Here is a 72,089-nt window from a genome sequence, read left to right as displayed (position 1 = left end):
TCCCTTGCTCTGAGATGGGTAACGGTGCTTTCCCTTGCTCTGAGATGGGTAACGGTGCTTTCCCTTGCTCTGAGATGGGTAACGGTGCAGATGGGTAACGGTGCTTTCCCTTGCTCTGAGATGTGTAACGGTGCTTTCCCTTGCTCTGAGATGGGTAACGGAGCTTTCCCTTGCTCTGAGATGGGTAACGGTGCTTTCCCTTGCTCTGAGATGGGTAACGGTGCTTTCCCTTGCTCTGAGATGGGTAACGGTGCTTTCCCTTGCTCTGAGATGGGTAACGGAGCTTTCCCTTGCTCTGAGATGGGTAACGGTGCTTTCCCTTGCTCTGAGATGGGTAACGGTGCTTTCCCGTGCTCTGAGATGTGTAACGGTGCTTTCCCTTGCTCTGAGATGGGTAACGGTGCTTTCCCTTGCTCTGAGATGGGTAACGATGGGTAACGGTGCTTTCCCTTGCTCTGAGATGGGTAACGATGGGTAACGGTGCTTTCCCTTGCTCTGAGATGGGTAACGGTGCTTTCCCTTGCTCTGAGATGGGTAACGGTGCTTTCCCTTGCTCTGAGATGGGTAACGGTGCAGATGGGTAACGGTGCTTTCCCTTGCTCTGAGATGGGTAACGGTGCTTTCCCTTGCTCTGAGATGGGTAACGGTGCTTTCCCTTGCTCTGAGATGGGTAACGGTGCAGATGGGTAACGGTGCTTTCCCTTGCTCTGAGAGATGTGTAACGGTGCTTTCCCTTGCTCTGAGATGGGTAACGGAGCTTTCCCTTGCTCTGAGATGGGTAACGGTGCTTTCTCTTGCTCTGAGATGGGTGAGAACGGTGCTTTCCCTTGCTCTGAGATGGGTAACGGTGCTTTCCCTTGCTCTGAGATGGGTAACGGTGCTTTCCCTTGCTCTGAGATGGGTAACGGTGCTTTCCCTTGCTCTGAGATGGGTAACGGTGCTTTCCCTTGCTCTGAGATGGGTAACGGTGCTATCCCTTGCTCTGAGATGGGTAATGGTGCAGATGGGTAACGGTGCTTTCCCTTGCTCTGAGATGGGTAACGATGGGTAACGGTGCTTTCCCTTGCTCTGAGATGGGTAACGGTGCTTTCCCTTGCTCTGAGATGGGTGCTTTCCCTTGCTCTGAGGTAACGGTGCTTTCCCTTGCTCTGAGATGGGTAACGGTGCAGATGGGTAACGGTGCTTTCCCTTGCTCTGAGATGTGTAACGGAGCTTTCCCTTGCTCTGAGATGGGTAACGGAGCTTTCCCTTGCTCTGAGATGGGTAACGGTGCTTTCCCTTGCTCTGAGATGGGTAACGGTGCTTTCCCTTGCTCTGAGATGGGTAACGGTGCTTTCCCTTGCTCTGAGATGGGTAACGGAGCTTTCCCTTGCTCTGAGATGGGTAACGGTGCTTTCCCTTGCTCTGAGATGGGTAACGGTGCTTTCCCGTGCTCTGAGATGTGTAACGGTGCTTTCCCTTGCTCTGAGATGGGTAACGGTGCTTTCCCTTGCTCTGAGATGGGTAACGATGGGTAACGGTGCTTTCCCTTGCTCTGAGATGGGTAACGATGGGTAACGGTGCTTTCCCTTGCTCTGAGATGGGTAACGGTGCTTTCCCTTGCTCTGAGATGGGTAACGATGCTTTCCCTTGCTCTGAGATGGGTAACGGTGCAGATGGGTAACGGTGCTTTCCCTTGCTCTGAGATGGGTAACGATGGGTAACGGTGCTTTCCCTTGCTCTGAGATGGGTAACGGTGCTTTCCCTTGCTCTGAGATGGGTAACGGTGCTTTCCCTTGCTCTGAGATGGGTAACGGTGCAGATGGGTAACGGTGCTTTCCCTTGATCTGAGATGTGTAACGGTGCTTTCCCTTGCTCTGAGATGGGTAACGGAGCTTTCCCTTGCTCTGAGATGGGTAACGGTGCTTTCCCTTGCTCTGAGATGGGTAACGGTGCTTTCCCTTGCTCTGAGATGGGTAACGGTGCTTTCCCTTGCTCTGAGATGGGTAACGGTGCAGATGGGTAACGGTGCTTTCCCTTGCTCTGAGATGTGTAACGGTGCTTTCTCTTGCTCTGAGATGGGTAACGGTGCTTTCCCTTGCTCTGAGATGGGTAACGATGGGTAACGGTGCTTTCCCTTGCTCTGAGATGGGTAACGGTGCTTTCCCTTGCTCTGAGATGGGTAACGGTGCTTTCCCTTGCTCTGAGATGGGTAACGGTGCTTTCTCTTGCTCTGAGATGGGTAACGGTGCTTTCCCTTGCTCTGAGATGGGTAACGGTGCTTTCCCTTGCTCTGAGATGGGTAACGATGGGTAACGGTGCTTTCCCTTGCTCTGAGATGGGTAACGATGGGTAACGGTGCTTTCCCTTGCTCTGAGATGGGTAACGGTGCTTTCTCTTGCTCTGAGATGGGTAACGGTGCTTTCCCTTGCTCTGAGATGGGTAACGGTGCTTTCCCTTGCTCTGAGATGGGTAACGGTGCTTTCCCTTGCTCTGAGATGGGTAACGGTGCTTTCCCTTGCTCTGAGATGGGTAACGGTGCTTTCCCTTGCTCTGAGATGTGTAACGGTGCTTTCCCTTGCTCTGAGATGGGTAACGGTGCTTTCCCTTGCTCTGAGATGGGTAACGATGGGTAACGGTGCTTTCCCTTGCTCTGAGATGGGTAACGATGGGTAACGGTGCTTTCCCTTGCTCTGAGATGGGTAACGGTGCTTTCCCTTGCTCTGAGATGGGTAACGGTGCTTTCCCTTGCTCTGCTCTGAGATGGGTAACGGTGCAGATGGGTAACGGTGCTTTCCCTTGCTCTGAGATGGGTAACGATGGGTAACGGTGCTTTCCCTTGCTCTGAGATGGGTAACGGTGCTTTCCCTTGCTCTGAGATGGGTAACGGTGCAGATGGGTAACGGTGCTTTCCCTTGCTCTGAGATGGGTAACTGAGATGGGTAACGGTGCTTTCCCTTGCTCTGAGATGGGTAACGGTGCTTTCCCTTGCTCTGAGATGGGTAACGGTGCTTTCCCTTGCTCTGAGATGGGTAACGGTGCAGATGGGTAACGGTGCTTTCCCTTGCTCTGAGATGTAACGGTGCTTTCCCTTGCTCTGAGATGGGTAACGGTGCTTTCCCTTGCTCTGAGATGGGTAACGGTGCAGATGGGTAACGGTGCTTTCCCTTGCTCTGAGATGTGTAACGGTGCTTTCCCTTGCTCTGAGATGGGTAACGGAGCTTTCCCTTGCTCTGAGATGGGTAACGGTGCTTTCCCTTGCTCTGAGATGGGTAACGGTGCTTTCCCTTGCTCTGAGATGGGTAACGGTGCTTTCCCTTGCTCTGAGATGGGTAACGGAGCTTTCCCTTGCTCTGAGATGGGTAATGGTGCTTTCCCTTGCTCTGAGATGGGTAACGGTGCTTTCCCTTGCTCTGAGATGTGTAACGGTGCTTTCCCTTGCTCTGAGATGGGTAACGGTGCTTTCCCTTGCTCTGAGATGGGTAACGATGGGTAACGGTGCTTTCCCTTGCTCTGAGATGGGTAACGATGGGTAACGGTGCTTTCCCTTGCTCTGAGATGGGTAACGGTGCTTTCCCTTGCTCTGAGATGGGTAACGGTGCTTTCCCTTCCTCTGAGATGGGTAACGGTGCAGATGGGTAACGGTGCTTTCCCTTGCTCTGAGATGGGTAATGATGGGTAACGGTGCTTTCCCTTGCTCTGAGATGGGTAACGGTGCTTTCCCTTGCTCTGAGATGGGTAACGGTGCAGATGGGTAACGGTGCTTTCCCTTGCTCTGAGATGTGTAACGGTGCTTTCCCTTGCTCTGAGATGGGTAACGGAGCTTTCCCTTGCTCTGAGATGGGTAACGGTGCTTTCCCTTGCTCTGAGATGTGTAACGATGGGTAACGGTGCTTTCCCTTGCTCTGAGATGGAGTAACGGTGCTTTCCCTTGCTCTGAGATGGGTAACGGTGCTTTCCCTTGCTCCCTTGCTCTGAGATGGGTAACGGTGCAGATGGGTAACGGTGCTTTCCCTTGCTCTGAGATGTGTAACGGTGCTTTCCCTTGCTCTGAGATGGGTAACGGAGCTTTCCCTTGCTCTGAGATGGGTAACGGTGCTTTCCCTTGCTCTGAGATGGGTAACGGTGCTTTCCCTTGCTCTGAGATGGGTAACGGTGCTTTCCCTTGCTCTGAGATGGGTAACGGTGCAGATGGGTAACGGTGCTTTCCCTTGCTCTGAGATGTGTAACGGTGCTTTCCCTTGCTCTGAGATGGGTAACAGAGCTTTCCCTTGCTCTGAGATGGGTAACGGTGCTTTCCCTTGCTCTGAGATGGGTAACGGTGCTTTCCCTTGCTCTGAGATGTGTAACGGTGCTTTCCCTTGCTCTGAGATGGGTAACGGAGCTTTCCCTTGCTCTGAGATGGGTAACGGTGCTTTCCCTTGCTCTGAGATGGGTAACGGTGCTTTCCCTTGCTCTGAGATGGGTAACGGTGCTTTCCCTTGCTCTGAGATGGGTAACGGTGCAGATGGGTAACGGTGCTTTCCCTTGCTCTGAGATGTGTAACGGTGCTTTCCCTTGCTCTGAGATGGGTAACAGAGCTTTCCCTTGCTCTGAGATGGGTAACGGTGCTTTCCCTTGCTCTGAGATGGGTAACGGTGCTTTCCCTTGCTCTGAGATGGGTAACGGAACGGAGCTTTCCCTTGCTTTCCCTTGCTCTGAGATGGGTAACGGTGCTTTCCCTTGCTCTGAGATGGGTAACAGTGCTTTCCCTTGCTCTGAGATGGGTAACGGTGCTTTCCCTTGCTCTGAGATGGGTAACGGTGCTTTCCCTTGCTCTGAGATGGGTAACGGTGCTTTGCCTTGCTCTGAGATGTGTAACGGTGCTTTCCCTTGCTCTGAGATGGGTAACGGTGCTTTCCCTTGCTCTGAGATGGGTAACGATGGGTAACGGTGCTTTCCCTTGCTCTGAGATGGGTAACGGTGCTTTCCCTTGCTCTGAGATGGGTAACGGTGCTTTCCCTTGCTCTGAGATGGGTAACGATGCTTTCCCTTGCTCTGAGATGGGTAACGATGGGTAACGGTGCTTCGAGGGTGACTGTTTTTGATGTGTGCAGAGAGTACCTGGTTTAAGCCCAGGTACAGCAGGGACGGAAGCAACGCTGTAACATTGATGCTGTTGACCCGGATCACTGGTTGCTGTGGAAAAGGAGGAGGTTTAAAGGGGGGGTGAGTGTAACCAGTGTGAAATAGCTAGCTAGTTAGCGGGGTGCGTGCTAAAAGTGTTTCAATCGGTGACGTCACTCGCTCTGAGATCTTGAAGTAGTTGTTTCCCTTGCTCCGCAAGGGCCGTGGCTTTTGTGGAGAGATAGGCAGCGATGTTTCGAGGGTGTCAGTTGTTGATGTGTGCAGAGGGTCCTTGGTTCGAGCTCAGGTAGGGGCGAGGAGAGGGACGGAAGCAATACTGTCACACAAAGAGTGTGCAAAGAGTGTACAAAGCTGTCATCAACACAGGGTGGCTACTTTGAAGAATATAAATTATAAAATCAATTTTGATTTGTTTAACACTTTTTTTGGTTACTGCATGATTCCATATGTGTTATTTCATAGTGTTGATGTCTTCACTATTATTCTACGATGTAGAAAATAGTAAAAAATAAAGAAAAACCCTGGAATGAGTAGGTGTATCCAAACTTTTGACTGGTACTGTATATTGGAAGAATTTCAAATAATTTTATATAAATAGCCTACTTTTTAAAAGTATTTTCAAATACCTTGGTTAAATGCATCGGAGTGTATTTGAGTCAGTTTATTTGAGTATTTTCATATACATGTCAATACAAGTGTATTTCCATTAACATTCCAATATTAAACTACTTAAAATGTAGCTGAATATTTCCTTCCAAATGTACAGTATCTGAAAGTAATTGTGATATTTGAAATAGTATTTTAACCCAGGTCTGGTGTGTGTGTGTGTGTGTGTGTCCTTGCGTGTGTGTGGTCACCAGCGACAGAGTGAAGCATTGACCTGGAGTCAGGACGAAGTGCCCTGACACTGTGTTATGCTGTGTAACATTGTGTATTGTTGTGCAATAAGGCTGTGTAATGTTGTGTAACTTTGTGTAATGTTGCCAGCCCCCTTACCGTGTCTCTCTCTGTTTCTCACACACACACACACACACACACACACACACACACACACACACACACACACACACACACACACACACACACACACACACACACACACACACACACACACACACACACACACACACACACACACACTCTCCAACTCTCCAACGGTCTGTGTGTCTTGTGAAATGTTTTCTTTAGCCAATGATGAGGCCACTAGTTGAGTCAGGGACAGACAAACAGACAGACTCCCACACACACAGTGGAGGGGGAGAGGGGAGGGGTGAAAAAGGGGAGTTGGGAGGGGTGAGGGAGGGAAAGGGGAGGGACATGAGGAATATGGGGTTGGTGTGTATGTGTAAGTGATGTAACACTTGGGTCAGTTCCATTTCAATTCAGGAAAATAAAATAATGTAATTTAAGAATTTCAATGAATTCCTTAAACTAACTTAATTTAAAAATGGAATTGACCCCAAGAGAGAGAGAAAGAGAGAAAGAAAGAAAGATGATCAAAATCCAGAAAAGAGACGTTCAATTCTATACCCACCTAAAAGGAAGCGATTCCCAAACCTTCCATAACAAAGCCATCACCTACAGAGAGATGAAGCCGGAGAAGAGTCCCCTAAGCAAGCTGGTCCTGGGGCTCTGTTCACAAACACACCCCACAGAGCCCCAGGACAGCAACACAATTAGACCCAAACAAATCATGAGAAAACAACAAGATAATTACTTGACACATTGGAAAGAATTAACAAAAAAACAGAGCAAACTAGAATGCTATTTGACCCTAAACAGAGAGTACACAGAGGCAGAATACCTGACCACTGTGACTGACCCAAACTTAAGGACAGCTTTGACCATGTACAGACGCCGCCGTAGGCAGACATGGCTCTCAAGAGAAGACAGGCTATGTGCTCACTGCCCACAAAATGAGATGGAAACTGAGCTGCACTTCCTAACCTCCTGCCCAATCTATGACCATATTAGAGAGACATATTTCCCTCAGATTATACAGATCCACAAAGAATTCGAAAACAAACCCAATTTTGATAAACTCCCATATCTACTGGGTGAAATACCACAGTGTGCCATCACAGCAGCAAGATTTGTGACCTGATGCCACAAGAAAAGGGCAACCAGTGAAGAATAAACACCATTGTAAATACAACCTATATTTATGCTTATTTATTTTCCCTTTTGTACTTTAACTATTTGCACATCATTACAATACTATATATAGAAAATATGACATTCGAAATGGAACTTCTGTTCATTTTTGATTGTTTATTTCACTTTTGTTTATTATCTATTTCACTTGCTTTGGCGATGTTTTAACATGTTTCCCATGCCACTAAAGCCCCTTGAATTGAATTGAAAGAGAGAGAGAGAGAGGGGGGAGAGGGAGAGGGGAGGTGATAGGTATTTGTCCCTCATCATCTATGGGTCTGTTATACAGTATAAATGTTCAGTAGGATTTTATTTTAATACATTCAAATCTCTTATAAGGTCTCATTTGGACTAATTTTCCAAGTGTCCTTAAACATTAAAATACAATTTATAATACCATCACATTATGCCTGTTACAAACAGGCATAATACACTATTATATTGACCAGATAAATACTCTAACAATATTGAAAATATAGATTGATTCCTTCATCTACCATAGTCCTGCACAACCGTCCAATGTATTCTATTTAAATGGTTCTAAAGAATTGATATATTGAAAGGTTTCTGGTTTGCTCAGATAAATTATTCAATTTCTTTATTGTTTTGAATTGAAATGTTATTTTGCCTATTTCTCTTTTCCGTCTGGATAGCACATAGATGGTGGACAATCTATTCCTAGTATTTACTGAATGTCTGTCTCTTACCAACTGAATACTGTTCTGTCTGGATAACACATAGATGGTGGACAATCTATTCCTAGTATTTACTGAATGTCTGTCTCTTACCAACTGAATACCATAGATGGTGGACAATGTATTCCTAGTATTTACTGAATGTCTGTCTCTACCAACTGAATACTGTTCTGTCTGGATTTTACAATGATGTATTTACTGAATTACCAACTGAAATAAAATAGATGGTGGACAATCATAGTATTTACTGAATGTCTTTTTACCAACTGAATATGAATAGAATCGTTTTAAATGATGTATATTTGAAATAAAATAAGCATGTTTTTTTCAATTATGATTGATGACCAACCAAGAGCATTGAGCATGACTGCAACAGAAGAACCATATCTCCACCTTAAAACAATCCATGACTGCAACAGAAGAACCATATCTCCACCTTAAAACATCCATGACTGCAACAGAAGAACCATAAAACAATCCATGACTGCAACAGAAGAACCATATCTCCACCTTAAGACAATCCATGACTGCAACAGAAGAACCATATCTCCACCTTAAGACAATCCATGACTGCAACAGAAGAACCATATCTCCACCTTAAGACAATCCATGACTGCAACAGAAGAACCATATCTCCACCTTAAGACAATCCATGACTGCAACAGAAGAACCATATCTCCACCGTAAAACAACCTTAAGACAATCCATGACTGCAACAGAAGAACCATATCTCCACCTTAAGACAATCCATGACTGCAACAGAAGAACCATATCTCCACCTTAAGACAATCCATGACTGCAACAGAAGAACCATATCTCCACCTTAAGACAATCCATGACTGCAACAGAAGAACCATATCTCTTAAGACAATCCATGACTGCAACAGAAGAACCAACCTTAAAACAATCCATGACTGCAACAGAAGAACCATATCTTTGACAATTGACTGCAACAGAAGAACCATATCTCCACCTTAAGACAATCCATGACTGCAACAGAAGAACCATATCTCCACCTTAAGACAATCCCTGCAACAGAAGTTAAGACAATCCATGACTGGGATGTTTGCTTAAAAGAATCTTTCCTGACAGAGCAGTAGTTCACCGAATCCCTGTTAAATGGGATGTTTTTAGATAAATATGTGAAAGTATAATTTTGAGCACATGTAGTCATAAATCATTTAAACTGAATACAAAAAGGACATGTTCAGGCTTACTCACACCTGCTCAGAAAACACACACAGTAAATTATTAACCACATGATAACAGTCTTATCTTACAGGAGTGTATTTTGTTACTGTGTAGGTTCATACATGCAGAGACAAGATGGCACCGATAGATATGGCAGGTCTGCTTCTAGCTCTTAAGCAACTTTGCAGTATTTTTTTTTGTGTGTGTATGTTATTTCTTACATTATTAGCCCAGAAGGTTTTTGATGTTAATTACATACATCCGGAAATCACTTTTGGACATCACAGCGGTGGAAACTTACAAGCATTACGACCAGGAATACAAATTTCCCAAATTGGATCCTTTGTTCGTACCCCCCAGAGCAATTTAACTTATTCTAGAGGCTGCTCCAAAATATCCCAGGCGGAGAAGAGGTATTCGGAGTGGACTCCTAGTCGACTCAGGAGGCGTGCATACCATCCACCACTTCTGAGTATATTACAAGCTAATGTTCAGTCTCTGGATAATAAAGTAGACGAGCTCAGAGCGAGGATCTCCTTCCAAATGAAATGAAATCAAATTTATTTATAAAGCCGACATCAGCTGATGTCACAAAGTGCTGTACAGAAACTCAGTCTAAAACCCCAAACAGCAAGCAATGCAGGTGTAGAAGCACGATGGCTAGGAAAAACTCCCTAGAAATGCCAGAACCTAGGAAGAAACCTAGAGAGGAACCAGGCTATGAGGGGTGGCCAGTCCACTCCTGCTGTCTCTAGAGAGTTGAAAACAGCAGGTCTGGGACAGGTAGCATGTCCGGTGAACAGATCAGGGTTCCATAGCCGCAGGCAGAACAGTTGAAACTGGAGCAGCATGGCCAGGTGGACTGGGGACAGCAAGGAGTCATCAGGCCAGGTAGTCCTGAGGCATGGTCCTAGGGCTCAGGTCCTTCCAGAGAGACATCAGGGATTGTAACATATTCTGTTTCACGGAAACATAGCTCTCTCGGGATATAGTGTCCCATCCATACAGCCAGCTGGGTTCTCAGTACATCACGTAGACAGGTATAAAGAACTCTGGGAAGAAGAAAGGCGGGGGTGTATGTATCATGATTAACTACTCATGGTGTGATTGTGATAATGTACAGAAACTCAAGTCCTTTTTTTCGCCCGACCTAGAATACCTCACAATCAAATGCAGACAGTGTATATCCCCCTCAAGCCGATACCACGACAGCCCTCAAATAACTACACTGGACTGTATGCAAACTGGAAACCACATACCCTGATGTCGCATTTATTGTAGCTGGGGACCCCTGCAAATCAACCTCAATTAACTCGTACCCCTGCATATCTACCTCAATTACCCCGTACCCCTGCATATCAGCCTCAATTAACTCGTACCCCTGCATATCTACCTCAATTACTCCGTACCCCTGCATATCTACCTCAATTACCCCGTACCCCTGCATATCTACCTCAATTACCTCGTACCCCTGCATATCAACCTCAATGAACTCGTACCCCTGCATATCTACCTCAATTACTCCGTACCCCTGCATATCTACCTCAATTACCCCGTACCCCTGCATATCTACCTCAATTACCCCGTACCCCTGCATATCAACCTCAATTAACTCGTACCCCTGCATATCTACCTCAATTACTCCGTACCCCTGCATATCTACCTCAATTACCCCGTACCCCTGCATATCTACCTCAATTACCCCATACCCCTGCATATCTACCTCAATTACCTCGTACCCCTGCATATCAACCTCAATTAACTCGTACCCCTGCATATCTACCTCAATTACTCCGTACCCCTGCATATCTACCTCAATTACGCCGTACCCCTGCATATCTACCTCAATTACCCCGTACCCCTGCATATCAACCTCAATTAACTCGTACCCCTGCATATCAACCTCAATTACCCCGTACCCCTGCATATCAACCTCAATTAACTCGTACCCCTGCATATCTACCTCAATTACCTCGTACCCCTGCATATCTTCCTCAATTACCTCGTACCCCTACATATCTACCTCAATTACCTCTTGCCCCTGCATATCTACCTCAATTACCTCGTACCCCTGCATATCGACTCAGTACTCATATCCCGTGTATATAGTTACACACGCACATATAGTTATACTCATTGTATATTTATTATTACAAGTTTGACTTTTCTATTATTTCTCTATTTTCTTTCTCTCTGCGTTGTTGAGAACGGCAGTAAGCATTTCCCTGTTAGTCCACACCTGTTGTTTACGATACATGTGACAAATTAAATTGTAATTGATGGTTTGAAATCAAATAATCAATCTGAAGGTTCTTGTTGAAATAGAATAGATCAAATATCAATTATACAAAGGATCAAACATGACACTTGATTCTGATTGGCTTGAACTTTATCGGGCAGCTCCTAAACTTAAAGCAACGATTTGTATACTTCCCGGAGGAACAGCTCTCACCACATCTTGTGGCGTTGTTTATTGCTTACTTACACAACAGAAACAGTTGTTTTTGCTGACACAGTCTTACCCAACCCCCCAACAAACGACTGGTCAGCAGCAGAGCCTCTGGAGCACTGCAGCACTACGTGACATAGGAGATATTGATTCTCACTCCTGCTAGATTTTCTCTTCAGATGTTTGATTATAACGGGCAACCCTTCAGTTCAACCCTTTTAGATGTACATTAGTTTAGATACCCTGTCCCACTTTGAATTGGATGTGGGACAGAAGTGCTTTTCAAAGGATCCATTCTAGTGTCACTTTATACTCAGAAAGATCATGAGGACACGCCCTTAGAATCCGTGTTTGGACTGTTAGCACAGTTTACATTCTCACACACACACACACACACACACACACACACACACACACACACACACACACACACACACACACACACACACACACACACACACACACACACACACACACACACACACACACACACACACACACACACACACACAAGAGTGCTTTAGTGAGTGAGTAACTTCAGAGGTCGTGACTCCTGGTTTTCTGGTCTAAATTCTAATGGTCCAATTCTACTGAATGCAGTCCATTAGCTTAACTGTCTGCCGTGCCTACAGGAAGTTCACACCCTTATACTTTTCCAACATGTTGTTGTGTTACAGACTGCATTTAAAATGGATTACATTTAGATTTTATGTCCCTGATCTATACCCAATTACCCCACAATATCAAAGTGGAATTTTGTTTGTAGAATTTATTTTTATTAATAAAAAATGAAAAGCTGAAAATGTCTTAAGTCAATAAGTATTCAACCCCTTTGCAAAGACAAGCTAAAATAAGTTCAGGAGTAAAAATGTGCTAAACAAATAGCAAAATAAGTTGCATGGACTCATTCTGTGTTCAGTAATAGTGCTTAAGATGCTTTTTGAATGACTACCTCATCTCTGTACCTCACACATATCATTATCTGCAAGGTCCCTCAATCGAGTAGTGAATTTCAAGCACAGATTCAACCACAAAGACCAGGGAGGTTATCCAGTGCATCGCAAAAAAAGAGCACCTATTGGTAGATAGAAAAAAAAATAATTTAAAAGCAGAAGCTGAATATCCCTTTCAACATGGTGAGGTTATTAATTACACTTTGAATGGTGTATCAATACACCCAGTCACTACAAAGATACAGGTGTCCTTCCTAACTCAAGTCGCCAGAGAGGAAGGAAACCGCTCAGGGATTTCATCATGAGGCCAATGGTGATTTTAAAACAGTTACAGAGTTTAATGCCTGTGAAAAGAGAATACTAAGGATGGATCAACAACAATCAGGGTTGGGGAGTAGCAGATTACATGTAATCCCTTAGATGTAAGGGATTACAAAAAAAACAGTAACTGTAATCTGTTACGTTACCAGCTAATATATTGGAATCAGATTACAGAATTTTTTTAAAAACTAGATGGTCACTTCAAGCAAAAGTATTTGACACTTCTCGGTTTTCTCAATTACATTCAAAGCAGCACTGAAAAAATGTGTAAATGTAAGTTTGTTCCACCTGAGCGAGTCTAAACACAAGTCAGGGACCACTATGATGACACACCAAATGATGACCACCAATCAGAGACCACTATGATGACACACCAAATGATGACCACCAATCAGAGACCACTATGATGACACACCAAATGATGACCACCAATCAGAGACCACTATGATGACACACCAAATGATGACCACCAATCAGAGACCACTATGATGACACACCAAATGATGACCACCAATCAAACCACTATGATGACAAACCAAATGATGACCACCAATCAGAGACCACTATGATGACACACCAAATGATGACCACCAATCAGAGACTACTATGATGACACACCAAATGATGACCACCAATCAGAGACCACTATGATGACACACCAAATGATGACCACCAATCAAGACCACTATGATGAAACCAAATGATGACCACCAACCAGAGACCACTATGATGACACACCAAATGATGACCACCAATCAGAGACCACTATGATGACACACCAAATGATGACCACCAATCAGAGACCACTATGATGACACACCAAATGATGACCACCAATCAGAGACCACTATGATGACACACCAAATGATGACCACCAATCAGAGACCACTATGATGACACACCAAATGATGACCACCATGATGACACAGCAAATGATCACCACCAATCAGAGACCACTATGATGACACACCAAATGATGACCACCAATCAGAGACCACTATGATGACACACCAAATGATGACCACCAATCAGAGACCACTATGATGACACACCAAATGATGACCACCAATCAGAGACTACTATGATGACACACCAAATGATGACCACCAATCAGAGACCACTATGATGACACACCAAATGATGACCACCAATCAGGACCACTATGATGACACACCAAATGATGACCACCAATCAGAGACCACTATGATGACACACCAAATGATGACCACCAATCAGAGACCACTATGATGACACACCAAATGATGACCACCAATCAAACCACTATGATGACACACCAAATGATGACCACCAATCAGAGACCACTATGATGACACCCAAATGATGACCACCAATCACCACTATGATGACAGACCAAACAGGAACTATGATGACACACCAAATTTGACCACCAATCAGAGACCACTATGATGACACACCAAATGATGACCACCAATCAGAGACCACTATGATGACAACCAAATGATGACCACCAATCAGAGACCACTATGATGACACACCAAATGATGACCACCAATCAGGGACCACTATGATGACACACCAAATGATGACCACCAATCAGAGACCACTATGATGACCACCAAATGATGACCACCAATCAGAGACCACTATGATGACACACCAAATGATGACCACCAATCAGAGACCACTATGATGACACACCAAATGATGACCACCATGATGACACACCAAATGATCACCACCAATCAGAGACCACTATGATGACACAACAAATGATGACCACCAATCAGAGACCACTATGATGACACACCAAATGATCATCACCAATCAGAGACCACTATGATGACACACCAAATGATGACCACCAATCAGAGACCACTATGATGACACACCAAATGTGTTTGATGGATCGTGGGAAAAGAGCAGGAATAGGTTTTTGTAGGCTACAGTACCAAGCCATGTCTTCCAATGGTGTGACTGCTGTCGGCATCCAAAGATTATCCAGCTTAAATAAACGCTTGGTGGTAATGATGATAGCAGTGGTGTAGTCTACGGTGATACGGATATCACTTATTATTGATATTTACATAGCTCATTGATGTGAATCACACTGCTGCTCTCTCATTTAGCTACATTTGAAGTCGGAAGTTTACATACACTTATGTTGGAGTCATTAAAACTCATTTTTCAATTTGACTCCGCAAGTCGGTTAGGACATCTACTTTGTGCATGACACAAATAATCTTTCCAACAATTGTTTACAGACAGATTATTTCACTTATAATTCACTGTATCACAATTCTAGTGGGTCAGAAGTTTACATACACTAAGTTGACTGTACCTTTAAACAGCTTGGAAAATTCCAGAAAATAATGTCATGGCTTTAGAAGCTTCTGATTGGCTAATTGACAACATTTGAGTCAATTGGAGGTGTACCTGTGGATGTATTTCAAGGCCTACCTTCAAACTCGGTGCCTCTTTGCTTGACATCATGGGAAAATTAAAAGAAAACAGCCAAAACCTCAGAAAAAAATTGTAGACCACAAGTCTGGTTCATCCTTGGGAACAATTTCCAAACACCTGAAGGTACCATGTTCATCTGTACAAACAATAGTACGCAAGTATGAACACCACGGGACCACGCAGCCGTCATACCGCTCAGGAAGGAGACGCGTTCTGTCTCCTAGAGATTAACGTACTTTGGTGCGAAAAGTGCAAATCAATCCCAGAACAACAGCAAAGGACCTTGTGAAGATGCTGGAGGAAACAGGTACACAAGTATCTACATCCACAGTAAAACGAGTCCTATAATCGACATAACCTGAAAGGCCACTCAGCAAGGAAGAAGTACTAAGTCATGTTTTGCAGAGGGGTCAAATACTTATTTCCCTCATTAAAATGCAAATCAATTTATAAAATTTTTGACATGCGTTTTCTGTATTCTTTTGTTGTTATTCTGTCTCTCACTGTTCAAATAAACCTACCATTAAAATTATAGACTGATCATTTCTTTGTCAGTGGGCAAAAGTACAAAATCAGCAGGGGATCAAATACTTTTTTCCCTCACTGTGTGTAAACTTCCGACTTCAACTGTATAAAACAAAAAATAAAACAGTGAACTATGTTTGTACTGAATAAGCTAAATTGTCACGGTCGTGATAAAAAGGAGACCAAGGCCCAGCGGGGTAAGCGTACATAACTCAGAGAGCCATTTCATTTTACAGGAATACTCATTATAAATGTTGATGAAAATACATTTGTTAGACATGGAAATATAGATATACCTCTCCTTAATGCAACCGCTGTGTCAGATTTCCAAAAAACTTTACGGAAAAAGCAAACCATGCAATAATCTGAGACGGCACTCAGAAAAAGAAAAAAAATTATCCGCCATGTTGGAGTCAACAGAAATCAGAAATTATAAATATTACCTCTGATCTTCCTCATAATGCACTCCCAGGAATCCTAGTTCCACAATAAATGTTTGATTTGTTCGATAATGTCCATTATTTATGTCCAAGTAGCTACTTTTGTTAGGGCGTTTAGTACACAAATCCAAATGCTCATGCAGGTCCAGCCGAACTTCAGACGAAAACTTCAAAAAGTTATATTACAGGTCGTAGAAACATTTCAAACTAAGTATAGAATCAATCTTTAGGATGTTTTTATCATAAATCCTCAATAACGTTCCAACCGGAGAATTCCATTGTCTGTAGAAAAGCCATGGAACGCAGGTCGCTCTCATGTGAAATGCGCATGACCAGGACCTGGCTCTCTGCCAGACCACTGACTCAAAGAGCTCTCATCTGGCCCCACATCACAGTAGAAGCCTCATTCAAGTTTCTAAAGACGGTTGACATCTAGTGGAAGCCTTAGGAAGTGCAACATAACCAATATCCCACTGTGTATTCAATAGGGGCTGGGTTGAAAATCGACCAACCTCAGATTTCCCACTTCCTGTTTGGATTTCTTCTCAGGTTTTTGCTGCCATATGAGTTATGTTATACTCACAGACATCATTCAAACAGTTTTAGAAACTTCAGAGTGTTTTCTATCCAATACTAATAATAATATGCATATACTAGCAACTGGGATTGAGGAGCAGGCCGTTTACTCTGGGCACCTCTGGGCACCTTTCATCCAAGCTACTCAATACTGCCCCTGCAGCCATAAGAAGTTAATGAAAGAGAGAACACTGAACAAAACTATACAAAACAACAAAACGAACCATAAAGCTAATATGGCTAGTGCAGAACAGGCAACTAAACATAGAATAACAACCCACAAAATACCCAAGGAATATGGCTATCTAAATATGGTCCCCAATCAGAGACAACGATAAACAGCTGCCTCTGATTGAGAACCAATCTAAGGCAACCATAGACATAAACACCTAGACTAGAAAAACCCCTAGACATACAAAAACCCCTAGACAATACAAAAACTAAACAAACCACCTTGTCACACCCTGACCTAACCAAAATAATAAAGAAAACAAAGATAACTAAGGTCAGGGGGTGACATAAATATAAAACAGTACATCATATAACATCCCTACACCACCACAAATGTCCACAACACAAAATGTTCAATACCACCATACATCAAAATCACAATGTGTACGTATGTCTGTATCTTTGTGTGTGTTGACGACCAATCAGGTGGATAAGAAAGCTTGGTTTCCATTTTCCAACAGAGTTATCTAACTAGCTAGCCGCCTACTGAAGTTTCCCGGTGAGTGTCTAACTTAATAATTAAACTTCCTAATACACTTTCAAATGGTGTTAGCTAATTGATGCCTAGTTAGCAATGTTTTATGGGATCGGGTGAATCACATTTTGTTGACATCAGTTTCAATCTGTCACCGCCACTGACTGGCTAGCGCTTAGCTATAATAATAATATAGAATAATTTTGCACGCCCAATTTTTCAGTTTTTGATTTGTTAAAAAAGTTTGAAATATCCAATAAATGTCGTTCCACTTCATGATTGTGTCCCACTTGTTGTTGATTCTTCACAAAAAAATACAGTTTTATATCTTTATGTTTGAAGCCTGAAATGTGGCAAAAGGTCGCAAAGTTCAAGGGGGCCGAATACTTCCGCAAGGCACTGTACATACATACACATACATACACACACATACATATACCCATGCATATACACACACATACGCATACATACACGCACGCACACACACATATACACACCCATACATACGTACACCATTTTCCTCTTCCCGCTCTGTGCTTCTCTCACCCCATCACCATCATTGCGTCTCTCAATACATACATTTTAAACAAACTTACAAACAGAAATTAAACAAAAAAGCTCAGTTTAAACCAAGAGGTTAGGTTCCACACATGGAACGTACAGTGTAGTTCTGAAATACACAGATCCCCGCCATTCTAAGAGAATCCTTGCAGCATAATAGCTGATACCTCAGGTTCTAGGTAATTTAGATAAGGTTCCCATACTTTGTAGAACTGGTCTGTTTTAGAATGCAATGTACATGTCAGATATTCCAGAGGCACCCATTCAAAAAGTATCTTATGCCAATCTTTAATAGAAGGAACCTTATCACTAATCCACTGTAAAAGGACATCAAGGACATCAACCACCCGAGCCACTGCCTGTTCACCCCGCTATCATCCAGAAGGCGAGGTCAGTACAGGTGCATCAAAGCTGGGACCGAGAGACTGAAAAACAGCTTCTATCTCAAGGCCATCAGACTGTTAAACAGCCACCACTAACATTGAGTGGCTACTGCCAACACACTGTCAATGACACTGACTCTACTCCAGCCACTTTAATCATGGGAATTGATGGGAAATGATGTAAATATATCACTAGCCACTTTAAACAATGCTACCTTATATAATGTTACTTACCCTACATTATTCATCTCATATGCATACGTTGATACTGTACTCTATATCATCGACTGCATCCTTATGTAATACATGTATCACTAGCCACTTTAACTATGCCACTTGGTTTACATACTCATCTCATATGTATATACTGTACTCAATATCATCTACTGTATCTTGCCTATGCTGCTCTGTACCATCACTCATTCATATATCCTTATGTACATATTCTTTATCCCCTTACACTGTGTATAAGACAGTAGTTTTTTTTGGAATTGTTAGTTAGATTACTTGTTCGTTATTACTGCATTGTCGGAACTAGAAGCACAAGCATTTCGCTACACTCGCATTAACATCTGCTAACCATGTGTATGTGACAAATAAAATTTGATTTGATTTGATTTTAAAAGGATGTTTTTCCTCGCTGCGAAGGTAAGGATGTTGTAAAGCCTCCTTTTACCGACAGAAGTAACATGCCTACTAGGGAGACCTAACAGTAAAGAAACTGGGTCCAATTCTAGATCAACCCCTAGGATCTTTTCAATTTCTTGCAGAACACCAGACCAGTATCTTTGTATTTTGGTACATGACCATAAACAATGTGTTAGGGTGCCTGTATCAGTTTTGCATTTAAGACACTGAGGGGAAGAGGAAGTGGGGCTAAAAGCATGTCTGCGATTTGGGGATATATGCAATCTGTGTATTATTCTTAATTGGATTGCTCTAGTACGGTTACATATAAATCTTGTTTTTGCATATCTCCAAATGTCCTCCCACATCTCTTCGTCAATAGTAACAGACAATTCTTTCTCCCACACTTGTTTCACCCTCTGTGTGTTGACAGCAGAAAAGGACCTTAAAGTATCATAAAACAGACTTACAGGCATTTTCATTTGTGGGAAAAAAAGCATTCTTTCAATGACAGACACATCAGGGTTACCAATTAAGGTGGTGCTCTTCAGAATATAATGTCTTACTTGTAGGAAGCGGAAAAAGTCCTGCTTTGGGAGTCGATATTTCTCGACCATCTGCTCAAATGACAACAAAATCTTATCAGCAAATAAGTCATTTAGCCTGCGTATGCCCTTATTAAGCCATAAGTTAAAGCCAGCATCCAGCAATCCTGGACTGAAATCTGGGTTGTTAAGAATTGGGGTAAGAGCAGAGGTTAGTTTGGACCTTCCCAGGAAGCGTTGAACTGACCTCCATACTTTGAGTGTGTTAAGTGTAACGGGATTATTGCAGTGATCTTCTACAGACTTGAAACTTCTGAAAAATAAAATATCCTGTAAGGGGTATTTTGAAAGAGAAGTCTCAATGTCTAACCAAATAGAGGAGTCATCATTTGTGATCCAGTCAGAAATATAACAAAGGTGGGCACACCATTGATGAACCTGATATTGGGCAGGTCCAAGCCGCCCATAGAACTTGGCAGCTGCAATATTGCCATCTTAAGTCTTGGCTTGCGTTTACTCCATATAAAGGAACTTAGCCATCCATTTACATCCTTTATTACCTTATTGGAGAGTAATACTGGGATCATTTGGATTGGGTAAAGTAGTCTAGGTAAAATGTTCATTTTCAAGAGGGATATTCTACCCGACCAAGAAATCGGGAGAGAGTTCCAGCGATCCAGATCCTGTCTTATTGTATCAAACAAGGGAACAAAATTGGCTTTGTACATTAGCTGGAATTTAGGAGTTACAAATATACCCAGATACATGAAACTTGAGGGAGACCATTTAAAAGGGAAGGGGGGAGAAGTATTAGGTACAGAGTGTAGGCTACCAAGTGGCATAGCCTCTGACTTAGTAAGGTTAATCTTGTAGCCTGAGAATTCGCTGAATAATTCAATAATATTAATAAGAGATGTAATTGAAGTCTCGGGACTAGAGATGAATATCATGACATCATCAGCATACAAGCTTATTTTATGGTGAACATCACCAATGAGCAGCCCCTGTATAGCAGGCCTCGTGATGGCCTCGGCTAGTGGTTCCAAAACGAGTGCAAAGAGGAGGGGGGATAAAGGACAGCCCTGTCTGGTACCTCTGTGTATAGAGAAGCTATTTGACCGTAGCCCATTAGTAAGGACAGCAGCCTGAGGATCATCATATAAAACTTTCACCCATTTTATAAAGTTGTCCCCCAGACCAAATTTATTTAGAGCAAATAATAGGTAAGACCACTCCACACGATCAAATGCTTTCTCAGCATCTAGGGAGAGCACAAGACCATCCACAGCACTTTGTTGGTAGGCTTGAATTACATTAAGAAGCTGCCTGACGTTGTTGCATGACTTACGGCCCCTAATGAAGCCAGTTTGGTCTCCTTTCACAATTAGTGGCAGTGAGTCCTCTAATCTTGTGGCTAGAATTTTAGAAAGCAATTTTCTATCCACATTCAGAAGGGAAATTGGTCTGTATGAGGAACAAGACTCTGGACATTTTCCCTTTTTGAGAATAAGTGAAATGTTGGCTTCTCTCAGCGTTTGAGGGAGTTGGTCATTTGAAAATGAGTGGTTAAACATATCACGCAATGGCTCAAGGATCAGGCAATGGAACTCTTTATAGAACTCACTACAAAACCTGTCTGTTCCTGGGGCCTTACCATTTTGCAGATTCTTAATTGCGAACATTATCTCTTCCTTGGTAATAGGGGCATTAAGGAGGGACCTCTGCTCTTCGGAGATAGTAGGGAGCTCAATCTTACAAAAGAAGTTCTCCATTAATTTGGGTGCATCCTTTGGCAGTTCTGAGGCATAAAGGTTTGTATAACATTTCTTAAATGAGTCACTTATCAATTTATTTTCATATAAATGATTACCATCAGAATCAGTAATAGTAGCAATTGACTGAGAGTCAGCCCTCTTTTTAGATAGGTATGCCAAGTACTTTCCTGGCTTATCGCCATGTTCATATAGCTTTTGCCTGACAAATCTCATTTTCTTTTCAGCGTCCTGTGTTAGGAGAGAGTCTAACGTTGATCTAATGACTGATATTTCCTTTAATAGGGCAGGAGTGGGCGTTTTAATGTAGTCCTTCTCTTTAGTTCCTAATTCACCCTCTAACATTTTTTTTTTGCTTTTCCCGCTTAGTAGCTGTTTTTCCGTCTCTTAGTAGCTGTGTATGACATAATCAGACCCCTGGCATACGCTTTACAGGTCTCCCAAAGGAGCGAGGGGTTATCTGTTGATTGAGAGTTAATAGAGAAATGCTTTAAACTCTGTTATAAAATATGATGTGAATGTATGGTCTTTAAGAATGGTTGTGTTCAACCTCCAATGTCTTGACCGATTGAATGCCCCGTTGAGTTATGTCCAGGATCACCTCAGCATGATCAGATATGACTATGCTTCCTATCCTAGCGGATAAAACAGACTGCAAAGACGTCTTGGGCATAAAAAATAATCTATTCTAGTCTGACATCCATGAGGTGCAGAGAAAAAAGTGAACTCTCTGTTGGAGGGATGAAAAGCTCTCCAGACATCCGCATACCCCAGATCATCACAAATAACTTTAAGTGACTTAGCTTGAGGAGAGAGTGAAGCTATACCACTGGGAAACGTATCAATAAGGGGGTTCAACAAGCAGTTAAAATCTCCTCCAACCACTGCAGTGTCTGAGTTTAATTCTGAAAAGTCTAGAAATGCCTTAGTGAGGAAATCAGGGGGGTGAGCAGGGGGGAAGTAAATATTCATTATGGAAATGTTCTGCCCTTGTAAAGTACCATTAATTATAACAAAGCGACCAAATTTATCTTTCACACAATTCAAGACCTTAAGTGGTAAGTTATTTTTCACCAGAATTGCTACACCTCTACTTCTGGATGTAAATGATGAGAAAAACACTTGACCAAACCCTCCTTGTTGTAATTTCAGGTGCTCCTTATCATCCAAATGAGTTTCTTGCAACAGGGCAATATCAATATTTTCTTTTTTCAAAAAAGACAGTACTTTCTTCCTTTTAATGGGGTTATGGCTCCCTCTAATGTTCCACGTACATACACGCAGTCTGTTATCTGCCATTGTATCTTGACCATTCAATATCCAGAATGGATCCTACTGTAAAAGTGGGGTGGTACCTTTTTCCATGTGTTGAACTCTCCTCTATCTCACTGAGCACAAACAAAAAATATGAACCCTGAACTCGAACTATACTAAACCCAAAAATTAAACATGTAAAAATCCAAAAGGGGGTTTTCCCACTAGCTAACATGCAGGGGATTTCAACTCTCCAATGTAGACTCTTAAGTCCGCATTGCCGCTCAATAGCCTCATCCTTTATATATATGGAAAAGAAAATCAATAGAAGAAGATTGAGGCTCTTCCACCTAAAACCAAGCCTGGGCATCAATATGGATTCACACATATCTCAGCCTGAGCTATAGCGGCTATTACTTTAGCAAGAAAAAAAATAAAGATACGAATATTACTGAGCCGGAGTACGTGAGGACTCACACCACTGTTTCATGATCAGATTCAACCAAAAATAAACAAAGTTATTCAATGCTGTGGAGGTGCAGCTTAAAGTTATTTACCCGAGAGAGTCAATAAACGCAGCAGCCTCTTCAGGTGTGTGAAGAATGAGAGCTTTATTTTTACCGGGTATCGGTGCTTGAGAGCGATGGGCTCTGTCCAGCTTCACACGACCAGCCTTAGTGTCCATTTGTAGGTAGCCAGGGATCCATTCCTCAAAGAATTTTACTGAACGTGTCCCTTCAGAATTTTCCGGGAGTCCCACAACACGAATATTGCATCTGCGTCCTCGATTATCCAAGTCGTCAATGTGCTCCGCCATTTCGCGCACCTGTTTCTCAAGTGCTTTTATCTTAGCATCCATAGATGTAGTTGAAGTTTCCACTGCAGCAATTCTTCCTTCCGCCTCAACAACACGTTTCACAACGCTCTGTATTTCAGCTGAATGGCCTGCTATTGCTTCCAAGACCGTTCTTATCTTAGCATCGATCACTTTAGTAATGTTATCAGTCATCTTTTGAATCATCAGGTCCATTGTGCCTGGATCCGCAATGGTGTTAGCTTCGCTAACGTTAGCTAGCTCCTCATGCACATCCACAGGGGTGGTGGTTTTGGTCGACTTCTTAGTAGTTCTATTGGGCATGTTGTCGGAGATTTTTGCGAAATAGTCATCAAGACTATGGTGGAATATGGTAACTTATTTAGCCAATTCTACCACTTTTTCAAGCTAGGAGATTAATGTAAGAATATAAATTTACGAATGCCACGAGAGCTCGCTGAAACACCGTGTTCTCTCTACAGCGCCATTTTGTCCACCCGACACAAGTTTCTTAAATTTGTTTGTCAGAAGTTCACAAGTCTCTCCGGTAAAATTTGGCGCAACAGTTTGCTACAAAATACATTTGCATGTAAAAATAGTAGTTTTTGGCAAATGGCTAAAGATTTGCCACAAACTGTTCGCCAAGAAGCCTGTTTTTTTTCTGTAAGGGAGATCCTGGATGAGACCCGTCGCTGGGGGCTGCAGTCTTAGCAGTAACCCTGGTAACAGACCGGGTCTTAGCCGTAACCGCGGTGACGGACCCTTAGGGAGAGCGGGACAAAGACACCGGCTGGACAGAGGTGGGATTCCATCCCAGATACCGCCTCTCTCACCTCCACTCTCGTTCTTTCCTCTGGTCTGTCTATTTCTGATTGTTTCTTTCTTTCTTGTGTTTCTTTTCTCTTCCATCTCTCTGTTTCTGTCTCTCCACGAAGCATGCATTTGCCCTGAACAAAACCGTAGGGAAAAGTTAGTTTTTGTTATCAATCGCATAGCGAGGCTACTGTGTGTGCTTGTGTGTGTGTCTACGCAGAGACGTGTATGAGTGAGGAGAGGCACCGGTCTGTGGCGAACGGGGAGCGAGCTGTGCCAAAACGGTGACGCATCTCTCCCGTTATTCTGGCAATGATCACCTGGATTTACCGCTGTGTTGTTGTTACCGACCCGTTTTGGCGGTAGTGTTGTTGTTATGTAAGGTAACAACATACCATCCGGCTTCCTGTTGCTTAACTTACGAGAGAGAGTTTATATTGCAAGTCTGGACGTCTAGCACGCGCACAAGTAGCAACTCTGGTGTTCCTTCGGTGAGGTGGTCAGAGGAGGTCAACACGCACATCCCGTCTACTATTCCTAATATCTCTTCCAAAAACGACAGAGGCAGAAGTTGTTACATGAAACAATGACCTCAACTGTTGGTAAAGAAATGGTCAACGGAAAGTCCAACGGAAAGTCCGAATGAGGGTATTAGTACAGTGAACAGGTAGGCTATGACGCCCGCGTGGAAACAACGGTTCGGATGCGACGTGGCGGCGGACGCTAGATGGAGAGCAGTTGAGCGGAATGTTTAAAACTATGAAACGTAATGCTTTAAAAGTAAAAATGATACATTTTCTCAAATTCATGTATTGTCCAGTATTAATATTTATTCTGTAGCTTAGAAAAAGTATATATATATATATATATATATTTAATGTTAAGAAAAAACAGTATTGTCATTATATATGTCAATTGTGAAGCTCATCCTGGGAAGGATTTGAGTGGGAGTAAGAGCCTACAGATACAGCACAACTGTATTTTGTACAACCAGGTCATCCATTATACAAGTCAGTATTTGATGTCCATCCATGTCTGAGGATGTCAGGAGATGATGTGGAAACCTGCCACTAGGGGGCAACAGTGAGCACTGTTAGCTTCAAGAAGGTTACAGTTTTGTTGGGGTGTTGTGGACAGGGATGGTGGATGGACGCTAAAGGTTGCATGTTCGAATCTAGTAACGGAACGTTGTTTTTCAGATTTTTGTTTGTTTTGTAGCCTAGTGGGTAGAGCGTTGGACCAGTAACCGAAAGGTTGCTGGATCAAATCCCCGACCTGACAAGGTAAAAAAAAATCTGTCGTTCTGCCCCTGAACAAGGCAGTTAACCCACTGTTCCCCAGTAGGCCGTCATTGTAAATAAGAATTTGTTCTTAACTGACTCGCCTAGTTAAATAAAGGTTCAATAAAATAAATTTAAGCCTATGTAACAGATATCCAGAGAAGACTAGAGGACTGGTCTCAGTACCAGTGTAACAGATATCCAGAGAAGACTAGAAGACTGGTCTCAGTACCAGTGTAACAGATATCCAGAGAAGATTAGAAGACTGGTCTCAGTACCAGTGTAACAGATATCCAGAGAAGATTAGAAGACTGGTCTCAGTACCAGTGTAACAGATATCCAGAGAAGACTAGAAGACTGGTCTCAGTACCAGTGTAACAGATATCCAGAGAAGATTAGAAGACTGGTCTCAGTACCAGTGTAACAGATATCCAGAGAAGATTAGAAGACTGGTCTCAGTACCAGTAACAGATATCCAGATTAGAAAGACAGTGTAACAGATAGAAGACTGGTCTCAGTACCAGGTAACAGATATCAGAGAAGATTAGAAGACTGGTCTCAGTGTATCAAAGTTTACAGAAATATACAGGCTCTAACCAATGGTGCAGGGGAAAAAAAGATTGTAGGAGTAAAGAAATAAAACAACAGACTGGTTATATACAGACACCAGTTAGTCAGGCTCATTGGATATACAGAGACAAGATGTACAGACACCTGTTAGTCAGACTGGCTCTCATACAGACACCTGTTAGTCAGGCTTATTGAGGTAGTATGTACATGAAAGCTACATACAGACACCTGTTAGTCAGGCTTATTGAGGTAGTATGTACATGTAGCTACATACATAAAACACTGTTAGTCAGGCATTTGAGGTAGTAGCAAGGTTATATACAGACACCTGTTAGTCAGGCTGATTGAGGTAGTATGTACATGTAGCTACATACAGACACCTGTTAGTCAGGCTGATTGAGGTAGTATGTACATGTAGCTACATACAGACACCTGTTAGTCAGGCTGATTGAGGTAGTATGTACATGTAGCTACATACAGACACCTGTTAGTCAGGCTGATTGAGGTAGTATGTACATGTAGCTACATACAGACACCTGTTAGTCAGGCTGATTGAGGTAGTATGTACATGTAGCTACATACAGACACCTGTTAGTCAGGCTGATTGAGGTAGTATGTACATGTAGCTACATACAGACACCTGTTAGTCAGGCTGATTGAGGTAGTATGTACATGTATGTATAGTTAAAGTCTCTCACGTTGTGGTTTTAAAGAAAGTCCTGTCCACCAATGGTCCCAGTTCATCTGTACTTTACTCTAGTACGAGTCTACTACAACGACGATAGACACAACGATGCACATTAGATGCGCAGGATAACAGTATGTTGATGGCGGTAGATTCCTCATTCGTCTGTTAGCATGGAAATAACTGTGAATTAGCAGAGGGAGCCAACGGGACCATTACAAATAGAGAATGCTAGCTAACTCACTCTCATAGCAATAACATACAAAAGCACATCCCAGGATTCCCCCTTACCAGGTCACGTACACGTATATCTTATACACATCAGGGCATGTACATAGAGCTCCTACAGGTTGTACATCTGAAAATAGAATACACAATTTCAAAATGTGACCTACCGATTTGACCTACCGCTTGTATTTCAATATCAGACCGGGAAGAAGTTACTTTCGCGATCTACAAGCATGACCAATGGCATAACACCTTATTGACATGTGGCTTCATCCAGCCAATAGGAATACATAAACATCGAATACATATTTCTGCAGTGTCAAGTGTAAACATAACCGAGCCTGTTACACCTATCCCAAACCTTAACCCTTACCTTAACCATTCAGAATGAATGCCTAACCTTAAGATTTCAGAGTTAATGCCTAAATCTAACATTAAACACTTCGAAATGTGAAGTTTGGAACAACTTGAAAATTTGACGTTTGAGAAACATGGATGAACGTCAAATTGTGACGTGAGACTGTGAGAGCTGGTTGATTTTGTATCATGACGGCCATTGTGGTTTGTGTTTGTATCCGTGTGTTTGTCTGAAAGTGAAACATCCTCAACTTTGACATGGCGTTTCTGATGCTCCATTAAACATGCAGCTTCATCAGAGAACTAGGCCACGCGTTTGTTGTGTGTGTGTGTGTGTGTGTGTGTGTGTGTGTTGTAGTGGCAAATCGGTTCAAAAATCACACATCCAAGAACTTTATGAAAATCAATGTAGACTTTTAATACAACAGTATCATAAGCCGGAGCGGTCCGCGAAACACACACACTTTTTTCAGAGCCCTCGCTCTGAGTTATACACCTACCATATAAGTCCCTCCCATATGCAAATTAAGTTACATCCCAATCCGTGCTTCCTGCTTGTTCAGCCCAGTAACGCCCACATCTGCTTTCAGTCAGATTAAAAATGATTACAAGACCCTTCTTTTGACCTAAAGATAATATACATCCCCCTTTCCTGTGACTAGCTGTTCTGGTCGCCTTCTCTTCATATGTTTGTATAAGATTAAACAGACTTGTGTCTCCCCTGCGATGTAACTGATATCTGTAATTCATCTGGGGTCATTTGGCTGACTCCCTCCTTCATATATCACTCTGACCTTTGTATGTCCAGTCATTTCTAGGCGTCTATGTGTCTGCATTCCTTTAGTGTTCCCGGCTGTTCCATACTCCCATGGTCTTTCTCGGCTTTCTGCCCTATTCAATAGAAAATGCACTTTACCAGAACAGGAATGAACCCATAAATGTACATTTTCTCTTTTGTTATCAAATCATGTATATAATTCTCCCACAGCGTAAAGAAATACGGCTGATCAGATTTGAGCTTCTTCCGTCTCTTGGATTGCAGGGGCCAGGTTCTTTGAGTGCCGAGCTCTCCCCCTCCCCCACCCTGACCCCCACCCTCAGCCCTGGCCGTCTCTCCTCCTCCCCCATCCTCAGCCCTGGCCGTCTCTCCTCCTCCCCATCCTCAGCCCTGGCCGTCTCCCCCCTCCCCCACCCTGACCCCCACCCTCAGCCCTGGCCGTCTCTCCTCCTCCCCATCCTCAGCCCTGGCCGTCCCCCCCCCCCCCCCACCCTGACCCCCACCCTCAGCCCTGGCCGTCTCTCCTCCTCCCCAATCCTCAGCCCTGGCCGTCTCTCCGCCTCCCCATCCTCAGCCCTGGCCGTCTCTCCTCCTCCCCCATCCTCAGCCCTGGCTGTCTCTCCTCCTCCCCCATCCTCAGCCCTGGCCGTCTCTCCTCCCTCCCCCATCCTCAGCCCTGGCTGTCTCTCCTCCTCCCCAATCCTCAGCCCTGGCCGTCTCTCCCCCTCCCCCACCCTGACCCCCACCCTCAGCCCTGGCCGTCTCTCCTCCTCCCCAATCCTCAGCCCTGGCCGTCTCTCCTCCTCCCCCATCCTCAGCCCTGGCCGTCTCTCCTCCTCCCCCATCCTCAGCCCTGGCCGTCTCTCCTCCTCCCCATCCTCAGCCCTGGCCGTCTCTCCTCCTCCCCCATCCTCAGCCCTGGCCGTCTCTCCTCCTCCCCATCCTCAGCCCTGGCCGTCTCTCCTCCTCCCCATCCTCAGCCCTGGCCGTCTCTCCTCCTCCCCATCCTCAGCCCTGGCCATCTCTCCTCCTCCCCCATCCTCAGCCCTGGCCGTCTCTCCTCCTCCCCCATCCTCAGCCCTGGCCGTCTCTCCTCCTCCCCATCCTCAGCCCTGGCCGTCTCTCCTCCTCCCCCATCCTCAGCCCTGGCCGTCTCTCCTCCTCCCCCATCCTCAGCCCTGGCCGTCTCTCCTCCTCCCCCCATCCTCAGCCCTGGCCGTCTCTCCTCCTCCCCCATCCTCAGCCCTGGCCGTCTCTCCTCCTCCCCCATCCTCAGCCCTGGCCATCTCTCCTCCTCCCCCATCCTCAGCCCTGGCCGTCTCTCCTCCTCCCCCATCCTCAGCCCTGGCCGTCCCTCCTCCTCCCCATCCTCAGCCCTGGCCATCTCTCCTCCTCCCCTTCCTCAGCCCTGGCCGTCTCTCCTCCTCCCCATCCTCAGCCCTGGCCGTCTCTCCTCCTCCCCATCCTCAGCCCTGGCCGTCTCTCCTCCTCCCCCATCCTCAGCCCTGGCCGTCTCTCCTCCTGTCTAAATTATTCACGCTTCCTTAAGGACCATGTGTCATGTTACTTGCTCTATCTAAAGAGAACAGTAGCCCAGTTAACCTATATACGGACAGCTGATAAGGACACATTTTGAAAGTGGAAAGAAGTAGTCACACCTAACTAACCTGTTGATTCTCTCTTTCCATCTCTCTCACCTCTACAATCTGTACCCCTTTTTCTCACCCCCTTCCCCACATCATTCACTTCTCTCTCTCCCCTTTCTCCCTGCCTCCCCACCATCCTATCTTCCCCCCCATTTCCTTCAGAAACCCTCCCTCTCTAAGCGTATGGCCGTATGGCTGTCTCTCCCCCTCCCCCACCCTGACCCCCACCTTCCAGCCACTAGGACCACTCTCCCTCCTTCTTTCCCAGTGTTCCACACTCGTCATGCTGAGCAAAGTGCAGAGCGACCACGATTGGTTACTGTGGTCCGACCGTGCGGTCACAGCGCCCTCAGAAAGGTAAAAGTCTAAAACTAAATGATGAAAAAGGAGGAGCCAACCCTCTTTCTGGAGAGCTACTGGATGTGCAGGCTTTTGTTCCATCCTTGCACTAACAAACATGATTCTAAATTCAAGAAGTTGGTTTCATTGACATTTTAATTCAATTCTAATTCTATGGTTGGCTTGGCTCACAAATATTCAGTACTTCCTGGTCTCTCGATGACATCGTCTCTGTGTCTGGTCAGGTGACGGTGCTGTTAAACCGTAGGGGCGTGGTCTCGTACGAACAGCTTCTATTGGACGTCTCCGAGGCGCTGGGCTTCCCTCGCTGGCACAGGGCCAGAGTCACACGCCTTTACACGCCACATGCACGAGAGTTAACCAGACAGACACACAACAACCATAACAACAACAACACACCTCTCCGTCCAGGTGTGTGTCTCTAACCCGTCTCTCCCTACAGGTGTGTGTCTCTAACCCGTCTCTCCCTACAGGTGTGTGTCTCTAACCCGTCTCTCCCAACAGCTGTGTGTCTCTAACCCGTCTCTCCCTACAGCTGTGTGTCTCTAACCCGTCTCTCCCTACAGTGTGTGTCTCTGTCTCTAACCTACAGGTGTGTGTCTCTAACCCGTCTCTCCCTACAGGTGTGTGTCTCTAACCCGTCTCTCCCTCAGGTGTGTGTCTCTAACCCGTCTCTCCCAGGTGTGTCTCTAACCCGTCTCTCCCTACAGGGTGTGTCTCTAACCCGTCTCTCCCTACAGGTGTGTGTCTCTAACCCGTCTCTCCCTACAGGTGTGTGTCTCTAACCCGTCTCTCCCTACAGGTGTGTGTCTCTAACCCGTCTCTCCCTACAGGTGTGTGTCTCTAACCCGTCTCTCCCTACAGGTGTGTGTCTCTAACCCGTCTCTCCCTACAGGTGTGTGTCTCTAACCCGTCTAACCTACAGGTGTGTGTCTCTAACCCGTCCTACAGGTGTGTGTCTCTAACCCGTCTCTCCCTACAGGTGTGTGTCTCTAACCCGTCTCTCTCTCCCTACAGGTGTGTGTCTCTAACCCGTCTCTCCCTACAGGTGTGTGTCTCTAACCCGTCTGTCTCTCCCTACAGGTGTGTGTCTCTAACCCGTCTCTCCCTACAGGTGTGTGTCTCTAACCCGTCTCTCCCTACAGGTGTGTGTCTCTCCCTACAGGTGTGTGTCTCTAACCCGTCTCTCCCTACAGGTGTGTGTCTCTAACCCGTCTCTCCCTACAGGTGTGTGTCTCTAACCCGTCTCTCCCTACACCCTACAGGTGTGTGTGTCTCTAACCCGTCTCTCCCTACAGGTGTGTGTCTCTAACCCGTCTCTCCCTACAGGTGTGTGTCTCTAACCCGTCTCTCCCTACAGGTGTGTGTCTCTAACCCGTCTCCCTACAGGTGTGTGTCTCTAACCCGTCTCCCTACAGGTGTGTGTCTCTAACCCGTCTCTCCCTACAGGTGTGTGTCTCTAACCCGTCTCTCCCTACAGGTGTGTGTCTCTAACCCGTCTCTCCCTACAGGTGTGTGTCTCTAACCCGTCTCTCCCTACAGGTGTGTGTCTCTAACCCGTCTCTCCCTACAGGTGTGTGTCTCTAACCCGTCTCTCCCTACAGGTGTGTGTCTCTAACCCGTCTCTCCCTACAGGTGTGTGTCTCTAACCCGTCTCTCCCTACAGGTGTGTGTCTCTAACCCGTCTCTCCCTACAGGTGTGTGTCTCTAACCCGTCTCTCCCTACAGGTGTGTGTCTCTAACCCGTCTCTCTCCCTACAGGTGTGTGTCTCTAACCCGTCTCTCCCTACAGGTGTGTGTCTCTAACCCGTCTCTCCCTACAGGTGTGTGTCTCTAACCCGTCTCTCCCTACAGGTGTGTGTCTCTCTCCCTACAGGGTGTGTGTCTCTAACCCGTCTCTCCCTACAGGTGTGTGTCTCTAACCCGTCTCTCCCTACAGGTGTGTGTCTCTAACCCGTCTCTCCCTACAGGTGTGTGTCTCTAACCCGTCTCTCCCTACAGGTGTGTGTCTCTAACCCGTCTCCCTACAGGTGTGTGTCTCTAACCCGTCTCTCCCTACAGGTGTGTGTCTCTAACCCGTCTCTCCCTACAGGTGTGTGTCTCTAACCCGTCTCTCCCTACAGGTGTGTGTCTCTAACCCGTCTCTCCCTACAGGTGTGTGTCTCTAACCCGTCTCTCCCTACAGGTGTGTGTCTCTAACCCGTCTCTCCCTACAGGTGTGTGTCTCTAACCCGTCTCTCCCTACAGGTGTGTGTCTCTAACCCGTCTCTCCCTACAGGTGTGTGTCTCTAACCCGTCTCTCCCTACAGGTGTGTGTCTCTAACCCGTCTCTCCCTACAGGTGTGTGTCTCTAACCCGTCTCTCCCTACAGGTGTGTGTCTCTAACCCGTCTCTCCCTAGGTGTCTCTAACCCGTGTCTCCCTACAGGTGTGTGTCTCTAACCCGTCTCTCCCCGTCTCTCCCTACAGGTGTGTGTCTCTAACCCGTCTCTCCCTACAGGTGTGTGTCTCTAACCCGTCTCTCCCTACAGGTGTGTGTCTCTAACCCGTCTCTCCCTACAGGTGTGTGTCTCTAACCCGTCTCTCCCTACAGGTGTGTGTCTCTAACCCGTCTCTCCCTACAGGTGTGTGTCTCTAACCCGTCCTCCCTACAGGTGTGTGTCTCTAACCCGTCTCTCCCTACAGGGTGTGTGTCTAACCCGTCTCTAACAGGTGTGTGTCTCTAACCCGTCTCTCCCTACAGGTGTGTGTCTCTAACCCGTCTCTCCCTACAGGTGTGTGTCTCTAACCCGTCCCCCTACAGGTGTGTGTCTCTAACCCGTCTCTCCCTACAGGTGTGTGTCTCTAACCCGTCTCCCTCCCTACAGGTGTGTGTCTCTAACCCGTCTCTCCCTACAGGTGTGTGTCTCTAACCCGTCTCTCCCTACAGGTGTGTGTCTCTAACCCGTCTCTCCCTACAGGTGTGTGTCTCTAACCCGTCTCTCCCTACAGGTGTGTGTCTCTAACCCGTCTCTCCCTACAGGTGTGTGTCTCTAACCCGTCTCTCCCTACAGGTGTGTGTCTCTAACCCGTCTCTCCCTACAGGTGTGTGTCTCTAACCCGTCTCTCCCTACAGGTGTGTGTCTCTAACCCGTCTCTCCCTACAGGTGTGTGTCTCTAACCCGTCTCTCCCTACAGGTGTGTGTCTCTAACCCGTCTCTCCCTACAGGTGTGTGTCTCTAACCCGTCTCTCCCTACAGGTGTGTGTCTCTAACCCGTCTCTCCCTACAGGTACAGGTGTGTCTCTAACCCGTCTCTCCCTACAGGTGTGTGTCTCTAACCCGTCTCTCCCTACAGGTGTGTGTCTCTAACCCGTCTCTCCCTACAGGTGTGTGTCTCTAACCCGTCTCTCCCTACAGGTGTGTGTCTCTAACCCGTCTCTCCCTACAGGTGTGTGTCTCTAACCCGTCTCTCCCTACCCGTCTCTCCCACAGGTGTGTGTCTCTAACCCGTCTCTCCCTACAGGTGTGTGTCTCTAACCCGTCTCTCCCTACAGGTGTGTGTCTCTAACCCGTCTCTCCCCAGGTGTGTGTCTCTAACCCGTCTCTCCCTACAGGTGTGTGTCTCTAACCCGTCTCTCCCTACAGGTGTGTGTCTCTAACCCGTCTCTCCCTACAGGTGTGTGTCTCTAACCCGTCTCTCCCTACAGGTGTGTGTCTCTAACCCGTCTCTCCCTACAGGTGTGTGTCTCTAACCTACAGGTGTGTGTCTCTAACCCGTCTCCCTACAGGTGTGTGTCTCTAACCCGTCTCTCCCTACAGGTGTGTGTCTCTAACCCGTCTCTACAGGTGTGTGTCTCTAACCCAGGTGTGTGTCTCTAACCCGTCTCCCTACAGGTGTGTGTCTCTAACCCGTCTCTCCCTACCCGTCTCTCCCTACAGGTGTGTGTCTCTAACCCGTCTCTCCCTACAGGTGTGTGTCTCTAACCCGTCTCTCCCTACAGGTGTGTGTCTCTAACCCGTCTCTCCCTACAGGTGTGTGTCTCTAACCTACAGGTGTGTGTCTCTAACCCGTCCCTACAGGTGTGTGTCTCTAACCCGTCTCTCCCTACAGGTGTGTGTCTCTAACCCGTCTCTCCCTACAGGTGTGTGTCTCTAACCCGTCTCTCCCTACAGGTGTGTGTCTCTAACCCGTCTCTCCCTACAGGTGTGTGTCTCTAACCCGTCTCTCCCTACAGGTGTGTCTCTAACCCGTCTCCCTACAGGTGTGTGTCTCTAACCCGTCTCCCTACAGGTGTGTGTCTCTAACCCGTCTCTCCCTACAGTGTGTGTCTCTAACCCGTCTCCCTACAGGTGTGTGTCTCTAACCCGTCTCTCCCTACAGGTGTGTGTCTCTAACCCGTCTCTCCCTACAGGTGTGTGTCTCTAACCCGTCTCTCCCTACAGGTGTGTGTCTCTAACCCGTCTCTCCCTACAGGTGTGTGTCTCTAACCCGTCTCTCCCTACAGGTGTGTGTCTCTAACCCGTCTCTCCCTACAGGTGTGTGTCTCTAACCCGTCTCTCCCTACAGGTGTGTGTCTCTAACCCGTCTACAGGTGTGTGTCTCTAACCCGTCTCTCCCTACAGGTGTGTGTCTCTAACCCGTCTCTCCCTACAGGTGTGTGTCTCTAACCCGTCTCTCCCTACAGGTGTGTGTCTCTAACCCGTCTCTCCCTACAGGTGTGTGTCTCTAACCCGTCTCTCCCTACAGGTGTGTGTCTCTAACCCGTCTCTCCCTACAGGTGTGTGTCTCTAACCCGTCTCTCCCTACAGGTGTGTGTCTCTAACCCGTCTCTCCCTACAGGTGTGTGTCTCTAACCCGTCTCTCCCTACAGGTGTGTGTCTCTAACCCGTCTCTCCCTACAGGTGTGTGTCTCTAACCCGTCTCCCTACAGGTGTGTGTCTCTAACCCGTCTCTCCCTACAGGTGTGTGTCTCTAACCCGTCTCTCCCTACAGGTGTGTCTCTAACCCGTCTCTCCCTACAGGTGTGTGTCTCTAACCCGTCTCTCCCTACAGGTGTGTGTCTCTAACCCGTCTCTCCCTACAGGTGTGTGTCTCTAACCCGTCTCTCCCTACAGGTGTGTGTCTCTAACCCGTCTCCCTCCCTAACCCGTCTCTCCCTACAGGTGTGTGTCTCTAACCCGTCTCTCCCTACAGGTGTGTGTCTCTAACCCGTCTCTCCCTACAGGTGTGTGTCTCTAACCCGTCTCTCCCTACAGGTGTGTGTCTCTAACCCGTCTCTCCCTACAGGTGTGTGTCTCTAACCCGTCTCTCCCTACAGGTGTGTGTCTCTAACCCGTCTCTCCCTACAGGTGTGTGTCTCTAACCCGTCTCTCCCTACAGGTGTGTGTCTCTAACCCGTCTCTCCCTACAGGTGTGTGTCTCTAACCCGTCTCTCCCTACAGGTGTGTGTCTCTAACCCGTCTCTCCCTACAGGTGTGTGTCTCTAACCCGTCTCTCCCTACAGGTGTGTGTCTCTAACCCGTCTCTCCCTACAGGTGTGTGTCTCTAACCCGTCTCTCCCTACAGGTGTGTGTCTCTAACCCGTACAGGTGTGTCTCTAACCCGTCTCTCCCTACAGGTGTGTGTCTCTAACCCGTCTCTCCCTACAGGTGTGTGTCTCTAACCCGTCTCTCCCTACAGGTGTGTGTCTCTAACCCGTCTCTCCCTACAGGTGTGTGTCTCTAACCCGTCTCCCTACAGGTGTGTGTCTCTAACCCGTCTCTCCCTACAGGTGTGTGTCTCCTCCCTACAGGTGTGTGTCTCTAACAGGTGTGTGTCTCTAACCCGTCTCTCCCTACAGGTGTGTGTCTCTAACCCGTCTCTACAGGTGTGTGTCCTAACCCGTCTCTCCCTACAGGTGTGTCTCTAACCCGTCTCTCCCTACAGGTGTGTGTCTCTAACCCGTCTCTCCCTACAGGTGTGTGTCTCTAACCCGTCTCTCCCTACAGGTGTGTGTCTCTAACCCGTCTCTCCCTACAGGTGTGTCTCTAACCCGTCTCCCTACAGGTGTGTGTCTCTAACCCGTCTCCCTACAGGTGTGTGTCTCTAACCCGTCTCTCCCTACAGGTGTGTGTCTCTAACCCGTCTCTCCCTACAGGTGTGTGTCTCTAACCTACAGGTGTGTCTCTCCCTACAGGTGTGTGTCTCTAACCCGTCTCTCCCTACAGGTGTGTGTCTCTAACCCGTCTCTCCCTACAGGTGTGTGTCTCTAACCCGTCTCTCCCTACAGGTGTGTGTCTCTAACCCGTCTCTCCCTACAGGTGTGTGTCTCTAACCCGTCTCTCCCTACAGGTGTGTGTCTCTAACCCGTCTCTCCCTACAGGTGTGTGTCTCTAACCCAGGTGTGTGTCTCTAACCCGTCTCTCCCTACAGGTGTGTGTCTCTAACCCGTCTCCCTACAGTGTGTGTCTCTAACCCGTCTCTCCCTACAGGTGTGTCTCTAACCCGTCTCTCCCTACAGGTGTGTGTCTCTAACCCGTCTCTCCCTACAGGTGTGTGTCTCTAACCCGTCTCTCCCTACAGGTGTGTGGTCTCTCCCTACAGGTGTGTGTCTCTAACCCGTCTCTCCCTACAGGTGTGTGTCTCTAACCCGTCTCTCCCTACAGGTGTGTGTCTCTAACCCGTCTCTCCCTACAGGTGTGTGTCTCTAACCCGTCTCTCCCTACAGGTGTGTGTCTCTAACCCGTCTCTCCCTACAGGTGTGTGTCTCTAACCCGTCTCTCCCTACAGGTGTGTGTCTCTAACCCGTCTCTCCCTACAGGTGTGTGTCTCTAACCCGTCTCTCCCTACAGGTGTGTGTCTCTAACCCGTCTCTCCCTACAGGTGTGTGTCTCTAACCCGTCTCTCCCTCCCTACAGGTGTGTGTCTCTAACCCGTCTCTCCCTACAGGTGTGTCTCTAACGTCTCTCCCTACAGGTGTGTGTCTCTAACCCGTCTCTCCCTACAGGGTGTGTCTCTAACCCGTCTCTCCCTAACCCTAACCCGTCTCTCCCTACAGGTGTGTGTCTCTAACCCGTCTCTCCCTACAGGTGTGTGTCTCTAACCCGTCTCTCTCCCTCCCTACAGGTGTGTGTCTCTAACCCGTCTCTCCCTACAGGTGTGTGTCTCTAACCCGTCTCTCCCTACAGGTGTGTGTCTCTAACCCGTCTCTCCCTACAGGTGTGTGTCTCTAACCCGTCTCTCCCTACAGGTGTGTGTCTCTAACCCGTCTCTCCCTACAGGTGTGTGTCTCTAACCCGTCTCCCTACAGGTGTGTGTCTCTAACCCGTCTCTCCCTACAGTGTGTGTCTCTAACCCGTCTCTCCCTACAGGTGTGTGTCTCTAACCCGTCTCTCCCTACAGGTGTGTGTCTCTAACCCGTCTCTCCCTACAGGTGTGTGTCTCCCTACAGGTGTGTGTCTCTAACCCGTCTCTCCCTACAGGTGTGTGTCTCTAACCCGTCTCTCCCTACAGGTGTGTGTCTCTAACCCGTCTCTCCCTACAGGTGTGTGTCTCTAACCCGTCTCTCCCTACAGGTGTGTGTCTCTAACCCGTCTCTCCCTACAGGTGTGTGTCTCTAACCCGTCTCCCTACAGGTGTGTGTCTCTAACCCGTCTCTCCCTACAGTGTGTGTCTCTAACCCGTCTCCCTACAGGTGTGTGTCTCTAACCCGTCTCTCCCTACAGGTGTGTGTCTCTAACCCGTCTCTCCCTACAGGTGTGTCTCTAACCCGTCTCTCCCTACAGGTGTGTGTCTCTAACCCGTCTCTCCCTACAGGTGTGTGTCTCTAACCCGTCTCTCCCTACAGGTGTGTGTCTCTAACCCGTCTCTCCCTACAGGTGTGTGTCTCTAACCCGTAACCTCTCCCTACAGGTGTGTGTCTCTAACCCGTCTCTCCCTACAGGTGTGTGTCTCTAACCCGTCTCTCTAACCCGTCTCTCCCTACAGGTGTGTGTCTCTAAACCCTACAGGTGTGTGTCTCTAACCCGTCTCTCCCTACAGGTGTGTGTCTCTAACCCGTCTCTCCCTACAGGTACAGGTGTGTCTCTAACCCGTCTCTCCCTACAGGTGTGTGTCTCTAACCCGTCTCTCCCTACAGGTGTGTGTCTCTAACCCGTCTCTCCCTACAGGTGTGTGTCTCTAACCCGTCTCTCCCTACAGGTGTGTGTCTCTAACCCGTCTCTCCCTACAGGTGTGTGTCCCTCTAACCCGTCTCTCCCTACAGGTGTGTGTCTCTAACCCGTCTCTCCCTACAGGTGTGTGTCTCTAACCCGTCTCTCCCTACAGGTGTGTGTCTCTAACCCGTCTCTCCCTACAGGTGTGTGTCTCTAACCCGTCTCTCCCTACAGGTGTGTGTCTCCCTACAGGTGTGTGTCTCTAACCCGTCTCTCCCTACAGGTGTGTGTCTCTAACCCGTCTCTCCCTACAGGTGTGTGTCTCTAACCCGTCTCTCCCTACAGGTGTGTGTCTCTAACCCGTCTCTCCCTACAGGTGTGTGTCTCTAACCCGTCTCTCCCTACAGGTGTGTGTCTCTAACCCGTCTCTCCCTACAGGTGTGTGTCTCTAACCCGTCTCTCCCCAGGTGTGTGTCTCTCCCTACAGGTGTGTGTCTCTAACCCGTCTCTCCCTACAGGTGTGTGTCTCTAACCCGTCTCTCCCTACAGGTGTGTGTCTCTAACCCGTCTCTCCCTACAGGTGTGTGTCTCTAACCCGTCTCTCCCTACAGGTGTGTGTCTCTAACCCGTCTCTCCCTCCCTACAGGTGTGTGTCTCTAACCCAGGTGTGTGTCTCTAACCCTGTCTCTCCCTACAGTGTGTGTCTCTAACCCGTCTCCCTACAGGTGTGTGTCTCTAACCCGTCTCTCCCTACAGGTGTGTGTCTCTAACCCGTCTCTCCCTACAGGTGTGTGTCTCTAACCCGTCTCCTCCCTACAGGTGTGTGTCTCTCCCTCCCTACAGGTGTGTGTCTCTAACCCGTCTCTCCCTACAGGTGTGTGTCTCTAACCCGTCTCTCCCTACAGGTGTGTGTCTCTAACCCGTCTCTCCCTACAGGTGTGTGTCTCTAACCCGTCTCTCCCTACAGGTGTGTGTCTCTAACCCGTCTCTCCCTACAGTGTGTGTGTCTCTAACCCGTCTCTCCCTACAGGTGTGTGTCTCTAACCCGTCTCTCCCTACAGGTGTGTGTCTCTAACCCGTCTCTCCCTACAGGTGTGTGTCTCTAACCCGTCTCCCTACAGGTGTGTGTCTCTAACCCGTCTCTCCCTACAGGTGTGTGTCTCTAACCCGTCTCTCCCTACAGGTGTGTGTCTCTAACCCGTCTCTCCCTACAGGTGTGTGTCTCTAACCCGTCTCTCCCTACAGGTGTGTGTCTCTAACCCGTCTCTCCCTACAGGTGTGTGTCTCTAACCCGTCTCTCCCTACAGGTGTGTGTCTCTAACCCGTCTCTCCCTACAGGTGTGTGTCTCTAACCCGTCTCTCCCTACAGGTGTGTGTCTCTAACCCGTCTCTCCCTACAGGTGTGTGTCTCTAACCCGTCTCTCCCTACAGGTGTGTGTCTCTAACCTACAGGTGTGTGTCTCTAACCCGTCTCTCCCTACAGGTGTGTCTCTAACCCGTCTCTCCCTACAGGTGTGTGTCTCTAACCCGTCTCTCCCTACAGGTGTGTGTCCTAACAGGTGTGTGTCTCTAACCCGTCTCTCCCTACAGGTGTGTGTCTCTAACCCGTCTCTCCCTACAGGTGTGTGTCTCTAACCCGTCTCTCCCTACAGGTGTGTGTCTCTAACCCGTCTCTCCCTACAGGTGTGTGTCTCTAACCCGTCTCTCCCTACAGGTGTGTGTCTCTGTCTCCCTACAGGTGTGTGTCTCTAACCCGTCTCTCCCTACAGGTGTGTGTCTCTAACCCGTCTCTCCCTACAGGTGTGTGTCTCTAACCCGTCTCTCCCTACAGGTGTGTGTCTCTAACCCGTCTCTCCCTACAGGTGTGTGTCTCTAACCCGTCTCTCCCTACAGGTGTGTGTCTCTACCCGTCTCTCCCTACACCCGTCTCTCCCTACAGGTGTGTGTCTCTAACCCGTCTCTCCCTACAGGTGTGTGTCTCTAACCCGTCTCTCCCTACAGGTGTGTGTCCTACACCCGTCTCTCCCTACAGGTGTGTGTCTCTAACCCGTCTCTCCCTACAGGTGTGTGTCTCTAACCCGTCTCTCCCTATTCAGGTGTGTGTCTCTAACCCGTCTCTCCCTACAGGTGTGTGTCTCTAACCCGTCTCTCCCTACAGGTGTGTGTCTCTAACCCGTCTCTCCCTACAGGTGTGTGTCTCTAACCCGTCTCTCCCTACAGGTGTGTGTCTCTAACCCGTCTCTCCCTACAGGTGTGTGTCTCTAACCCGTCTCTCCCTACAGGTGTGTGTCTCTAACCCGTCTCTCCCTACAGGTGTGTGTCTCTAACCCGTCTCTCCCTACAGTGTGTGTCTCTAACCCGTCTCTCCCTACAGGTGTGTGTCTCTAACCCGTCTCTCCCTACAGGTGTGTGTCTCTAACCCGTCTCTCCCTACTCTAACCCGTCTCTCCCTACAGGTGTGTGTCTCTAACCCGTCTCTCCCTACAGGTGTGTGTCTCTAACCCGTCTCTCCCTACAGGTGTGTGTCTCTAACCCGTCTCTCCCTACAGGTGTGTGTCTCTAACCCGTCTCCCTACAGGTGTGTGTCTCTAACCCGTCTCTCCCTACAGGTGTGTGTCTCTAACCCGTCTCTCCCTACAGGTGTGTGTCTCTAACCCGTCTCTCCCTACAGGTGTGTGTCTCTAACCCAGGTGTGTGTCTCTAACCCTCTCCCTACAGGTGTGTGTCTCTAACCCGTCTCTCCCTACAGGTGTGTGTCTCTAACCCGTCTCTCCCTACAGGTGTGTGTCTCTAACCCGTCTCTCCCTACAGGTGTGTGTCTCTAACCCGTCTCTCCCTACAGGTGTGTGTCTCTAACCCGTCTCTCCCTACAGGTGTGTGTCTCTAACCCGTCTCCCTACAGGTGTGTGTCTCTAACCCGTCTCTCCCTACAGGTGTGTGTCTCTAACCCGTCTCTCCCTACAGGTGTGTGTCTCTAACCCGTCTCTCCCTACAGGTGTGTGTCTCTAACCCGTCTCTCCCTACAGGTGTCTCTAACCCGTCTCTCCCTGTCTCTAACCCGTCTCTCCCTACAGGTGTGTGTCTCTAACCCGTCTCTCCCTACAGGTGTGTGTCTCTAACCCGTCTCCCTACAGGTGTGTGTCTCTAACCCGTCTCTCCCTACAGGTGTGTGTCTCTAACCCGTCTCTCCCTACAGGTGTGTGTCTCTAACCCGTCTCTCCCTACAGGTGTGTGTCTCTAACCCGTCTCTCCCTACAGGTGTGTGTCTCTACAGGTGTGTGTCCGTCTCTCCCTACAGGTGTGTGTCTCTAACCCGTCTCTCCCTACAGGTGTGTGTCTCTAACCCGTCTCTCCCTACAGGTGTGTGTCTCTAACCCGTCTCTCCCTACAGGTGTGTGTCTCTAACCCGTCTCTCCCTACAGGGTGTGTGTCTCCCTACAGGTGTGTGTCTCCCGTCTCTCCCTACAGGTGTGTGTCTCTAACCCGTCTCTCCCTACAGGTGTGTGTCTCTAACCCGTCTCTCCCTACAGGTGTGTGTCTCTAACCCGTCTCCCTACAGGTGTGTGTCCTAACCCGTCTCTCCCTACAGGTGTGTGTCTCTAACCCGTCTCTCCCTACAGGTGTGTGTCTCTAACCCGTCTCTCCCTACAGTGTGTGTCTCTAACCCGTCTCTCCCTACAGGTGTGTGTCTCTAACCCGTCTCTCCCTACAGGTGTGTGTCTCTAACCCGTCTCTCCCTACAGGTGTGTCTCTAACCCGTCTCTCCCTACAGGTGTGTGTCTCTAACCCGTCTCTCCCTACAGGTGTGTGTCTCTAACCCGTCTCTCCCTACAGGTGTCTCTCCCTACAGGTGTGTGTCTCTAACCCGTCTCTCCCTACAGGTGTGTGTCTCTAACCCGTCTCTCCCTACAGGTGTGTGTCTCTAACCCGTCTCTCCCTACAGTGTGTCTCTAACCCGTCTCTCCCTACAGGTGTGTGTCTCTAACCCGTCTCTCCCTACAGGTGTGTGTCTCTAACCCGTCTCTCCCTACAGGTGTGTGTCTCTAACCCGTCTCTCCCTACAGGTGTGTGTCTCTAACCCGTCTCTCCCTACAGGTGTGTGTCTCTAACCCGTCTCTCCCTACAGGTGTGTCTCTAACCCGTCTCTCCCTACAGGTACAGGTGTGTCTCTAACCCGTCTCTCCCTACAGGTGTGTGTCTCTAACCCGTCTCTCCCTACAGGTGTGTGTCTCTAACCCGTCTCTCCCTACAGGTGTGTGTCTCTAACCCGTCTCTCCCTACAGGTGTGTGTCTCTAACCCGTCTCTCCCTACAGGTGTGTGTCTCTAACCCGTCTCTCCCTACAGGTGTGTGTCTCTAACCCGTCTCTCCCTACAGGTGTGTGTCTCTAACCCGTCTCTCCCTACAGTGTGTGTCTCTAACCCGTCTCTCCCTACAGGTGTGTGTCTCTAACCCGTCTCCCTACAGGTGTGTGTCTCTAACCCGTCTCTCCCTACAGGTGTGTCTCTAACCCGTCTCTCCCTACAGGTGTGTGTCTCTAACCCGTCTCTCCCTACAGGTGTGTGTCTCTAACCCAGGTGTGTGTCTCTAACCCGTCTCTCCCTACAGGTGTGTGTCTCTAACCCGTCTCTCCCTACAGGTGTGTGTCTCTAACCCAGGTGTGTGTCTCTCCCTACAGGTGTGTGTCTCTAACCCGTCTCTCCCTACAGGTGTGTGTCTCTAACCCGTCTCTCCCCAGGTGTGTCTAACCCGTCTCCCTACAGGTGTGTGTCTCTAACCCGTCTCTCCCTACAGGTGTGTGTCTCTAACCCGTCTCTCCCTACAGGTGTGTGTCTCTAACCCGTCTCTCCCTACAGGTGTGTGTCTCTAACCCGTCTCTCCCTACAGTGTGTGTCTCTAACCCGTCTCTCCCTACAGGTGTGTGTCTCTAACCGTCGTCTCTCCCTACAGGTGTGTGTCTCCCTAGGTGTGTGTCTCTAACCCGTCTCCCTACAGGTGTGTGTCTCTAACCCGTCTCTCCCTACAGGTGTGTGTCTCTAACCCGTCTCTCCCTACAGGTGTGTGTCTCTAACCCGTCTCTCCCTACAGGTGTGTGTCTCTAACCCGTCTCTCCCTACAGGTGTGTGTCTCTAACCCGTCTCTCCCTACAGGTGTGTGTCTCTAACCCGTCTCTCCCTACAGGTGTGTGTCTCTAACCCGTCTCTCCCTACAGGTGTGTGTCTCTAACCCAGGTATGTGTCTCTAACCCGTCTCTCCCTACAGGTGTGTGTCTCTAACCCGTCTCTCCCTACAGGTGTGTGTCTCTAACCCGTCTCCCTACAGGTGTGTGTCTCTAACCTCCCTACAGGTGTGTGTCTCTAACCCGTCTCTCCCTACAAGGTGTGTGTCTCTAACCCGTCTCTCCCTACAGGTGCGGGGTGTGTGTGGTTTCTTCCGTGGCGAAGCGGCGTTCCTGGCTTTGGGAAAGTCTCGCCCTGAGCTCCGGAGCGTCAAGGAGGCCTTGGAGGAGCTGTTCCCTAAACATTCCCGTTACTGCGACGATGCGCTCCGGGCCTGGGAGAGGAAGTTACGTCCTTCACCTGATGGAGCTGCCAAGGCCGACAGCGTATACAACGAGGGGACGGACACACCGACAAACAGCGATACACTTACACAAGGACGCAACCTGGACAGACACACACATCACAAAGCAGACACACACAGGCTTAAACACCCAAACAAACTGACACACCCCAATACACACCCAAACACACTGACACACCCCAATACACACCCAAACACACTGACACACCCCAATACACACCCAAACACACTGACACACAACAACCCAACCAGACTGTCCATACACCCTACTCACACACACCTTGACACGGATGCACACACACATACACACCCTAACACACATTCTAAACGAAACTCCACACACCCCTCACACCCCCCCAATCATCTTCAGAGGGTCAGAGTGAAAAGCGGAACTAGAGAGAGACTATCCTCACCGATAGGTCCACTTACCCAGGAAGAGGAGATAGACACACCCCCTCACACCACGCAGCAGGAACTGTAAGCTCTCTGATCGACCCAATCAGAGAGCAGAGAGGGCTCCACTTCCTCCCGTAACCAGGAAGTAAACAGGAAACAGACTAAATGACCAGAAAGTAGAGAAACCGCACTTTGGTCCTGCCCGATGCCACACTGGATCAATCTGTAGGATTGAGGAGGAGTCCCTCAGCCAATCAGAACATTGCTCCTCAGATTCTAAACAGGAAAAGGCGGGGACTAAACAGGAAATGATTTTTGACCTTCCGTCTGACAATAGTGATGTCACTCTGTCGGATATTGAGCGTTACTATGACATCGGCCGCACGGTTGGAGACGGAAACTTTGCTGTTGTGCGCGAGTGTCGTCGACACAACAACGGGGAAGCCTTCGCCATAAAGATTGTGGAGCGCTCAAAGCTGATTGGTCGAGAGCACATGATGCAGAACGAGCTAAGCATTCTGGGTAGCTTGTCACATCCCCGCGTGGTGCGCCTCTTCACACACCACCACACACACACACACACACACACATTCCTATCTTGTCATGGAGATGACTACCGGGGGCGACCTGTTCGAGGCGATTGCAGAGCGTGGGAAGTTTCCGGAAGAGGAGGCGGGGCAGATGGTGTGTGATGTCAGTGAATCTCTGAGATACATTCACAGCAAGACCATAGTACACAGAGACCTGAAACCTGAAAACCTACTGGTGAGGCAGTGTGTGTGTGAATAGGTAAATCAATAGGTGGAGTACAGTAGTGATGGTATCTCTCTCTGTGTCTTCCAGGTGGAGTACAGTAGTGATGGTATCTCTTTCTGTCTTCCAGGTGGAGTACAGTAGTGATGGTATCTCTCTCTCTCTTCCAGGTGGAGTACAGTAATGATGGTATCACTCTCTGTCTTCCAGGTAGAGTACAGTAGTGATGGTATCTCTCTCTGTCTTCCAGGTAGAGTACAGTAGTGATGGTATCTCTCTCTGTCTTCCAGGTGGAGTACAGTAGTGATGGTATCTCTCTCTGTCTTCCAGGTGGAGTACAGTAGTGATGGTATCTCTCTCTGTCTTCCAGGTGGAGTACAGTAATGATGGTATCTCTCTCTGTCTTCCAGGTGGAGTACAGTAGTGATGGTATCTCTCTCTCTTCCAGGTGGAGTACAGTAGTGATGATATCTCTCTCTGTCTTCCAGGTGGAGTACAGTAATGATGGTATCTCTCTCTGTCTTCCAGGTGGAGTACAGTAGTGATGGTATCTCTCTCTGTCTTCCAGGTAGAGTACAGTAGTGATGGTATCTCTCTCTGTCTTCCAGGTAGAGTACAGTAGTGATGGTATCTCTCTCTGTCTTCCAGGTGGAGTACAGTAGTGATGGTATCTCTCTCTGTCTTCCAGGTGGAGTACAGTAGTGATGGTATCTCTCTCTGTCTTCCAGGTGGAGTACAGTAGTGATGGTATCTCTCTCTGTCTTCCAGGTAGAGTACAGTAGTGATGGTATCTCTCTCTGTCTTCCAGGTAGAGTACAGTAATGATGGTATCTCTCTCTGTCTTCCAGGTAGAGTACAGTAGTGTCGTGTCTTTGCTATGCCGGATTAAGTGATATGACATGCTATTCTATAAAATAATTTATATCTAATTAATATTACCTGATTGAGCTAATCATATAAATGTAATTAACTAGAAAGTCGGGGCACCACAAAATAATGTTTATAGAGCTGTTATCTTCCGAATAAACTCTTAAAGAGCTAGTAATCTTTTACATCAATAGCGGTCAATTCTTAATCGTCACCTTATTCAGTCTCATCTGAAGTCGGGGGAATTCTTGGTTATCTTCACAAACCCTGGCTAACAAGTTGAATCAGCAATACAACATTTGGTTTAATTATTTATTTACTAAATACCTAAACAATCTCACAGAATTACACATACACAGAATGGGTCATACATTGATGACTAATTATGTCATAAAAGAAAATGTCCCTAGCGGACGGAACAGATATGACGGCTGGTTACACAAAGAAAGGGGGTTGGGTTTTGAGTGAAAGAGCGGGAAGACTGAGGGACAAAGGAATAAGGGTCTCTGATCAGACCTTGTGAAACTGTGCTATCGTAAATGTGTGTTTGGTAGAAGAGATACTTTGTCCGTCCTTTCCTAGCCCACGTTTACAGCTGCTGCTGCTCACTCAACGGCTAGGAGGTATCACTTCATTAGTGAATAAGAGTTCAAAGTTCATACCAAGTTGCCATACTTTAAGCTCACGCTGAAGTTGGCTTAGTTCTGTAGTTTGATATTAGCCCTTTTAACGTATGGACCGTCGTCCTCACGTCCTCGGGAACACAAATGTTACATTTTGGTAAAGGGCTTATATAGTGGTGGAGAGAAGGGTGTGTTTCAATGTCTGTTCACTTGGGCGGGGGCCACTGAATTGAGCCTAGTTTACTTATGAAAACCAATTCTCTCATTTAGAAGCTAAAATTAATTCTCCTTTTCACAAATAGTTTCATAATTAAACATTTAAATTGCACAACAATTCCATGTGAATCTGATAACTATAATGTGTAGACTTTCCAAGATACAGTTTGTCATCCTATCATCAGTAATAATGTCTCAGATGACAACTGATCTGACTTCATATTCTTTAAGTACCAATGCATATTTTCAACTGGTTGGATTACCGAAATATAGTTCTGGTCCCCACCCCTTTGATGCTTTCAGACTCTCTATGTTAACAAAGGGCTTTCCAAGAGTCTCTCTGTAGAGTAGAGAGAGAGAGGAAAGGGGAAAAGGTATTTATGGGGGTCATAAACCTCACCAACAGGCCAACGTCATGACAGTAGTGATGGTACCTCTCTCTCTCTCTCTTCCAGGTGGAGTACAGTAGTGATGGTATCGCTCTCTCCCTCTCTCTCTCTCTATCTTCCAGGTGGAGTACAGTAGTGATGGTATCTCTCTCTCTCTCTCTCTCTCTCTCTCTCTCTCTCTCTCTCTCTTCCAGGTGGAGTACAGTAGTGATGGTACCTCTCTCTCTCTCTTCCAGGTGGAGTACAGTAGTGATGGTATCTCTCTCTCTCTTCCAGGTGGAGTACAGTAGTGATGGTACCTCTCTCTCTCCCAGGTGGAGTACAGTAGTGATGGTAACTCTCTCTCTCTTCCAGGTGGAGTACAGTAGTGATGGTACCTCTCTCTCTCTCTCCCAGGTGGAGTACAGTAGTGATGGTATCTCTCTCTCTCTCTCTTCCAGGTGGAGTACAGTAGTGATGGTATCTCTCTCTCTCTCGCTCTCTCTCTCTCTCTCTCTCTCCCAGGTGGAGTACAGTAGTGATGGTACCTCTCTCTCTCTCTTCCAGGTGGAGTACAGTAGTGATGGTATCTCTCTCTCTCGCTCTCTCTCTCTCTCTCTCTTCCAGGTGGAGTACAGTAGTGATGGTACCTCTCTCTCTCGCTCTCTCTCTCTCTCTCTTCCAGGTGGAGTACAGTAGTGATGGTATCTCTCTCTCTCGCGCTCTCTCTCTTTCAGGTAGAGTACAGTAGTGATGGTATCTCTCTCTCTCTCGTGCTCTCTCTCTCTCTCTCTCTTTCAGGTAGAGTACAGTAGTGATGGTATCTCTCTCTCTCTCTCTCTCTGGTAGAGTACAGTGGTGATGGTATGTCTCTCTCTCTCTCTTCAAGGTGGAGTACAGTAATGATGGGGTCAGTAGGTTGAAGCTGGGTGATTTTGGTCTAGCCATGGTTGTAACAGAACCCATCTTCACTGTTTGTGGAACACCTACCTATGTCGCCCCGGAGATCCTCTCAGAGACAGGTGACTACATCTGTCCCTTTATCCTTTATCTATCTCTTTATTTCTCTCTCTTATCAATTACTTACCTCTGTCTATCACTCTATCACTTTATTTATTTTTCTATCAATTACTTACCTCTATCACAATCTTTGTCTCTGTTCACCTCTCTCTCTCTCTTTCTCTCCATCCCTCTACCTCTCTCTCTGCAGGGTATGGTCTGCCGGTAGACCTGTGGGCATTGGGGGTGATAGTCCACATCCTGCTCTGTGGGTTCCCTCCGTTCCGGAGAAGGGACGGAGACCAAGAGGAGCTGTTCCAGATGATCAGAGAGGGACACCTCACCTTCCTGGCCCCTTACTGGGATCACATATCTGACGGTGAGTCACACACATATGTATAGACATAAGCACGCACTTACACACACACGTACAGTACCAGTCAAAAGTTTGGACACGCCTACTCATTCAAGGGTTTTTCTTAATTTTTTAAACTATTTTCTACATTGTAGAATAACAGTGAAGAGATAAACTATGAAATAACACATACAGAATGATGTAGAAACCAAAAAAGTGTTCAACAAATCAAAATATATTTTATATTTGAGATTCTTTAAAGTAGCCACCCTTTGCCATGATGACAGCTTTGCCACACTCTTGGCATTCTCTCAACCAGCTTCATGAGGTAGTCACCTGGAATGCATTTCAATTAACACGTGTGCCTTGTTAACAGTTAATTTGTGGAATTTCTTTCCTTCTTAATACGTTTGAGACAATCAGTTGTGTTGTGACAAGGTAGGGGTGGTATACACAAGAGCCCTATTTGGTAAAATACCAAGTCCATATTATGGCAAGAACAGCTCAAATAAGCAAAGAGAAACGACAGTCCATCATTAATTTAAGACATGAAGGTCAGTCAATACGGAAAATGTCAAGAACTTTGAAAGTTTCTTCAAGTAAGTGCAGTCGCAAAAACCATCAAGCACTATGATGAAGCTGGCTCTCATGAGGACAGCCTTAGGAAAGGTCCTCATGCTGCACTCTAAAGTGTATTATTATTATTATTAGTAACAGACACATCTCAACATCAACTGTCCAGAGGAGACTGTGTGAATCAGGCCTTCATGGTCGAATTGCACCAATAAGAAGAAGAGATTTGCTCGGGCCAAGAAACACGAGCAATGGACATTAGACCGGTGGAAATCTGTCCTTTGGTCTGATGAGTCCAAGTTTGAGATTTTTGGTTCCAACTGCTGTGTCTTTGTGAGACACAGAGTAGGTGAACGGATGATCTCAGCATGTGTGGTTCCCACCATGAAGCATGGAGAAGGAGGTGTGATGGTGTGGGGGTGCTTTGCTGGTGACACTGTCTGTTATTTATTTAGAATTCAATGCACACTTAACCAACATGGCTACCACAGCATTCTGCAGTGATACGCCATCCCATCTGGTTTGCTCTTATTGGGACTATCATTTGTTTTTCAACAGGACAATGACCCAACACACCTCCCGGCTTTGTAAGGGCTATTTGATCAAGAAGGAGAGTGATGGAGTACTGCATCAGATGACCTGGCCTCCACAATCACCTGACCTCAACCCAATTGAGATGGTGTGGGATGAGTTAGACCGCAGGGTGAAGGAAAAGCAGCCAACAAGTGCTCAGCATATGTGGGAACTCCTTCAAGAGAGAATGCCAAGAATGTGCAAAGCTGTCATCAAGGCAAAGGGTGGCTACTTTGAAGAATCTATAATCTAAAATATATTTTGATTTGTTTAACACTTTTATGGTTACTTTATTTCACAGTTTTGACCTCTTCGTTATTATTCTACAATGTAGGAAATAGTAAAAAATAAAGAAAAACCCTTGAATGAGTTGTTGTCCAAACTTTTGACTGGTACTGTATATACACGCATACACACTTAAGCTTGTAGACACATTTAGACACACATGCTCACACATATTTGACCCTCTCTGACCGTGTCTGTGTGTGTGTGTCTGTGTGTGTCTGTGCGTATATGTGTGTGTAGCAGCACAAGGCCTGGTGAAAGCCTTGCTACAGGTGAATCCAACAGAGAGACTGACAGCAGTGCAGACTCTGAAGCATCCCTGGATTCAGACCACTACAGACCAGAACAGACCAGTACCGACCAGCACAGAGTCCATCCCCTACAGACCAGTACCGACCAGCACAGAGTCCATCCCCTACAGACCAGTACCGACCAGCACAGAGTCCATCCCCTACAGACCAGTACTGACCAGCACAGAGTCCATCCCCTACAGACCAGTACCGACCAGCACAGAGTCCATCCCCTACAGACCAGTACCGACCAGCACAGAGTCCATCCCCTACAGACCATCAGAGAGCATCAAAATCATCAACCCAACTTAACTCATCGAAAGCCCCAAGCAACCAGTCGTCTGCTCCAACAAAAGCACATCCAATCCCGCCAGCCCACCACCCATCCAGCCCACCACCCATCCAGCCCACCACCCAGCCCACCACCCATCCAGCCCACAACCCATCCAGCCCACCACCCAGCCCACCACCCAGCCAGCCCACCACCCATCCAGCCAGACCACCACCCATCCAGCCAGACCACCACCCAGCCAGCCCACCACCCATCCAGCCAGACCACCACCCATCCAGCCAGACCACCACCCATCTCAACCACCCCACCCATCTCAACCACCCCACCCATCCAGCCCACCACCCTATCTATAAACCAGCATACTAGTTAGTATCTCTATATATCTATAAACCAGCATACTAGTTAGTATCTCTATATATCTATAAACCAGGATACTAGTTAGTATCTCTATATATCTATAAACCAGGATACTAGTTAGTATCTCTCTATCTATAAACCAGGATACTAGTTAGTATCTCTCTATCTATAAACCAGGATACTAGTTAGTATCTCTATCTATAAACCAGGATACTAGTTAGTATCTCTCTCTATCTCACCAGTTTACTAGTTAGTATCTCTCTCTATCTCACCAGTACTCCTGCTCCAGAGTCATGTGTTTCTCATAAACAGGCCCAGGCAGCTCTGATTGGCTGGGGAAGATAACATCATACTGGAGGATCATGGTCTTGACGAGGTCATTGACCTGCGGTTGCCTAGCAACGACATCACCAGAATCTGACCCTCTCAGAAGGCTCGGCCCGAAACACACCGCCAGGTTATAGGGCTGCATCATGTTCTCATCACTGTACTGGGACACACTACACACACAAACACACACACACCGCCAAGTTATATAGCTGTGTAAGGGAGTTGGTTCAGTGAAGGTTCAGGGTATGAATGTGCAAACTGAAACGTACTGGTTGAGAAAAGCAAAGAGGTAACGTATGACGATGAGGAGCAGCCGAGGGAAGGAAGAGACAATTGACTTTATCTGAGCTGCTTTCTCTGCCAATCCCTCGTTCTCTGAGAGCGAGAGACAGAGAGAGAAAGAGACAGAGAGAGAGACTACTGTTTAACATCGCACAGGAGGAGAGAGACTACTGTTTAATATCACACAGGAGGAGGAGAGAGAGAGACGACTGTTTAATATCACACATGAGGAGAGAGAGACTACTGTTAAATATCACACAGGAGGAGAGAGAGAGAGACTACTGTTAAATATCACACAGGAGGACAGAGACTACTGTTAAATATCACACAGGAGGACAGAGACTACTGTTAAATATCACACAGGAGGACAGAGACTACTGTTAAATATCACACAGGAGGAGAGAGACTACTGTTAAATATCACACAGAAGGACAGAGACTACTGTTAAATATCACACAGGAGGGGAGAGAGAGAGAGAGAGACTACTGTTAAATATCACACAGAAGGACAGAGACTACTGTTAAATATCACACAGGAGGGGGAGAGAGAGAGAGAGACTACTGTTAAATATCACACAGGAGGAGAGAGAGAGAGACTACTGTTAAATATCACACAGGAGGAGAGAGACGACTGTTAAATATCACACAGGAGGAGAGAGAGAGAGACTACTGTTAAATATCACACAGGAGGAGAGAGACTTCTGTTAAATATCACACAGGAGGGGCGAGAGAGAGAGAGACTACTGTTAAATATCACACAGGGGGAGGAAAGACTACTGTTAAATATCACACAGGAGGAGAGAGAGAAAGACTACTGTTAAATATCACACAGGAGGAGAGAGAGAAAGACTACTGTTAAATATCACACAGGGAGAGAGAGAGACTACTGTTTAATATCACACAGGAGGACAGAGACTACTGTTAAATATCACACAGGAGGAGAGAGACTACTGTTAAATATCACACAAGAGGAGGAGAGAGACTACTGTTAAATATCACACAAGAGGAGGAGAGAGAGAGACTACTGTTAAATATCACACAGGAGGAGAGAGACGACTGTTAAATATCACACAGGAGGAGAGAGAGACTACTGTTAAATATCACACAGGGGGAGAGAGAGACTACTGTTAAATATCACACAGGGAGAGAGAGACTACTGTTAAATATCACACAGGAGGAGAGAGAGACTACTGTTAAATATCACACAGGAGGAGAGAGAGACTACTGTTAAATATCACACAGGAGAGAGAGAGACTACTGTTAAATATCACACAGGAGAGAGAGAGACTACTGTTAAATATCACACAGGAGGAGAGAGAGACTACTGTTAAATATCACACAGGAGAGAGAGAGACTACTGTTAAATATCACACAGGAGGAGAGAGAGACTACTGTTAAATATCACACAGGAGAGAGAGAGACTACTGTTAAATATCACACAGGAGGGGAGAGAGAGACTACTGTTAAATATCACACAGGGGGAGAGAGACTACTGTTAAATATCACACAGGAGGAGAGAGACTACTGTTAAATATCACACAGAAGGAGAGAGACTACTGTTAAATATCACACAGAAGGACAGAGACTACTGTTAAATATCACACAGAAGGACAGAGACTACTATTAAATATCACATAGGAGGAGAGAGAGACTACTGTTAAATATCACACAGGAGGGGAGAGAGAGACTACTGTTAAATATCACACAGGAGGAGAGAGACTACTGTTAAATATCACACAGGAGGAGAGAGACTACTGTTAAATATCACACAGAAGGAGAGAGACTACTGTTAAATATCACACAGAAGGACAGAGACTACTGTTAAATATCACACAGAAGGACAGAGACTACTATTAAATATCACATAGGAGGAGAGAGAGACTACTGAGACTACACCAACCAAGAATTTACAAAATGGGACAAACACCAAATTGATATTCTGCATGCAGAATTCTGTATATCCTCCATGTACAAAGTAAAACACCAAATAATGCAGAGCAGAATTAGGCCGATACCCGCTAATTATCAAAAATCCAGAAAAGAGCCGTTAAATTCTACAACCACCTAAAAGGAAGCGATTCCCAAACCTTCCATATCAATGCCATCACCGACAGAGAGATGAACCTGGAGAAGAGCCCCCTAAGCAAGCTGGTCCTGAGGCTCTGTTCACAAACACAAACAGACCCCACAGAGCCCCAGGACAGCAACACAATTACACCCAACCAAATCATGAGAAAACAAAAAGATAATTACTTGACACATTTGAAAGAAATGACAAAAAAAATGAGCAAACTAGAATGCTATTTGACCCTAAACAGAAAGTACACAGTGGCAGAATACCTGACCACTGTGACTGACTCAAATTTAAGGAAAGATTTGACTATGTACAGACTCAGTGAGCATAGCCTTGCTATTGAGAAAGGCCGCCGTAGGCAGACATGGCTCTCAAGAGAAGACAGGCTATGTGCACACTGCCCACAAAATGAGGTGGAAACTGAGCTGCACTTCTTAACCTCCTGCCCAATGTATGACCATATTAGAGAGACATATTTCTCTCAGATTACACAGACCCACAAAGAATTTGAAAACAAATCCAATTTTGATAAACTCCCATATCTACTGGGTGAAATACCACAGTGTGACATCACAGCAGCAAGATTTGTGACCTGTTGCCACAAGAAAAGGTCAACCAGTGAAGAACAAACACCATTGTAAATACAACCAATATTTATGTTTATTTATTTTCCCTTTTGTACTTTAACTATTTGCACATCGTTACAACACTGTATATAGACATAATGACATTTGAAATGTCTTTATTCTTTTGGAACTTCTGTGAGTGTAATGTTTACTGTGAATTTTTTTATTGTTTATTTCACTTTTGTTTATTATCTACTCCACTTGCTTTGGCAATGTTAACACATGTTTCCCATGACAATAAAGACCCTTGAAATTGAATTGAGAGAGAGAGAGAGAACAAAAATAGATTCATGACATTCTCACTGTTAGTTTTTGTTTTGGACCAGGGAGATACAGTAGCTGAATGTTCCAGCCACACGCTGCATATCTCTCCAACACATATTAGCATTATGAAATATTAGTGTGTGTGTGTGTGTGTGTGTGTCTGTGTGTGTGTGTGTTTGTGTGTGTTTATTACCTGCATGAAACCCAGCATATCATAGGTGAAGAGGGTGTGGCTTTACATGGAACAGGATCTTGACCTCCACACACGCACTGACCTAGCACACTGCATTCTGGGAGATATACAGCATCACTCAACAGTCATACACTTACGCACACACACGCAAACATACACACATCCTGGTTTCAACAATAAAAATGTAGTGTTGCTTGGATTTAGATCTGTTGCTGTGTTGACGAATATACTCTCTCTTTCTCTTCTCGTTCTCTCTTATTTTCTCTCTCATCTCTCTCTCAATTCAATTCAATTTCAAGGGGCTTTATTGGCATGGGAAACATGTGTTAACATTGCCAAAGCAAGTGGAGTAGATAATAAACAAAAGTGAAATAAACAATCAAAATTAACAGTAAATATTACACATACAGAAGTTTCAAAACAATAAAGAAGTTAAAAATGTCATATTATGTATATATACAGTGTTGTAACAATGTACAAATGGTTAAAGTACACAAGGGAAAATAAATAAGCATAAATAAGGGTTGTATTTACAATGGTCTCTCTCTCTCTCTCTCTCTCTCTCTCTCTCTCTCTCTCTCTCTCTCTCTCTCTCTCTCTCTGTCTCTCTCTCTGAGCAGAAACATGGATGTTTACCTGGAGGGGTCGCTATCAACGGCCTCAGCTGGAAAATAGACGGATAGATGAAGAGACCGCGGGGGTGAGGGGGGCAGGGAGAGAGAGATAGCAAAAGAGGGATAATGGGAGAGGGAGAAGGAGGAAGGAGGAAGGAGAGGGAGAAAAAGAGAGTTAGGGATAGGCTAAGATTAGTTGTGTAGTATATTACAGTAGTAGTATAGTAGTATAGTAGTAGTACAGGAGAAGTAGTTGTACAGTAGCAGTAAAGTAGTAGTATAGTAGTGGTAGTAATATAGTAGTAGTACAGTAGTAGTAGTACAGTAGTAGTATAGTAGTAGTTTAGTAGTGGTAGTAATATAGTAGTAGTACAGTAGTAGTAGTACAGTAGTAGTATAGTAGTAGTATAGTAGTGGTAGTAATATAGTAGTAGCACTGTAGTAGTATAGAAGTAGTACAGCAGTAGTAGTATAGTAGTGGTAGTAATATAGTAGTAGCACAGTAGTAGTATAGTAGCAGGACAGTAGTAGTATAGTAGCAGTACATTAGTAGTATAGTAGTAGTATAGTAGTGGTAGTAATATAGTAGCAGCACAGTAGTAGTATAGTAGTAGTAGTACAGCAGTAGTATAGTAGTAGTATAGTAGTAGTATAGTAGTAGTACGGTAGCAGTATAGTAGTAGTACAGTAGTAGTACAGTAGTAGTAAAGCAGTAGTACAGTAGTAGTATGGTAGTAGTATAGTGGTAGTACAGTAGCAGTATAGCAGTAGTACAGTAGCAGTATAGCAGTAGTACAGTAGTAGTACAGCAGTAGTATAGTAGTAGTACAGTAGCAGCATAGCAGTAGTACAGTAGTAGTACAGCAGTAGTATAGTAGTAGCACAGTAGCAGTATAGCAGTAGTACAGTAGTAGTATAGTAGTAGTATAGTAGTGGTAGTAATATAGTAGTAGTACGTTAGTAGTATAGTAGTAGCACAGTAGTAGTATAGTAGTGGTAGTAATATAGTAGTAGTACTGTAGTAGTAGTACAGTAGTAGTGCAGTAGTAGTACAGTAGTGGTAGTAATATAGTAGCAGTATAGCAGTAGTACAGTAGTAGTATAGTAGTAGTATAGTAGTGGTAGTAATATAGTAGTAGTGGAGCGGTAGTATAGCAGTAGTACAATAGTATTATAGTAGTAGTACAGTAGTAGTACAGCAGTACTATAGTAATAGTACCGTAGTACTATAGCAGTAGTATAGTAGTGGTAGTAATATAGTAGTAGTACAGTAGTAATATAGTAGTACTATAGTAATAGCACCGTAGTAGCATAGTAGTACTATAGTAAGAGTACCATAGTAGTATAGTAGTAGTATAGTAGTGGTAGTAATATAGTAGTAGTACAGCGATAGTATAGCAGTAGTATAGCAGTGGTAGTAATATAGTAGAAGTATAGTCGTGTAGTAGTAGTACTATAGTGGTAGTACCGTAGTAGTGCCGTAGTAGTATAGTAGTACTATAGTAGTAGTGCCGTAGTAGTATGGTAGTACTATAGTAGTACTATAGTAGTACTATAGTAAAAGCACAGTAGTAGTATAGTTGTCGTATGGTATAGTAGCAGTACCTTTCTGTATGGCCTCCTGCAGCAGGTCATGTTTAGCCTGTAGTTTGGAGATCAGGGAGCTTCCAGTCAAATACTCCTTCACTTTCTAACAAACCACATAAACACAGATACACTCTTTTACCTTTACACAGCTATAGTACCTTTACACAGCTATAGTACCTTTACACAGCTATAGTACCTTTACACAGCTATAGTACCTTTACACAGCTATAGTACCTTTACACAGCTATAGTACCTTTACACAGCTATAGTACCTTTACACAGCTATAGTACCTTTACGCAGCTATAGTACCTTTACGCAGCTATAGTACCTTTATGCAGCTATAGTACCTTTACACATCTATAGTACCTTTACACAGCTATAGTACCTTTACACAGCTATAGTACCTTTACGCAGCTATAGTACCTTTACACAGCTATAGTACCTTTACACAGCTATAGTACCTTTACACAGCTATAGTACCTTTACACAGCTATAGTACCTTTACACAGCTATAGTACCTTTACACAGCTATAGTACCTTTACACAGCTATAGTACCTTTACACAGCTGTAGCACATTTACACAGCTGTAGCACATTTACACAGCTGTAGCACATTTACACAGCTATAGTACCTTTACACAGCTGTAGTACCTTTACACAGCTGTAGCACATTTACACAGCTGTAGCACATTTACACAGCTATAGTACATTTACACAGCTATAGTACCTTTACACAGCTATAGTACCTTTACACAGCTATAGTACCTTTACACAGCTATAGCACATTTACACAGCTATAGTACCTTTACACAGCTATAGTACCTTTACACAGCTATAGTACCTTTACACAGCTATAGTACCTTTACACAGCTATAGTACCTTTACACAGCTGTAGCACATTTACACAGCTGTAGCACATTTACACAGCTATAGTACCTTTACACAGCTATAGTACCTTTACACAGCTGTAGCACATTTACACAGCTATAGTACCTTTACACAGCTATAGTACCTTTACACAGCTATAGTACCTTTACACAGCTATAGTACCTTTACACAGCTATAGTACCTTTACACAGCTGTAGCACATTTACACAGCTGTAGCACATTTACACAGCTATAGTACCTTTACACAGCTACAGTACCTTTACACAGCTATAGTACCTTTACACAGCTGGAGCACATTTACACAGCTGTAGCACATTTACACAGCTATAGTACCTTTACACAGCTATAGTACCTTTACGCAGCTATAGTACCTTTACGCAGCTATAGTACCTTTACACAGCTGGAGCTCAGTGGGCTAAGAAGCACTATATAGAGTTGTAATCCTCATTACTATCATGAGACTCCAACCACGCTTTCCCATGACCAATGGGATGTCCTCACCATAAAGTAGAATGTCTCTGTCTCCTGCTGATTGACTCTCCGCTTGGCAAGGGCTAGTTTGGAGGCGGAGGCGGCTCCCATGGAGTCGTGTGATAGGCTGAATGGCGGGTCAGGGGTGGGATTACTGTCACTGTCACACATACTGTCCAATAGCGCGGCGAGGGTAGCTTTGAGTGTCTTGGTGACCTGGAAAATAGATACAGTAGACAGAAAAATCAATAAGTCGATTGATCGATGGATCGACAGAAAGATGGGAGACCTCCTCTGTTTCCAAGGTTTCGGTGGAGAGGCGGGACTGGAGCTGTTGAAACCTGGTCTCTATCTCATACCTCACCTGGCTCTCCGCACTCACCTCTTTCACCCGGAACACACACATTACGGGTGTGCCATAACAGCAGGCGGTACCGATGCACCAAGTCTGGAACCGACAGGAGCTTGAACCCCTAAGCCATGAGACTGATAAAATAGTTAACCAAAAAGCTACCTGGAATATCTGCACTGACCCCAACTCTTTTGACTCGTCATATACACTGCTGCTATTGGCTATTATCCATGCTGTTGGCTAGTCAGTTTACCCCTACCTACAGTATACTGCTGTTACTGTCTATTATCTATCCTTTACCCCTACCTACAGTATACTGCTGTTACTGTCTATTATCTATCCTTTACCCCTACCTACAGTATACTGCTATTACTGTCTATTATCTATCCTTTACCCCTATCTACAGTATACTGCTGTTACTGTCTATTATCTATCCTTTACCCCTACCTACAGTATAATGCTGTTACTGTCTATTATCTATCCTTTACCCCTATCTACAGTATACTGCTGTTACTGTCTATTATCTATCCTTTACCCCTATCTACAGTATACTGCTGTTACTGTCTATTATCTATCCTTTACCCCTATCTACAGTATAATGCTGTTACTGTCTATTATCTATCCTTTACCCCTATCTACAGTATACTGCTGTCTATTATCTATCCTGTTGTCTAGTCACTTTACCCCTACCGATAAGTACATATCTATCTCAATTACCTCATACCCCTGCACATCGACTCAGTACTGGTACCCCTGTATATAGCCATGTTATCATTACTCATTGACTCAGTACTGGTACCCCTGTATATAGCCATGTTATCATTACTCATTGACTCAGTACTGGTACCCCTGTATATAGCCATGTTATCATTACTCATTGACTCAGTAATGGTACCCCTGTATATAGCCATGTTATCATTACTCATTGACTCAGTACTGGTAGCCCTGTATATAGCCATGTTATCATTACTCATTGACTCAGTACTGGTACCCCTGTATATAGCCATGTTATCATTACTCATTGACTCAGTACTGGTACCCCTGTATATAGCCATGTTATCATTACTCATTGACTCAGTACTGGTACCCCTGTATATAGCCATGTTATCATTACTCATTGACTCAGTACTGGTACCCCTGTATATAGCCATGTTATCATTACTCATTGACTCAGTACTGGTAGCCCTGTATATAGCCATGTTATCATTACTCATTGACTCAGTACTGGTACCCCTGTATATAGCCATGTTATCATTACTCATTGACTCAGTACTGGTACCCCTGTATATAGCCTGTCATCATTACTCATGACTCAGTACTGGTACCCCTGTATATAGCCATGTTATCATTACTCATTGACTCAGTACTGGTAGCCCTGTATATAGCCATGTCATCATTACTCATTGACTCAGTACTGGTACCCCTGTATATAGCCATGTTATCATTACTCATTGACTCAGTACTGGTACCCCTGTATATAGTCATCATTACTCATTGACTCAGTACTGGTACCCCTGTATATAGCCATGTTATCATTACTCATTGACTCAGTACTGGTACCCCTGTATATAGCCATGTTATCATTACTCATTGACTCAGTACTGGTACCCCTGTATATAGCCATGTCCATCATTACTCATTGACTCAGTACTGGTACCCCTGTATATAGCCTATTAGCCATGTTATCATTACTCCACATTGACTCAGTACTGGTACCCCTGTATATAGCCATGTCATCATTACTCATTGACTCAGTACTGGTACCCCTGTATATAGCCATGTTATCATTACTCATTGACTCAGTACTGGTACCCCTGTATATAGCCATGTTATCATTACTCATTGACTCAGTACTGGTACCCCTGTATATAGCCTCCATCATTACTCATTGACTCAGTACTGGTACCCCTGTATATAGCCATGTTATCATTACTCATTGACTCAGTACTGGTAGCCCTGTATATAGCCATGTCATCATTACTCATTGACTGGTCAGTACTGTATATAGCCTCCCTGTATATAGCCATGTTATCATTACTCATTGACTCAGTACTGGTACCCCTGTATATAGCCATGTCATCCACATTGACTCTGTACTGGTACCCCTGTATATAGCCATGTTATCATTACTCATTGACTCAGTACTGGTACCCCTGTATATAGCCATGTTATCATTACTCATTGACTCAGTACTGGTACCCCTGTATATAGCCATCCATCATTACTCATTGACTCAGTATATGGTACTCCCTGTATATAGCCACCCCTATCATATACTCCACATTGACTCAGTACTGGTACCCCTGTATATAGCCATGTCAATTACTCATTGACTCAGTACTGGTACCCCTGTATATAGCCATGTTATCCACATTGACTCTGTACTGGTACCCCTGTATATAGCCATGTTATCATTACTCATTGACTCAGTACTGGTACCCCTGTATATAGCCATGTTATCATTACTCATTGACTCAGTACTGGTACCCCTGTATATAGCCATGTTATCATTACTCATTGACTCAGTACTGGTAGCCCTGTATATAGCCATGTTATCCACATTGACTCAGTACTGGTACCCCTGTATATAGCCATGTTATCATTACTCATTGACTCAGTACTGGTAGCCCTGTATATATATGTCATCATTACTCATTGACTCAGTACTGGTACCCCTGTATATAGCCATGTTATCATTACTCATTGACTCAGTACTGGTACCCCTGTATATAGCCATGTCATCATTACTCATTGACTCAGTACTGGTAGCCCTGTATATAGCCATGTTATCATTACTCCACATTGACTCAGTACTGGTACCCCTGTATATAGCCATGTTATCATTACTCACTGACTCAGTACTGGTACCCCTGTATATAGCCATCCATCATTACTCATTGACTCAGTACTGGTACCCCTGTATATAGCCTCCACATTGACTCTGTACTGGTACCCCTGTATATAGCCTCATCACTCATTGACTCTGTACTGGTACCCCTGTATATAGCCATGTTATCCACATTGACTCTGTACTGGTACCCCTGTATATAGCCATCCACATTGACTCATTGACTCAGTACTGGTACCCCTGTATATAGCCATGTTATCCACATTGACTCTGTACTGGTACCCCTGTATATAGCCTCCACATTGACTCTGTACTGGTACCCATGTATAGCCTCCACATTGACTCTGTACTGGTACCCCTGTATATAGCCTCCACATTGACTCTGTACTGGTACCCCTGTATATACTCATTGACTCTGTACTGGTACCCCTGTATATAGCCATGTCATCATTACTCATTGACTCAGTACTGGTACCCCTGTATATAGCCTCCACATTGACTCTGTACTGGTACCCCTTATATAGCCTCCACATTGACTCTGTACTGGTACCCCTGTATATAGCCATGTTATCATTACTCATTGACTGTACTGGTACCCCTGTATATAGCCATGTTATCATTACTCATTGACTCTGTACTGGTACCCCTGTATATAGCCATGTTATCCACATTGACTCTGTACTGGTACCCCTGTATATAGCCTCCACATTGACTCTGTACTGGTACCCCTGTATATAGCCATGTTATCATTACATTGACTCTGTACTGGTAGCCCTGTATATAGCCATGTTATCATTACTCATTGACTCTGTACTGGTACCCCTGTATATAGCCATGTTCCACATTGACTCTGTACTGGTACCCCTGTATATAGCCTCCACATTGACTCTGTACTGGTACCCCTGTATATAGCCATGTTATCATTACTCATTGACTCAGTACTGGTACCCCTGTATATAGCCATGTTATCATTACTCATTGACTCAGTACTGGTACATTGACCCCTGTATATAGCCATGTTATCATTAGCCTCCACATTGACTCTGTACTGGTACCCCTGTATATAGCCATGTTATCTGTATTACCCCTCATTAGCCTCCACATTGACTCTGTACCCCTGTATATAGCCATGTCATCCACATTGACTCTGTACTGGTAGCCCTGTATATAGCCATGTTATCATTACTCATTGACTCAGTACTGGTACCCTGTATATAGCCATGTTATCATTACTCCACATTGACTCTGTACTGGTACCCCTGTATATAGCCTCCACATTGACTCTGTTATCTGTATATAGCCTCCACATTGACTCTGTACTGGTACCCCTGTATATAGCCATGTTATCATTACTCTTGACTCAGTACTGGTAGCCCTGTATATAGCCATGTTATCATTACTCATTGACTCAGTACTGGTACCCCTGTATATAGCCATGTTATCCACATTGACTCTGTACTGGTACCCCTGTATATAGCCATGTTATCATTACTCATTGACTCTGTACTGGTACCCCTGTATATAGCTGTACTGGTACCCATGTTATCATTACACATTGACTCTGTACTGGTACCCCTGTATATAGCCATGTTATCATTGACTCATCTGACTCAGTACTGGTACCCCTGTATATAGCCATGTTATCACATTGACTCTGTACTGGTACCCCTGTATATAGCCATGTCATCATTACTCATTGACTCAGTACTGGTAGCCCTGTATATAGCCATGTTATGATTACTCATTGACTCAGTAATGGTAGCCCTGTATATAGCCATGTTATCATTACTCATTGACTCAGTACTGGTACCCCTGTATATAGCCATGTCATCATTACTCATTGACTCAGTACTGGTAGCCCTGTATATAGCCATGTTATCATTCTTCATTGACTCAGTACTGGTACCCCTGTATATAGCCATGTTATCATTACTCATTGACTCAGTACTGGTACCCCTGTATATACCCATGTTATCATTACTCATTGACTCAGTACTGGTACCCCTGTATATAGCCATGTTATCATTACTCATTGACTCAGTACTAGTACCCCTGTATATAGCCATGTCATCATTACTCATTGACTCAGTACTTGTACCCCTGTATATAGCCATGTCATCATTACTCATTGACTCAGTACTGGTACCCCCCCCTCCACATTGACTCAGTACTGTATATAGCCATTACTCATTGACTCAGTACTGGTAGCCCTGTATATAGCCATGTCATCATTACTCATTGACTCAGTACTGGTACCCCTGTATATAGCCATGTTATCATTACTCATTGACTCAGTACTGGTACCCCTGTATATAGCCATGTTATCATTACTCATTGACTCAGTACTGGTAGCCCTGTATATAGCCATGTTATCATTACTCATTGACTCAGTACTGGTACCCCTGTATATAGCCATGTTATCATTACTCATTGACTCAGTACTGGTAGCCCTGTATATAGTCATGTTATCATTACTCATTGACTCAGTACTGGTACCCCTGTATATAGCCATGTTATCATTACTCATTGACTCAGTACTGGTACCCCTGTATATAGCCATGTTATCATTACTCATTGACTCAGTACTGGTACCCCTGTCAGTACTGGTAGCCATGTCATCATTACTCATTGACTCAGTACTGGTACCCCTGTATATAGCCATGTTATCATTACTCATTGACTCAGTACTGGTACCCCTGTATATAGCCATGTTATCATTACTCATTGACTCAGTACTGGTACCCCTGTATATAGCCATGTTATCATTCTTCATTGACTCAGTACTGGTAGACCTGGTAGCCCCAGGTCAACTGACTTGCCCGTCTGTCTCTCCTCCAATCGTGGTAGGTCTTCAGAGCCTACACACACACACACACGCACACACACACACACACACACACACACACACACACAGACACACACACACACACACACATACACACACACACACACACACGCACAGACACACACACACACACACACTCACACACGCATACACACAGACACACACATTTACATACACGCATTCACACACACCCACAGTAAGACATAATGCTGGTAATACCAGTTTTACCTTGTTACTATCGTCCTCGTCTGTGACTAAGGTATGTTCGTACCGTCTGCAGTTCAGTGGTGACCTTCAGTAGCTCGTCTTGCATCTGAACTCCGACCTCCTTACTCTGATCAGAGACGAATCAGTCATCAGAGATTAATCAGTCAAAACGAATCAGTCATCAGAGACGAATCAGTCAAAACGAATCAGTCAACAGAGACGAATCAGTCAAAAACGAATCAGTCAACAGAGACGAATCAGTCAAAACGAATCAGTCAGAGACGAATCAGTCATCAGAGATGAATCAGTCAAAAGGAATCAGTCATCAGAGATGAATCAGTCAAAACGAATCAGTCAACAGAGACGAATCAGTCAAAAACGAATCAGTCAACAGAGACGAATCAGTCAAAACGAATCAGTCAGAGACGAATCAGTCATCAGAGATGAATCAGTCAAAAGGAATCAGTCATCAGAGATGAATCAGTCATCAGAGATGAATCAGTCATCAGAGATGAATCAGTCAGAGACTAGTTTAGAGACGAATCAGTCAAGACGAATAAGTCATCAGAGACGAATCAGTTATCAGAGACGAATCAGTCATCAGAGATGAATCAGTCATCAGAGACGAATCAGTCATCAGAGACGAATCAGTCAAGAAGAATCAGTCATCAGAGACAAATCAGTCAAGAAGAATCAGTCATCAGAGACAAATCAGTCATCAGAGACGAATCAGTCAAGAAGAATCAGTCATCAGAGACAAATCAGTCAAGAAGAATCAGTCATCAGAGACAAATCAGTCATCAGAGACAAATCAGTCATCAGAGACGAATCAGTTAGAGACAAATCAGTCATCAGAGATAAATCAGTCATCAGAGACGAATCAGTCATCAGCGACGAATCAGTCAAGAAGAATCAGTCATCAGAGACAAATCAGTCAGGGATGAATCAGTCATCAGAGATGATTCGGTCAAGACAAATCAGTCATCAGAGACGAATCAGTCATCAGAGTTGAATCAGTCATCAGAGACGAATCAGTCATCAGAGACGAATCAGTCAAGAAGAATCAGTCGTCAGAGACGTATCAGTCATCAGAGATGAATCAGTCATCAGAGACGAATCAGTCATCAGAGACGTATCAGTCATCAGAGATGATTCAGTCAGAGACAAATCAGTCATCAGAGACGAATCAGTCATCAGAGACAAATCAGTCATCAGAGACAAATCAGTCATCAGAGACGAATCAGTCAGAGACAAATCAGTCATCAGAGATGAATCAGTCATCAGAGACGAATCAGTCATCAGAGACAAATCAGTCAGAGACGAATCAGTCATCAGAGATGAATCAGTCATCAGAGACGAATCAGTCATCAGAGACAAATCAGTCATCAGAGACAAATCAGTCATCAGAGACGAATCAGTCAGAGACGAATCAGTCATCAGAGACGAATCAGTCATCAGAGACGAATCAGAGACAAATCAGTCATCAGAGACGTATCAGTCATCAGAGACGTATCAGTCATCAGAGACGAATCAGTCATCAGAGACAAATCAGTCAGAGACGAATCAGTCATCAGAGATGAATCAGTCATCAGAGACGAATCAGTCATCAGAGACAAATCAGTCATCAGAGACGAATCAGTCAGAGACGAATCAGTCATCAGAGATGAATCAGTCAGGGATGAATCATTCATCAGAGATGAATCAGTCATCAGAGACAAATCAGTCATCAGACAGTCACACACTATAACATTTTCACTATTAAATTGTGGAGTTGTGTAGATCAGTGTAGATCAAAGACTTGGCTGCAAGGCAACATTAGTGGGTTGATCATTTTTTCAGGTAGTGCAAATATGAATGTGTGTGTGTGTGTGTGTGTACCCGTTTAGCAAGTCGGTGTGTGTCCTCGGAGCAGTGTGTGAGTCGCTGTGTGAATGTGTGCGTGCAGGAGTCACTCAGCGCTGCGTGTTCTCTGCTCTCTACACGTGTCTGTGTCAACAGAACTGACCAATACTGAGACACCGACTGACCACTCTGCTCCTTCCTACAGAGGGGAGGGGGGAGACAGAGGGGGAGACAGAGAGAGGGGTGAGACAGAGAGAGGGAGAGACAGAGAGCGGGGAGAGAGAGGGAGAGACAGAGAGCGGGGAGAGGAAAGGAGAGAGAGAGAGAGAGAGAGAGACAGGGGTGAGACAGAGAGAGGGAGAGACAGAGAGCGGGGAGAGAGAGAGGGGGAGACAGAGAGACAGAGCGCGGGGAGAGATTGAGAGGGAGAGACAGAGAGACAGAGCGCGGGGAGAGAGAGGAAGTGACAGAGAGAGGGAGATATATAGAAGAAAAAAATATTTTTCCCAAACACAGTGTGTCTAAACTCTGGTGTCCAAACACCCAGCGCGCCCTAGACCTTCTGTCTGAGGACCAACTAGGTTCACCCAGCCACATAATAATACACACAGGCACAAACGACCTGAGAGCACAGCAGGAAAGAGTGGCCACAGCACTGAAGGGAGTGATTGAAAAGGCTTCTTCTACTTTCCCCAACACACAAGTGGTTATCTCCACCCTGCTCCCACGAAAAGACTTCCACCATGCCACAATACAGCAGATAAACGCAAGTATTTCCCGTGACTGTGTCTCAAAACCAAATGTTTTCCTGGCCCACCACTCCACCCTGGACTTGAACAGCCTCTATGACCAGGTCCACCTCTACAAGGCAGCAGTGCTCACCTTTGCCCGGACTCTAAAGGACATCGCTCTCAAACGTATCCCCAACACTTCACACAGGAACAACAGATCAATAGACACCCCACCCAGACCAGCGAGACACCCTCCCAGATCTGCAGGACCCCCCCCTGGACCTACACATAGAGGACCCACGCCAAGAGGAATTACATCCAGACCACAGTACACCCAGACACATCCACACCACCACCCCAACCAATCAACACCCCCCACGTCAACCATGCCCACACCCCATTTAGGCCCCCTCAGATCAGACCTATGCCACTCCTGCCCACCCCATGCACCCCACCCCCGCAAAGAGGGCTTCAACATGGAAGCCACACATACGCCCAGGTAGTGAGCGGGCAAACAGTCCCAACCCACACTCTCACACTCGCCCAAGCCAATGGCATGTACCAGATGCTCAGCAGGCTCTGCTCACACTTACTGGCCTGAGGCCAAACCACGACCAACAACATTGGACACACTCTATGGAACAAAAAGCCTTCACTATATTATCCTGGAATATCCAAGGCCTGAGGTCATCTGCCTTTGGCCTAAAGAGCAGAAACCCGGACTTCACCAAAGAAATCGGTAATACAGACATTGTCATCCTGCAAGAAACCTGGTATAGAGGAGACGGACCCACTGGTTGCCCTCTAGGTTACAGAGAGCTGGTAGTCCCATCTACCAAACTACCAGGTGTGAAACAGGGAAGGGACTCAGGGGGTATGCTAATTTGGTATAGAGCAGACCTAACTCACTCCATTAAATTAATCAAAACAGGAACATTCTACATTTGGCTAGAAATTCAAAAGGAAATTATCCTAACAGAGAAAAATGTCCTCCTGTGTACTACCTATATCCCCCCACTAGAATCCCCATATTTTAATGAAGACAGCTTCTCCATCCTGGAGAGGGAAATCAATCATTTCCAGGCCCAGGGACATGTACTAGTCTGTGGCGACCTAAATGCCAGAACCGGACAAGAACCTGACACCCTCAGCACACAGGGGGACAAACACCTGCCTGGAGGTGACAGCATTCCCTCCCACATATGCCCCGCTAGGCACAACTATGACAACATAACCAACAAAAACGGGTCACAACTCCTGCAGCTCTGTCGCACGCTGGGTATGTACATAGTTAACGGTAGGCTTCGAGGGGACTCCTATGGTAGGTACACCTATAGCTCATCTCTTGGCAGTAGTACTGTAGACTACTTTATCACTGACCTCAACCCAGAGTCTCTCAGAGCGTTCACAGTCAGCCCACTGACACCCCTATCAGACCACAGCAAAATCACAGTCGACTTAAACAGAGCAATACTCAATCATGAGGCATCAAAGCCAAAGGAACTGAGTAACATTAAGAAATGCTATAGATGGAAGGAATGCAGTTTGGAAACCTACCAAAAAACAATTAGGCAACAACAAATTCAATCCCTTTTAGACAATTTCCTGGGTAAAACGTTCCACTGTAATAGTGAAGGTGTAAACTTGGCAGTAGAAAATCTTAACAGTATATTTGACCTCTCAGCTTCCCTATCAAATCTAAAAATCTCAAATAGAAAACCGAAGAAAATTAACAATAATGACAAATGGTTTGATGAAGAATGCAAAAATCTAAGAAAGAAATTGAGAAACCTGTCCAACCAAAAACATAGAGACCCGGAAAACCTGAGTCTACGCCTTCACTATGGTGAATCACTAAAACAATACAGAAATACACTACGGAAAAAGAAGGAACAGCATGTCAGAAATCAGCTCAATGCAATTGAAGAATCCATAGACTCTAACCACTTCTGGGAAAATTGGAAAACACTAAACAAACAACAACACGAAGAATTATCTATCCAAAATGGAGATCAAATCAAATTTATTTATATAGCCCTTCGTACATCAGCTGATATCTCAAAGTGCTGTACAGAAACCCAGCCTAAAACCCCAAACAGCAAGCAATGCAGGTGTAGAAGCACGGTGGCTAGGAAAAACTCCCTAGAAAGGCCAAAACATAGGAAGAAACCTAGAGAGGAACCTGGCTATGTGGGGTGGCCAGTCCTCTTCTGGCTGTGCCGGGTGGAGATTATAACAGAACATTCACACAGGAACAACAGATGTATGGGTAAACCACTTCTCCAATCTTTTTGGCTCTATAACAAAGAATAAAGAGCAAAAACATATACATGATCAAATACAGATCTTAGAATCAACTATTAAAGACAACCAGAACCCACTGGATTCTCCAATTACATTGAATGAGTTACAGGACAAAATAAAAAGGCCTGTGGTGTTGATGGTATCCTCAATGAAATGATCAAATATACAGACAACAAATTCCAATTGGCTATACTAAAACTCTTTAACATCATCCTTAGCTCTGGCATCTTCCCCAATATTTGGAACCAAGGACTGATCACCCCAATCCACAAAAGTGGGGACAAATTTGACCCCAATAACTACCGTGGAATATGTGTCAACAGTAACCTTGGGAAAATCCTCTGCATTATTATTAACAGCAGACTCGTACATTTCCTCAATGAAAACAATGTACTGAGCAAATGTCAAATTGGCTTTTTACCAAATTACCGTACAACAGACCATGTATTCACCCTGCACACCCTAATTGACAACCAAACAAACCAAAACAAAGGCAAAGTCTTCTCATGCTTTGTTGATTTCAAAAAAGCCTTCGACTCAATTTGGCATGAGGGTCTGCTATACAAACTGATGGAAAGTGGTGTTGGGGGTAAAACATACGACATTATAAAATCCATGTACACAAACAACAAGTGTGCGGTTAAAATTGGCAAAAAACACACACATTTCTTCACACAGGGTCGTGGGGTTAGACAGGGATGCAGCTTAAGCCCCACCCTCTTCAACATATATATCAACGAATTGGCGCGGGCACTAGAAAAGTCTGCAGCACCCGGCCTCCCCCTGCTAGAATCCGAAGTCAAATGTCTGCTGTTTGCTGATGATCTGGTGCTTCTGTCACCAACCAAGGAGGGCCTACAGCAGCACCTAGATCTTATGCACAGTTTCTGTCAGACCTGGGCCCTGACAGTAAATCTCAGTAAGACCAAAATAATGGTGTTCCAAAAAGGTCCAGTCACCAGGACCACAAATACAAATTCCATCTAGACACTGTTGCCCTAGAGCACACAAAAAACTATACATACCTTGGCCTAAACATCAGCGCCACAGGTAACTTCCACAAAGCTGTGAACGATCTGAGAGACAAGGCAAGAAGGGCATTCTCTGCCATCAAAAGAAACATAAATTTCAACATACCAATTAGGATTTGGCTAAAAATACTTGAATCAGTCATAGAGCCCATTGCCCTTTATGGTTGTGAGGTCTGGGGTCCGCTCACCAACCAAGACTTCACAAAATGGGACAAACACCAAATTGAGAATCTGCACGCAGAATCATGTGATGTCATCATGTCTGACCTCTAACCTCTAACACTGTCTATGGATCCATCCTGGTCTCCAATATGAGTCTCTCCAAGCAGATGAAACTAAGCGAGAAAGACAGACAGACAGCGAGATCAGAGTAGATAAGGGGAGAGGTTATGACGTACTGTATGGTTAGGACATGCTAACCCACCGACTGTTAAACTGGCTAGCACATGCTAACCCACCGACCGTTAAACTGGCTAGCACATGCTAACCCACCGACAGTTAAACTGGCTAGCACATGCTAAACCACCGATAGTTAAACTGGCTAGCACATGCTAAACCACCGATAGTTAAACTGGCTAGCACATGCTAACCCATCGACAGTTAAACTGGCTAGCACATGCTAACCCACCGACAGTTAAACTGGCTAGCACATGCTAACCCACCGACAGTTAAACTAGCACATGCTAACCCACCGACAGTTAAACTGGCTAGCACATGCTAACCCACCGACAGTTAAACTGGCTAGCACATGCTAACCCACCGACCGTTAAACTGGCTAGCACATGCTAACCCACCGACAGTTAAACTGGCTAGCACATGCGACAGTTAAACTAGCACATGCTAACCCACCGACAGTTAAACTGGCTAGCACATGCTAAACCACCGATAGTTAAACTGGCTAGCACATGCTAACCCATCGACAGTTAAACTGGCTAGCACATGCTAACCCACCGACAGTTAAACTGGCTAGCACATGCTAACCCACCGACAGTTAAACTAGCACATGCTAACCCACCGACAGTTAAACTGGCTAGCACATGCTAACCCACCGACAGTTAAACTGGCTAGCACATGCTAACCCACCGACCGTTAAACTGGCTAGCACATGCTAACCTACCGACAGTTAAACTGGCTAGCACATGCTAACCTACCGACAGTTAAACTGGCTAGCACATGCTAACCCACCGACAGTTAAACTGGCTAGAACATACTAACCCACCGACCGTTAAACTAGCTAACACATGCTAACCCACCGACAGTTAAACTAGCTAACACATGCTAACCTACCGACAGTTAAACTAGCTAACACATGCTAACCCACCGACCGTTAAACTGGCTCTAGGAAGATGCTCAGAAACAGCTGCTCCAATAGAAATCCCAGAGCATGCTATTAAGCATTGTGACATACACACACACACACACTACGAAGCAGTGTCATGGCGGTGTTGGAGAGCTGGGCTCATGCGCAGACACACACCTAAACAAATTCATAGGCACAATTCTTGTACATATCCACATACACAATATTAAGACACACACACAAACACACTCACAAACACACACACAAACAGACACACACACAAACACACTCACAAACACACACACGCAAAAACAGACACACACACAAACACACACTCACAAACACAGACACACACACAAACACACACACACACAGACACACATACAAACACACTCTGACAATGCTGCACTATCATTAGAAAATTAAT

At 45.7% G+C, this 72,089-nt stretch overlaps 1 protein-coding gene across 1 annotated transcript; it reads left to right on the top strand.

Moving 5' to 3' along the window:
* The first annotated feature begins 30,054 nt into the window (after positions 1-30,054).
* On the top strand, positions 30,055-50,882 carry LOC112229208 (serine/threonine-protein kinase DCLK3-like). The gene is given in 10 exon segments (XM_042310078.1): positions 30,055-30,228; positions 30,456-30,554; positions 43,754-43,948; positions 44,297-44,403; positions 44,552-44,897; positions 44,899-45,087; positions 48,039-48,171; positions 48,360-48,527; positions 50,175-50,467; positions 50,631-50,882. Coding segments are annotated over 10 exon segments (1,956 nt in total).
* The last annotated feature ends 21,207 nt before the right edge of the window (positions 50,883-72,089 follow it).

This window comes from Oncorhynchus tshawytscha, linkage group LG31 (assembly GCF_018296145.1).
Source record: "Oncorhynchus tshawytscha isolate Ot180627B linkage group LG31, Otsh_v2.0, whole genome shotgun sequence".
NCBI classification, from domain to species: Eukaryota; Metazoa; Chordata; class Actinopteri; order Salmoniformes; family Salmonidae; genus Oncorhynchus; species Oncorhynchus tshawytscha.
This window is presented reverse-complemented; position numbering and strand designations above follow the sequence as displayed.